Genomic DNA, 58,847 nt, shown 5'->3' with positions numbered 1-58,847 from the left:
ATGGTCTCTTTTGTTTCTTTTGCATTTATTTCTGCCCTAATTTTTAAGATTTCTTTCCTTCTACTAACTCTGGGGTTCTCCAACTCTTCCTTTTCTAGCTGCTTTAGTTGTAGAGTTAGGTTATTTATTTGACTTTTTTCTTGTTTCTCGAGGTATGCCTGTATTGCTATGAACTTTCCTCTTAGCACTGCTTTTACAGTGTCCCACAGGTTTTGGGTTGTTGTGTTTTCATTTTCATTAGTTTCTATGCATATTTTGATTTCTTTTTTGATTTCTTCTGTGATTTGTTGGTTATTCAGAAGTGTGTTGTTCAACCTCCATATGTTGGAATTTTTTATAGTTTTTCTCCTGTAATTGAGATCTAATCTTAATGCATTATGGTCAGAAAAGATGCTTGGAATGATTTTGATTTTTTTGAATTTATCAAGTTTAGATTTATGGCCCAGGATGTGATCTATCCTGGAGAAGGTTCCATGAGCACTTGAAAAAAAGGTAAAATTCATTGTTTTGGGGTGAAATGTCCTATAGATATCAATTAGGTCTAACTGATCTAATGTATCATTTAAAGTTTGCATTTCTTTGTTAATTTTCTGTTTAGTTGATCTGTCCATAGGTGTGAGTGGGGTATTAAAGTCTCCCACTATTATTGTGTTATTGTTGATTTCCCCTTTCATACTTGTTATCATTTCTCTTACATATTGCGGTGCTCCTATATTGGGTGCATATATATTTATAATTGTTATATCTTCTTCTTGGATTGTTCCTTTGATCATTATGTAGTGGCCTTCTTTGTCTCTTTTCACAGCCTTTGTTTTAAAGTCTATTTTATCGGATATGAGTATTGCCACTCCTGCTTTCTTTTGGTCTTTGTTTGCATGGTATATCTTTTTCCAGCCCTTCACTTTCAGTCTGTATGTGTCCCTTGTTTTGAGGTGGGTCTCTTGTAAGCAGCATATAGAGGGGTCTTGTTTTTGTATCCATTCGGCCAGTCTTTGTCTTTTGGTTGGGGCGTTCAACCCATTTATGTTTAAGGTGATTACTGATAAGTATGATCCCGTTACCATTTACTTTATTGTTTTGGGTTCGGGTTTATACACCCTTTTCATGTTTCCTGTCTGGAGGATATTCTTTAGAATTTGTTGGAGAGCTGGTTTGGTGGTGCTGAATTCTCTCAGCTTTTGCTTGTCTGTAAAGCTTTTGTTTTCTCCTTCGTATTTGAATGAGATCCTTGCTGGATACAGTAATCTGGGTTTAGGTTATTTTCTTTCATCACTTTAAGTATGTCTTGCCATTCCCTCCTGACCTGAAGAGTTTCTATTGAAAGATCAGCTGTTATCCTAATGGGAATCCCCTTGTGTGTTATTTGTTGTTTTTCCCTTGCTGCTTTTAATATTTGTTCTTTGTGTTTGATCTTTGTTAATTTGATTAATGTGTGTCTTGGGGTGTTTCGCCTTGGGTTTATCCTATTTGGAACTCTCTGTGTTTCTTGGACTTGGGTGATTATTTCCTTCCCCATTTGAGGGAAGTTTTCAACTATTATCTCCTCAAGGATTTTCTCATGATCTTTCTTTCTGTCTTCTTCTTCTGGGACTCCTATAATTCGAATGTTGGAGCGTTTCATATTGTCCTGGAGGTCTCTGAGATTGTCCTCATTTCTTTTAATTTGTTTTTCTTGTTTCCTCTCTGATTCATTTATTTCTACCATTCTATCTTCTTTTCACTAATCCTATCTTCTGCCTCCGTTATTCTACTATTTGTTGCCTCCAGAGTGTTTCTGATCTCATTTATTGCGTTATTCATTATATTTTGACTCTTTTTTATTTCTTCTAGGTCCTTTTTAAACCTTTCTTGCATCTTCTCAATCCTTGTCTCTAGGCTATTTATCTGTGTTTCCATTTTGATTTCAAGATTTTGGATCATTTTCACTATCAATATTCGGAATTCCTTCTCTGGTAGATTCCCTACCTCTTCCTCTTTTGTTTGGTTTGGTGGGCAACTCTCCTGTTCCTTTACCTGCTGAGTATTCCTCTGTCTCTTCATCTTGATTATATTGCTGCGTTTGGGGTGGCCTTTTTATATTCTGGGAATTTGTGGAGTTCTCTTTATTATGGAGCTTCCTCACTTTGGGTGGGGTTCTATCAGTGGCTTGTCAAGGTTTCCTGGTTAGGGAGGCTTGTGTTGGAGTTTTGGTGGGTGGAGCTGGGTTTCTTCTCTCTGGAGTGCAGTGGAGTGACCCATAATGGGTTATGAGACATCAAAAGTTTTGGGATAATTTTGAGCTGCCTGTATATTGAAGCTCAGAGGAGTGTTCCTGTGTTGCTGGAGAATTTGCATGGTATGTCTTGTTTTGGAACTTGTTGGCCCTTGGGTGGAGCTTGGTTTCGGTGTAGGTATGAAGGCATTTGATGAGCTCCTATTGCTTAATGTTCCCTGAATTCAAGAGTTCTCTAATGTTTTCAGGCTTTGGATTTAAGCTTCCTGCTTCTGGTTTTCAGTTTTATTTTTACAGTAGCCTCTAGACTTCTCCATCTATACAGCACCGATGATAAAACATCTAGGTTAAAGATGAAAAGTTTCTCCACATTGAGGGACACTCAGAGAGGTTCACTGAGTTACAAGGAGAAGAGAAGATGGAGGGAGTAGTTAGAGGTAACTGGAATGAGATGCGGTGAGATCAAGAGAGGAGAGAGCAAGCTAGTCAGTAGTCACTTCCTTATGTGCGCTCTATAGTCTGGACCACTCAGAGGTATTTACAGAGTTATACGGGGAAGAGGAGAGGGAGGAAGTAGACAGAGGTGACCAGGAGGATAAGAGAGAGGAATGAGTAGGAGAGAGACAAATCCTGCCAGTAACCAGTTCCTTAGGTGTTCTCTACCGTCTGGAACACACAGAGATTCACAGCGTTGGATAGAGAAGAGATGGGGGAGAAAAGAGACAGAGGCCACCTGGTGGAGAAAAAGGAGAGTCCAGAGGAGGAGAGTGGTCAAGCCAGTAATCTCGCTCTCAGGTAAACTTGGGTAGTGAAGTTTGGGTTTTTAAATGTACAAAATTGACAACAAAAACCTAAGAGCAAAGATTAAAAATCTAGAGTAGAGGTTGGATTTTCAAAGATACAATATTAAAGAAAAGCAGAAGGAAAAAGGAAGAAAGAAAAAAAATTATTAAAAAACAAACAAAAAAACAAAAGAAAAAAAAAACACACCAACAACCATCCAAAGAGTATATATGGTGTTTGCCTTAAAAAAAAAATAGTAATAATAGGTTATAGAAATAAAAATTAGAGGAGAAATAGAAGAGTTAACAATTTAAAAAAAGCTAGAAAAAAAAGACAGAAAAGACAAAAAAGCAAATAGCAAAAAAAAAAAAAGGAATGATTTTAAAAATATTAAAAATATATCTAGCCCTTCTCTGATGTTATGGGCCGTGTGGGCTCACTTCCAAGGTGGTTCCCTCTGTTTAACTTCTTCTGTTTGCTGGTTTTTTAGGCTCACTAGTTCAGTCACGCTGTGGGGAGGGGGGATGCTGCAAACAAACAGCACTGTCGTGTGCACACCGCATCTCAGCCCGACTTGACCTGTCCTTTCTCGCGGTGCACAAACCGCTCCGGCTCTACGATGCTCAGCCGGGAACCGTCTGGGGCCGGCCCTAGGCTGCGTGCACTTCCCCGGTCCAAGCCGCTCAGGTTCGGCGCTCAGGCAGCCCTCAGAGGCACAGATTCAGCTGGGACTGCGCTTTGTGCCCTTCCCAGGTCCGAGTAGCTCAGGAGTTTGGCGAGTGCGATCGCCGCGGCTTGTCACCTTTTCCGCCGCTGCTGCTCAGCTCTCTGGGTGGACCGCTGGTGCACCCCGTGAGGCAGACTGTGACTGTCCAGCACCCCCAGAAGTCTTAGCAAAGGAGCCTGCTTGCAGTTAGGTAAGTAAAGTCTCTCCGGGTCTGCAATTGCCCCTTTCCAGTCCTTACGGCTCTGGCTGCCTGTCCCCGGCGGGGGATGGTCTGCAGCCGGCTTTTTCCGTTCCGTCCTTTGTTCTGTGCTCGGTCCTGGCGGTGTCTTATGTTCGAGCTTTTCGCGTGGTAGCTATCCCACAGTCTGGTTTGCTAGCCCAAGTTAGATCGTTCTGGTTGCGCGTGGGGTGTTCCTGCCCGATTCTTACAAAGCTCTGCAGCCCGCGCCTCCCGCGGGTCCCTGCCCTGCCCCCACTTCCCAATGGCGGATGCAGGCGTCTGTGCTGCTTTTCCGCTGGGGGAGTTACTGTTGGGCTTGTAATCTGTTGGTTTTAATTATTTATCTATTTTTCCTTCCTGTTATGTTGCCCTCTGTGTTTCCAAGGCTCGCCACAGACTCGGCAGGGAGAGTGTTTCCTGGTGTTTGGAAACCTCTCTTCTTAAAATTCCCTTCCCAGGACGGGCTTCCCTTCCCGGGATGGAGCTCCCTCCCCACCTCCTTTGTCTCCTTTTTCGTCTTTTATATTTTTCCTTACCTGTTTTTGAAGACAATGGTCTGCTTTTCTGGTTGCCTGATGTCCTCTGCCAGCCTACAGAAGTTGTTTTGTGGAGTTTGCTCGGCGTTGAAATGTTCTTTTGAGGAATTTGTGAGGGAGAAAGTGATCTTCCCGTCCTATTCCTCTGCCATCTTTCCCCTACTACCTAAATTTATTTATTTTAATTGGAGGCTAATTACTTTACAATATTGTATTGGTTTTGCCATACATCAACATTAATCCACCAAAGGTGTACATGTGTTCCCCATCCTGAACAACCCTCCCACCTCCCTCCCCATACCATCCCTCTGGGTCATCCCCGTGCACCAGCCCCAATCATCTTGTATCCTGCATTGAACCTAGACTGGCGATTCGTTTCACATATGATATTATACATGTTTCAATGTCATTCTCCCAAATCATCCCACCCTCCCCCTCTCCCACAGAGTCCATAAGACTGTTCTATACATCTGTGTCTCTTTTGCTGTCTCACAGGGTGTTTGTTACATCTTTCTAAATTCCATATATATGCATTAGTATACTGTATTGGTGTTTTTCTTTCTGGCTTACTTCACTCTGTATAATAGGCTCCAGTTTCATGCACCTCATTAGAACTGATTCAAATGTATTTCTTTTTAATGGCCGAGTAATACTCCATTGTGTATATGTACTACTGCTTTCTTATCCATTTGTCTGCTGATGGACATCTAGGTTGCTTCCATGTCCTGGCTATTATAAACAGTGCTGCAATGAACACTGGGGTACACGTGTCTCTTTCAATTCTGGTTTCCTCGGTGTGTATGCCCAGCAGTGCGATTGCTGGGTCATATGGCAGTTCTACTTCCAGTTTTTTAAAGTAAGTTTCTCCACAGTGAGGGACACCCAGAGAGGTTCCCAGAGTTGCATAGAGAAGACAAGAAGGAGGAGGGGGATAGAGGTGACCAGGATGAGATGAGGTGGAATCAAAAGAGGAGAGAGCAAGCTAGCCAGTAATCACTTCCTTATGTGCACTCCAGTCTAGACCCCTCAGAGGTGTTCACTGAGTTATACAGAGAAGAGAAGAGGGAAGATGAGACAGGTGGTCAGGAGGATAAAGGGGGGAATCAAAAGGAGAGAGACAGATCCAGCCATTAATCAGTTCCCTAAGTGTTCCCCACCGTCCGGAACACACAAAGAGATTGACAGAGTTGGGTAGAGAAGAGAAGGGGGAGGGTGGAGATAGAGGCGACCTGGTGGAGAAAAAGGAGAGTCCAAAAGGGGAGAGAGCAGTGAAGCCAGTAATCTTGCTCCCAAGTAAAAATGGTACTGAAGATTGGGTTCTTAAAGGTAGAAAATTGATACTAAATGCCAAAAAGTAAATATTAAAAATCTAGAGTAGAGGTTGGATTTTCAAAAATACAATATTAAAGACAAAGAGAAAGAAAAATCAAAGTCACAAAAATTATAAAATATATATATATGAGGTTTGCTTTATTTATTTATTTAAATTTTATTTATTTTATTTATTTTTTAAATTTTAAAATCTTTAATTCTTACATGCGTTCCCAAACATGAACCCCCCTCCCACCTCCCTCCCCATAACCTCTCTCTGAAGTTTGCTTTAAAAAATAGGGTCTCTCTTTTTTTTGCAAAGTAATAGTAGGTTATCAAAATGAAAATTAAAGGATTAATAGAGGACTTAAAAATAAAATAAAGAATGATAGTAAAAATAGTAGAAATATATCTAGGACTTTCTCTTTTGTTGTTGTGGGCAGTGTGCGGTCAGTTCATTTTCAGATAGTTCCTTGTTCTGGCTTATATTTCTCAAAATCTATAGGCCCCTTCCTATGTAGTTGGTACTATTTACAGGGTTTTAATCTATTGCACCTGTCACTTCCAAGGTGGTTCCCTCTGTTTTAGCTTCTTCTGTTTACTGGTCTCTTCAGTTCTGCCTTGGCACAAGGGGGTGGTGGTGGACACTTTTTAAGGCTCACTTGTTCAGTTGTGCTGTTGGGAGGGAGGGATGCTGCAAACAAATAACTCTGGCATGTGCTCGCAGTGTCTCAGCCACACTGGGTTTGCCCTGGCTCACGGCGTGTGTGCTTTCCCTGTCTACACTGCTTAGGCTCTAGGTTGCTCTGCCGGGAACTGTCTGAGGCTGGCCCTGGGTTGTATCCACTTCCCCGGTCTAAGCCACTCAGGTTCAGGTACTCGGGTAGTCCTCAGAGGTGCAGACTTGATTGGGCCTGCGTTTTGTGCCCTTCCCAGGTCCAAGCAGCTCAGGTGACCAGGTGTTTGGTGAGCGCGGTCGCTGCGACTTATCGCCTCCCACGTCCCTGTCGCTCGGTTTTCTGGGTGTACAACTGGCTCACCTTCTCAGGCGGATGTTGACCGTCCAGAATCCGAAGAGGTCTTGGTTCGCAACGAAGCCTGCTTGCAGTTTGGTAGATAATGCATCTCTGGGGCTGCGATTGCCCCCTTCCGGCTCTGGCTGCCCTCGCCTGCCTGTCACCAGAGGGGGATGGGCCAGTCTGCAGCCGTTTAGCTCTGCTCAGTCGTTTGTTCTGTGAGAAGGCCTGATGGTGTCTCATGTTAGGCCTTTTTGCATAGCTCTAGTCAGTCCTTTGTTCTGTGAGTGGGCCTGGCAGTGTCTCAGGTTAGGGCTTTTCACGTGGTAGTTAGCCCACAGTCTGGTTTGCTATCCCAAGTTAGTTCCCTCAGATTGCCCTCGGGGCATTCAGGCCCGGTCCTTACTCTAAGCAATGCAGCCCGTGCCTCCCTGCCCAGCCCCTGCTTGCTAGTGGCGAATGCAGGTGTCTGTGCTGCTTCTCCGCTGGGGGAGTTACTGTTGGGCATGTAATCTGTGGGTTTTAATTATTTATTTTTCCTCCCGGTTATGTTGCCCTCTGTGGTTCCAAGGCTCACCAGAGACTCGGCAGTGAGGGTGTTTCCTGGTGTTTGGAAACTTCTCTCTTTCTAAGACTCCCTTCCTGGGATGGAGCTCCTTCCCTACCTCTTTTGTCTCTCTTTTTATCTTTTATATTTTTCCCTACCTCCTTTCAAAACAATGGGCTGCTTTTCTGGGTGGCTGATGACCTCTGCTGGCATTCAGAAGTTGTTTTGGGGAATTTTCTCAGCGTTTGAATGTTCTTTTGATGAATTTGTGGGGGAGAAAGTGGTCTCCCCGTCCTACTCCTCTGCCATCTTAGGATCACCCCAGCAAATATTTTAAAATGAACAAAAATGCGAACACAAAATACCAAAATTTGTGTGGTATAGGTAAAGTGCTGAGAAAAAATGTATTATCTTAAATGCTTATACCTAAAAGAAGAAAAGTTTAAAATAAGTACTCTGAGCTTTCAACTGAAGAAATAGAAAAAAAGAGCAAAATAAACCAAAGCAAGTAAAAAGAAGGAAATAAAAAAGATAAGGGCAGAAATCTATAAAGTTGGAAACAGAAAACAGCAGAGAAAATCAATAGGGTCAAACCTATTTTTCTGAAAATACCAATTAAATTGGTAAAACTCTAGTGATACTGACAAAGAAAAAAAGGGAAAAAGATTCAAATGACCAATATCAGAAATGAAAGAAGGGTTTTCACTAAAGACCCCACAGACATTGAAGAGATAAGAAAATCATATTATGCACTCTACATATGTATTACATTTGATGACTAAGATTAAATGTAGATTGGTACAGCCACTATGGAGAACAGTATGAAGATTCCTTACCAAATTAGGAATAAATTACCATATGACCCAACAACCCCACTACTGAGCATATGCTGTGAGAAAACCACAATTCAAAACGACACATGCACCCCAGTGTTCATTGCAGCACCATTTATAATAGCCAAGACATGGAAGCAACCTAGATATTCATCGATAGATGAATGGATAAAGAAGATAGGGCACATATGGACAATGGAATATTACTCAGCCATGAGAAGGAACGAATTTGAGTCAGTTGTAGTGAGGTGGATGAATCTAGAACCTGTTATACAGAGTAAAGTAGTCAGAAAGAGCAAATCAAATACTGCATAGTCATGCATATATATGGAATCTAGATTAAATGGACCAATTTCTTGAAAAGCAAACTAACAAAACCAACCCAATATAAAATACACAGTCTATTCCTATGTCCTATTAAAGGAATTGAATTTTTAATTAGAAAATCTTCCAAATGGAAATATCCAGGTCTAGATAGCTTCCCCAGGAAATTTCATGAACAGTTTAAAGAAAGTCCCAAATTTTACAAAATTCCAGAAAATAAAGAAGGGGACAGCACTTCTGAGAGAATACACAGATGGAAAATTAGCACATGAAAAGATGCTCAATATCTTTAGCTGCTGCTGCTGGTGCTGCTAAGTCACGTCAGTCGTGTCCGACTCTGTGCGAACCCATAGATGGCAGCCCACCAGGTGCCCCCATCCCCAGGGTTCTCCAGGCAAGAACATGGAGTGGGCTGCCATTTCCTTCTCCAATGCATGAAAGTGAAAAGTGAAAGTGAAGTCGCTCAGTCATGTCCGAGTCTTAGTGACCCCATGCACTATAGCCTTCCAGGCTCCTCCGTCCATGGGATTTTCAAGGCAAGAGTACTGGAGTGGGGTGCCATTGCCTTCTTTGCTTTAGCTGCTAGGGAAATACAAACTAAAGCCACAATGAGATATCTCTACATATCAAGAATGGCTAACATAAAAAATCCAGACAATAACAAGTATTGATGAGCATGCTGAACAACTGGAAATTTCATAGACTGCTGGTGGAAATGTGAAATTCCCAAAGCTACTCTGAAATAACTCTGGAAAATAGTTTGGCAGTTTCTTATAAAATTAAACATGCATTTACCACATAATCCATCAAGCCCACTGGTAAGTATTAAACCAAGAGAAATGAAAAGTTACATTCATACAAAGACTTGTATGCAAATGTTTTTAGCAGCTCTATTCATAACTGTCAAAACTGAAAACCACTCAAATGTTTTCAGTGGGTCAACAGATATATGGCGGTACAACAGAATCATACTGAGTGTTAATAATAAATAGAAATGGCTCAGTGTTACCACACAGCAACTTGATCAGTACCCAAAGGTACTGCTGGTTGAAACAAACCAGTTTCAAAGGGTCACATCCTACCTGATTCCATTTATAGGATATTCTCAAAATGCAAAATTCAGTAATGGAGAGCAGATCAGTGAGTTGCTGGGGGTTAAAGGAGGGGATGGAGAAGGTATGATTACACAGAAGCAACACCAAGGAATTTTTTGGAATGATGGGAGTTATATATCTTGATTGTATTGGTGGTCATCACACAAATCTAGAATTTTACCCATCCTGGAAAGTCAATGTTACATGTTAATTCAAAAATAAAATAAAAAGTATGGATAGCCACTAGAAGTATATAAAATGGAATTCATACCTTCCAAATTAGCTTAAGAAAAAAATGGAAGGGTGATAAACGAGACGTCATCAATCCAATAGTAAGTATAAAAGCTGAAAATATAAGGACAAAATAGCAATAGTAAGTAGAACACACAAAATAAGATCATACAAATAATATCAAATATACCAGGAATCACAGTTGTGGACCTGTGACCAGGCACATGGTCATCTCACAGAACACTTCCGGCCTCCCTTGTAGACAGTGTGGCCGTGTAACTGAGTATTTGCCAATGAGACGTGAGAGCAAATAGCGTGTGCCAATCCCAGGCCTGGGCTTACGACATCAGGGGGCCCTTGTCCATGCTCTCTATTTGCCTTCTCAGTGGTTGAAATCTAGATTCAGTGGTGACCATGCTTCAGCCACGCAGGTGATGCTGATGCTCTGGGGTTGGTGGGATGACCCAGAAGGTCCACAGGGAGCAAACTTACCCACTGACCTGAACCATTTTCTGTTTATGTGAGAAGGAAATAAATATCTCAATTTTTAAAGCTGCTGTACTTTGGGGTGCCCTTGTTAGGCTTCATTTGGAGTATCTACCTCCTTTTAGAGGGCCCTGAATGACGGCAGAGCCAAATCCCAGGCTCTCAGAAGAGGGAGCTGCAGAGTTTCTGGAGCCTTCACATTCTTGTGCCCACCTTCTGCTGTGGGGCCCAAAGCATCTGCAGACTCAGGCTCCTGGTTCCGGAGGTGAGCCAGGCCTGACATCGTGGGGACACTTTTAACAAGGGGAGGAGAGTGGGGTCAGCTGGTGGGGCCCTCGGTATAGGCAGGTCCTCGTTGGCTGGACCCTCTGGCTCCCTCCTCAGTAGTGGACACAGTAGAGCTGGACGCTGCCACTGATTCGCAGCTCCCGTAGCTGCTCCAGGACCTGCTGGCCCAGGCTGGTGGCCCCCACGCCCTGCCCGTTGAGTGCCAGCTTCAGGCCTCCCTCCTGGCACAGGAGCAGCACCTGGTGCAGAAGGGCACGGGGTGCTGCAGGCTTCCAGACCCTCCCCTGCCTGCCTGATGCCCCACCCAGTGGCTTCTCCTTCCATCAAAGGACACAAGGAATGGACCCACGGGGCACCCAGTAGAGAAAAAGACGGGATGACGGAGGGGCCCAGGTTGTCATCAGCCCTTCCACAAGGATCTGCCCAGGACTTGGCCTCCGTTTCACCATCTGTAACAGGGGTTGCTTCCCCTGGAGAAGTGGTCTCAACCTCAGCTGCATTGGAGCCATTAGCAGGGCTTTTAAATAATGCTGAGACCAGGGCCCACTTTGATTAATTACATTGGTGTTTCAGGGTGTGAGATCAGCCCCACTGATTTCCTCTCTTCTAGTGGCTCTGGCTCCACAAACTGCACCCCCACTTCCTGGACGTACCCCCGCTCTCCCGGATGGGAGTGCAGCTCTGCGCTCCACCCCAGAGGGACCAGGGATCTGGACTCTGACCCACCTCGAAGAATCGCTGGGGGTAGAAGAGGAAAGGGGCCAAGATCAGCTTCTTCCGGCCCCAGCGGGAGACCCAGGCCAGAGTTCTGTCTGCAAAGGACGCCCTGAGCATCACTGGAACATGGGCGGCCTCGTCTCGCAGACTGAGCGTGAAACTGTGGGAAGGGGTTGGAGAAGGTGCTTGTGGGCTTGCTAAGTAAACACCAGGTGCTGTGCTAAGCAGAGAAGGCGATGGTACCCCACTCCAGTACTCTTGCCTGGACAACCCCATGGACGGAGGAGCCTGGTAGGCTGCAGTCCCTGGGGTTGCTAAGAGTCAGACACGACTGAGCGACTTCACTTTCACTTTTCACTTTCATGCATTTGGAGAAGGAAATGGCAACCCACTCCAGTGTTCTTGCCTGGAGAATCCCAGGGACGGGGGAACCTGGTGGGCTGCTGTCTATGGGGTCGCACAGAGTCGGACATGACTGACGCGACTTAGCAGCAGCAGCAGCTGTGCTAAGCCTTGAGGTCGGTGGCCCAGGGCTGACCTAACCTAAAGAAATGTTCTGGCTGGTCCCCAGTATTGTTCAACTTTAAAGTGTTACCATTTTCGAAAACTGAGAAAGTGTTCGAAACTTTTGGCTTCTTTTTTAAAAAAAATTCAGAAGATCTGGCATCAGAAGATCTATAGAAATATTCTTTCCACTTCACCACATTCCCAACCTGGTGCCTCACTGTTTACATGACCTGCCTGGCCTCTGAGGACATGTGAATTCATGGCCCTTGAGAGAGAACAGTAAAACGATCTGTGTGTCAACTACTAATAACCATGTGACTCTGAGCTAAGATCTGGCTTCCTGTCTCCAAGTTTGGGACTGAGCGGGGGTTCTTTTGTTCACTGGAAACTTTTTCATCTTCCCTGTTCAGGTGGGATTATCTTTCTCCTTTTTTTCCTATGGGGGAACTCAGGGCTCAGAGGGGTGGAGTGGCTTGCCTAAGACCGCAGTTTATAAAAGGCAAAACCAGGAATCCAACCCAGTCGGGCCTGGTTTTTGAGGCCCATGCTGCCGAGGGCTGTGCTGCAAGCCTGCCTAGAATTCACAGACCTGATCATGAGCGTGCAGGGCAAGGGTTTAATCAGGTCAGTGACTTAAAAAAGAAGAACAAAACAGAAGGGGATAGGCCAGGGAAAATACATGGCATTTTCCTTACTCCCCTGCTCCTCCACCACATTTGTGGACCACTTGCTATATGCCTGGCATAATCCCTAAAGCTGGACTGTTTTTACCCCCTTTTACACACAAGGAAACTAAGGCACAGAAAGGAAAGGTCACTGCCGTGAAGCTGCTCAGATTTGAAGTGTCCTCAATAGAAGTCAAGGGCTTCCCAGGTGGCGCTAGTGGTAAAGAACCCACCTACCAATGCAGGAGACAGAAGAGATTTGAGTTTGACTCCTGGGTCGGGAAGATCCCCTGGAGAAAGAAATGATGACCCACTCCAGTGTTATTGCCTGGAGAATTCCATGGACAGGGAAGTCTGGCAGGCTACAGTCCATAGGGTTGCACAGAATCGGACACGACTGAAGCGACTTAGCACGCACGCATGCGACAGAAGTGAAACCCAGGAAATCGGGCCCGGAAACGTCATGAGATCCAGTGCAGTTCCAGAAAGAAGGAAAGAAGGAGAGAAGGAGAGAAGGAAGGATGATGAGGAAGAAGGAAAGAAAAGAAAGATACTTGTCTTACTGGAGCCTGCATATTTGAGGAATGAAGTAGTAGCGCCCCCTGTGGGAGAAGTCAGGCAGCATCCATTGACTAGAGTTCCTCTAAGTCCCCACCTCCCAGCGCGGGGCCTCCTTTCTGGGCTCCCCTGGCAGTGTTTCCTAAACCAGGGCACTGTGGGAGATCAGGTCCTCTCATCTGTTTGCGACTTCTCGAGTTGTACACTTTTATTCTCTAGTTTTTATTTTTTTGGCTGAGAGGCATGAGGGAATCTTAGTTTCCTGACCAGGGAGCAAACCTATGCCCCTTCACTGCAAGCGCAGAGTCCTAACCACTGGGCTGCCGTGGAAGTCCCAGCCTGTGTCTTTAAAGGAACTTTCCCGAGGCTGCATGTGGGACCTGTGGTGAGAGGCTGGCTGGCCTGACCACACGTTCAGGCAGGGAAGACACTCCCAGAATTGGAGCTGCTGGTGCCACAAAGCCGCCTGAGCCCTGGAACCAATCCCAGGTCAGACTTGCACAGGCTCTGTGACCTTGGGCAACTTACTTCTGCTCTCCGCTCCTCTGTCTCCTCACCGGGAAGGCAGGGACTAAGCAGTAGTGCTGGAGATTGAAGAGGTGATGCTTCTGAAGCTCGTGCCTGGCACAGATGCGTCCTGTCCCCCACTCCCACCCCCAATTCTGCGTACTTACTCCTTTGGCTCCGGTAAGACCAGTCCCCGCACTATGATGACCTGTCCAGGCCAGAGACCCTGGGAAAGGGCATGCGAGCAGGGCACCTCCTGAAGGAACACCGGAGATGACTGAGAGGCGAGGGTCGGGGGTGGGGGGGGATCTCACAGAGGGGGTTGGGGAGGGCTACTGCCCCGAGGAGCTGCTTCCTGGGCTGTCCTTAGGGGCCAGGGAGCCCCGAGGCAGGTAAATCTCTGCCTCTGCGCCTGCAGCCAGGAGGAAACAGCTCTGCTCAGTTACTATACACCTACTGCAGGCCGGCCTCCTGTACTCTGCTCTCCCTGGCCTCCCCATCTCTTCGCCTGCCCCCTGTGCTGTGAGCCCCTAATGCTATGCTCCAAATAGGAATGGCTCAGTCCTTGGTCTGCCTCCCCACCAGCCTGTAAACGGCTGGAGAGGTGGAGCTGATATGTACCTCCACCCTACAGCCCGGTGCTGGGCCTAGCAGGGACAACTATCAGAAAATCGTGTGCTGAATAAGTGGAGAATAGGTAAAATGAACCTGGAGCTTCAGGCCGAAGTTGCCCATTCACCCACAACTTGCAATTCAAGGGGAAATCTTGGTGCTGGGGGCCATGTCCCGCCAGGTGGGGGCGCCCTCCCAGCCCTGATAGAGCAGGTGAGGGACTGTCCCTCCACCAGACGCAGGAGCAGAGGTCACTCACCAGCTCCGGGCTCCTCAGCAGGAAGGGCTGTCAAGGAAAGAAAGAGGGGACATGGAGGCCACGTGGTGCTCGCTCAAGAAAAGGGATCCTTAAAAGCTGGGGATACCGGGGGTTTGCTTCTCTCAGAGATAATACAGGAAAATGGCCCTGCAGTGGGGCCCTCTTGAATTCAGGTGGACACTGGCTCTGGAATAACGGGGAAGAACTAGATGGAGAGTCTGTCATTCACTCACTGTGTGACCCTGGCTGAGTCCCTGGGTCTCATCACCCTTCTGCCCCGCAGGCCAACCTGCTACCTTGCAGGGCTGCTGAAGCTCCATCTGAGATGGATCTGGTAGAAGGGCTGGGCCCTGCCCCCTCCAGGAAGTCAGCCCACCCCATCCGTCCTCCCTAGCTGGCCCTGGCACCAGGGAGAGGCAAATCCAGGCTCCCACGGGCTGAGACAGGGCCAGCTGTAACCATGGTGACTGTGCAGTGAGGGAGGGGGCAGCTGGGCCTTGTGCAACGGGAGCACCAGTCCAGCGAGTGGCAGGTCCCGCTGGGGTCAGAGGGCGGGGTGCTGGCTCAGCTGGGATGGCTGGGACAGCAAAGGCTAACCCAGCTCCCCAGACTCACGTGTCCAACCGGGTACTCGCTGCCACCCTCTGCAAATGGCTGTCGGGAGAGAGAAAAAGCAACAGGCAGGATTCAGGACAGCTGCAAGTCTAGAGCTTTATTGATTTGCCTCCTGCCTGCCTTGCTGTGCCTGGGAAGGAGGGCAGAGGCCGGCTGTGGCCTTGGTAGCTCCTCCTCTCCCCAGAGGCTTTGTCAGGGCTTCTTAAACCTGGCATGTTGATCCAGCTGATTCCTGGGCCCTACCTCTGACTTACTAAATCAGGATCTCTGGTGGTGGGTCCCAGAAATCTGCACTTTTAAATCAGCTCCTCAGCTGGGAATGATACAGCCAGTGCTATGTTTGGGTCCCACAGCTCCAAGACTCCAAGTCATTTGCCTTCTGGCCACTGCTCCACATTGACCAGACTCCACGCCCAGGAGAGCTCAGCTGGCAGCTCAGTTGGTAAAGAATCTGCCTGCAATGTAAGGGACCCTGGTTTGATTCCTGGGTCGGGAAGATCCCCTGGAGAAGGGATAGGCTATCCATTCCAGTATTCATGGGCTTCCCTGGTGGCTCAGATGGTAAAGAATCTGCCTGCAATGTGGAAGACCTGGGCTTGAATCCTGAGCTGGGATGATCCCTTGGATAAAGGAACAGTTTCCCATTCCAGTATTCTTGCCTGGAGAACTCCATGGACCGAACAGCCTGGCAGGCTACAGTCCATGGGCTCGCAAACAGTCAGACATAACTCAGCGAAGTTCACTTTCACGTCCAGGACAGAGTGCCCCAGGCTCTTGGGCCCCTCTTCTGCGGTCACCTTGTCCCTCACCCCCGCCATGTCCAACACCTGGATGGATGCCCTCCACCTTGGCTCTAATTGGTGTCAGGACTTGTCTGGGATGGAAGGGGGTCCCAGGCTTGTCCAGGCATCAGGGGAAGTCAGAGGCTGCTGCCACCCAGGCCTTGGCCCCAGAGGAACTTACGTTGATGTTCAGGAATCCAACAGCCGTCACCGAGATGTCGCCAAATATGCCCAGGGTGTCTACCCGAGACAGCGGGAGCCGGTAGCGGTAGTGGAGGAAGTGCTGTCCATTTACACTCACCTGGAGAGACAGACGAGGCTGAGACCATACTGATGTGCCAGACGCCCACTGAGTCTCTTACTGGAATTGTCCTCTTTTAACTTCACACCACCTCTGGGAGGCAAGTACGTTTTACAGACAGGTGCCCAAGGCTTGGGGGAACTTAAGTAGCCTCCCCAAGGTTGTGGAACTTGCAGGCAGAGCACGTTCAATGCCCCGCCTGGCCCCTGACACACCACACTGGCCCCCTTTAGCCTCTCAGCTGACCTGCCAGCAGCCGCAGCAGCCCTCCGCCTGCCCCATCCACAGGCGAGGAGCCTCAGGGGCTCTGGGACCACTGTTCCTCCTGCAGTGCTGGCTGGCACCAGCTCCCTCCACCCTGGAGAAGTCTGAAGATCCTTCTGGCAGGAGTTCGCATCAGCAGTGAAAGCCCTGAGGCCAGGTTTCTCTCTCCCTTCCCTCCCCACTCTTCTGTGTGAGGGGGAGAATGACACTTCCTTCCTCATGGGTGGTTGTGAGGAGTCAGTGAGCTGAGAACAGCGCCCGGCATCTGCGGCGCTCTCTAGACGCCCCCGGTGACAGCGGCAGCACCATGGCGTCTGCTGAATACCACCATGTGTGCCGGGGCAGGTGAGCCTAGAGCAGCTTGGAACCGGGCTTGGCAGCTCCTTGGTCCTCTGAGTACTGGACTCTGTGCTCCATCCCTCCAAATACCCCTTAACACAGTGACAAGGGGAATGGCTGAAGGAAAGGGAAGCAGAAGGACACGAGTTCTGGACTCCGTGATGTCCCCTCCCGTGCGTGCTAAGTCGCTTCAGTCGTGTCCGACTCTTTGCAACCCTATGGACTGCAGCCCTCCAGGCTCCTGTCTATGGAATTCTCCAGGCAAGAATAGTGGAGTGGGTTGCCATGTCCTCCAGGGGATTTTCCCGACCCAGGGGTCGTCTCTTGCATCTCCTGCGTTGGCAGGCAGGTTCTTTACCACGAACGCTACCTGGGAAGCCCTGGTGTCCCCTCCTGCTCACCTTCATTTCCTCATTTCCAAAGAGAAACAGGAGGAGGAAGCTGGCCCCTCTCTGCAGGGCCACGTGGGGCCACCGGGCCTCAACTTGCCAGCGCCCACGGTACAGGGTGTTGCAGATGACGTGAGGTTTGGTGGTGTGGAAGCGAGGGTTGAAGTGGATGGCGATATCTGGCCGGGGGTGCAGGCTGCAGCCGCACTGGAAGTCCACCTGGAACCTGGGGGGGCGGTGAGGCTTTCAAAGGGCACCTCTGGTCAGAGTCTCCCAGAGACCCTGAAGGCAGGGAGGAAGCCCCGTGGAGCACTCCCCTTACCTGCGTGCATTTAGAGGGACCGCTCCCTGGAGCATGACCATCTTGCCTGCTCGCAGGCCACCAAAAATTGTTGTGACATAAGGAATTACCTGAACAAAGAAGAAACTCATCCATATCAGGTTGGAGATAGGGCCTAGGGACCCCTGTGTTGGGGGTGGGATAGGGAAGGAAGAAGAGCAAGATAACTGTCCCACCCCAAACAGAAAAAGTCTTGATGGGGAAAAATAAGTTTTCTCTGAAATATTCTTTCATTTCCTCTCCTTTCTTGGACCTTCACAACACCCAGGCCACACTGCACAGGGGAAGCCAGATTCAGCTCCACTGCCCCCTTGGAACACCAGCCCAGCCCTCCTCTCAGCTTCTAGGGCACAGTAGTGACCCCACTGAGGTTTTCAGTCCCCTGCCTGCCACCCTGGCCTCCAGCAGCCTGGTGTCCAGACTCCCCAAGGACTGCTTATAGGCCAGAGCCTGGGAATTGGGAGGCAGAGGGATGGACAAGCTGGGATCTGAGCACAGATCCTGGCATAGATGCCTGATAGTGACGCAGTCTACCTTCTCAGCTCGCCTTTGCCCCTGGTATTCCTAAAAGACGACGCACACTTTTACCGCTTCTGGCCCTTTCTGGGACTGTTTCCTCAGCCCTCCCTCTACCTTGTGAAATCTGACTTGACTTCCCAGGCTCTGATTGCTTCTCCAAGGGTCATCCACTTTGGTGCCTGAATTATCCCTTCCCTCACTGTGCTCTCTGCCGCCATGGCTAGTTAGGCCCTTGGCCGACTGCCTTAGACGGAGCCCTATGGCTGGGAGGCACAAGCCCCTCAAAGCCAAAGTCCTGTCTTTAGCTTCTACAGGCTCAGTGCCTGGCCTGGCACAGAGTGGGCTCTAAAGGGGTGTCTGCAGAATAAACGTGAATTTGCCCAGGTACACACTGGGCAGCGTCACAAGATGGGCTCTCACCCAGTGTTCTCCAACTCCCGGCAGCTTTCAGAAGCCCAAACTGCCGAGACGAGCTGAGACCCAATAGCTCTGCCTTCCAGGTGGGAGCCTGCAGCTTGCAAAGCAAGGGGCCCCTCGAACCTGGGGAGGATCGGGAGGCCCCGGCTATCAGAGCACCCACAGCTTAGCTGGGCTCAGCATGCCAGTCCCTCCCACTTCCCAAGCTCTGGGCTTGGCCTGTAATTAACTGAGCTGAAGCTGTTCTCCTGAGAGGAGAGGACCAAGTAAAGAGAAAGTGATAATTAGTGCTCATTAGTGGGAAGGTGGGTCTCCTGGGAGTTTGATCTTCTATAATGCACTGTCAGGCTTCAGGAAATCTGCAGGGCACTGGGCCAAAGCAGGAGTCCAGGAAACCTGACTGACTGGGAGGTTCTGACCCGACTCCCAGGCTGGAGATGAGACTGCCCTTCCTAAGTGATCAGGGTCCCCCAGCGAAACTACGCACTCCCCCCAGGCCCTCTTAGCCACCCACTGTGGAATAGGAGACAGCACTGTCTTCAGGCTCTACTGCTTTTAAAATGCAGTCACCTCACCAGCTCTTTGATAAGCAGGTGGGAATGAGCTGTCAGTCACTTTAAGTTCAGGAGGGCCTTCCAAGTGCCATGGGCAGGGGCTGGGGAATCAGGGTCCATGACTCAGGGCCTCTCCAGCCCCCTGCCAACCTGGGAGACCGGGCCCAGCTGGAAGGGGGAGCCCTGAGACCCAGGAGGTTCCAGACCTGAGCGGCTGCTCACCGGGTGGAAGACTGGCGGCTGCAGGATGAAAGTGTCAGGAAGCGGGTCCAGTTTCTCTCCAGGTGACATGAGGGTGGGGTGGGGCGCCTGGGGCAGCTCTCCCCGCTGTCAGTCTCACCTACACCGGGCAGGGTCCGCTGTCTACCCCCAGTGCCCCACCCCAGCTCCAGCCCCACCGACTGGATTGGGTGTCAGCAGAAGTCCAGGTCGAGGGGTGCGAAGCCTGCAGTAACTAACCTCAGGGTCTGAAGCACGCAGCCTGTTGCAGAGGGAAGCCAGAAGCTGGTTCCTTAGAAGCCAGCAGGGGGTTGTGGTTTCCGGGGCGGCAGCCGGAACCCTCCAGGGGTCAGAGGCAGAGTTGGTGGTACATGTGGGCAGGTCCCAGGAGAAGCTCCGCCCCCAACTTCCTGGCCACCAATGGGGGGCTTCCCCTTCCCTCCCCACAAAAGGTTTCTACCTCTCTCCCTCCTTTTCTGCCGCTTTCCCCACTCTTCTCCTTTTGGCAAGTTTTATAGTCCTCTGGGGCTCCATTTCAGCAATGGCTGGAAATGCCAGGGCCCAGCTGGGTCACAAGGAAGTGGGATGGAGAGAGGTAAGAACAGGCAGGGTGAGAGGAGACCCTCTTTGGCCCAGAAAAGGCAGGTGAGCAGAGGGGAGCACACAGCTACACCAAAGGAGACCTGGGTTCTTGCTCAGCCTCTGCTATAACGTGCTGTTCCCCAGGACAAGTCACTTACCCTTGCTGGCGCTCCTTTTGATCGATTACATATAGAAAAGGTGATCACAGTAGCCTGTCTTTTGTCTTGCAGGGAGGTCTGTATCCGGGAGTTGGTCTAGATTTCTGTGTGTTTCTTTTAAGCTACCCTATTCTCCTCTGGTGGAGAAGGAAATAGCAACCCACTCCCAGCATTTTTGCCTGGAGAATCCCATGGACAGAGGAGCCCAGTGGGCTACAGTCCATGGGGTCGCAAAGTCAAACACGACTTAGCAACTGAACAACAACAACTGATCCTTGGGACTGGAACCATTCCAGTTCTGGTTCAGAGTCCAATAAGCCTTTTCCTTTAAGAAGCAGCACAACCTCTCAACTTTATCCTGAGTTGGGAAGCCCTAGGATCTGACCACCATGTCGACTTGGCAGCAGAGAATTCCTGGCAGGATGAAGCTGGGCAAAGGCTCAAGGGCGCGGGGTGGGGAGAGGAAAGGAAGCAGCTGCTCTGAGGGGTGAGTCCTTGGGGGGTCCCGGGGAAAGAGGCTGCATCAGTACCTCCTGGGAACTTATTGGGCTTCCCTGGTGGCTCAGATGGCAAAGAATCTGCTTGCAATGCAGGAGACTCAGGCTCAATCCCTGGGTCTGGAAGATCTAAACATATAAACTTTTGAGCCCTACCCCAGAGATATTGGGGTGAAAGAGCCCAGGAATCAATATTTTAATGTTTGAGAAACACTGACTTAGATCCTAACCCGCAGGGCTCCAGGTACAGAACCAGGCTGTTTGCTCAGACCCTGCTGGGTAGGGGGAGCTGGGTGGCGGAAGGTGTTCTGTGTGGGGAAATTGGATCTGAGGTGCGTTCAGGAAGAATAATCTATATACACAGCAGGGGGTCGGAAACCAAAGGTAGAGAAACCAGCTGGGCAGGGATGGGGAGCCCTGCACCCCAGGGCGGTGCCCAAGTGGTGCCTCTCCCCCACACCCTGTCCAGCCTCAGTGCCTCCTCCCTGAATGGAGAGCTAGGGCCCGCATAAGAAAACACCGTGGGCTGGGCGGCTGCAAGAACACATGTTTATTTTCTCAGGGTTCTGGAGGCTAGAAGCCCAGATCAAGCTGTCAGCAGGGTTGTTTTTCTCCTTGGTTTGCATCCTCATCTTTTCTGGTAGGGAGACCGGTCATGTTGGATTAGGGTCCACCCACTTGACCTCATTTTACCTTCCTTTTCCTTTCAAAGGCCTTATCTCCAAACAGAACGCGCCTCACATTCTACATACTGTGGTTTTGTTGTTTAGAAGCTAAGTTGTGCCCGGCCCTTGGTGACCCCATGGACTGTAGCCCACGGGGCTCCTCTGTTCATGGAATTTCCCAGGCAGGAATGCTGGAGTGAGATGCCATTTCCTTCTCCAGGGGATCTTCCCAACCCAGGGCTGAAGCTTCATCTCCTCCATTGGCAGGCGGATTCTTTCCCACTGAGCCAGCAGGGAAGCCATACATGGGGTCAGGACTCAACAGATGATTTGGGGGTGGCGGACACAATTCAGCCCGAAACAGGAGAGCGGTTCTGAAACCCCAGGTGGCTATAACTGTTTCTCTTTGCAACAGTCAGGAGTGGAGGCTGCTGAGGGCCTGCAGGGAGGAGACAGCCGAAGAAAGGGGGCTGGTGCATGTCATTTCTCTTTTCCGATGACTCCAACTTTTGACAGCTGGTGGCAGATGGGGACCTGGTTGGTTTAAAGCACGCATCCAGACTTGCTGGATCTGATCTGAGAGGCTCCAGAGTAAGACAAGGTCTTAGTCTGTCCAGGGGTGGCATGGGGCGGTGGAGTAAATTTCTCTTCCTGAGCCAGAGTGAGGGGGCACTTGTGGGAGAGGTTCAGGAAAGGGCTGAGGGTGACCTGACGCTGGCAGGTGGGGTTCCCCTGCCACAGACTGGCATTCTCCCACCCCACCCCCATGCCCTCCATCCTGTACGTTTTCCTCAGAGCATTTATCATAGCTTGTCATTATGTATTGAAGAATTGTTTAATGTCTGTCTCTTAGTCCCCCCACTCCTCGCCTGTAAGTTCCACGAGGGCAGATTTATTCTTACAACCTGAGTACCAAGCAAATGCCTGACACAGGGAAAGTGCTCAAGATATAGACTGGGTGACTGTGACAGGTGGCGGCTTATAACTCCTGTCCTGTCTCTGCCTTCTTCTCTATCTCTCCCTTAGCAGGTGTGGAATCATGGCCCAACTGCAAAATAGCCCACATACTCTTCTAACTAGCTACAGATTGTAACTGAGGCATTTAAAAAAGAAAATCAATATTTGTTGATTACCAATTAATAGTTTGGGAAACATAATCCATGCTCGGGGATCTCAAGGTGCCGCACTTTCCCCCATTCGTTGACCTAGCAGCCTCTTTCACTGCTCCCGATTAGGTATAACTCTCTGGGCCCAGGGAGGGGCTACTGCATAGATTAACCTACTTGGGTCTATGTCTCCATCCCTTCCTTCTATCTGATTCCCTTCTAGGTCGCTGAAAATGTGCATGGATCCGTTTTCTCTCGGAACCAGTTTTGCATCATCCTAAAACATAGTGGCAGGATAGAAGAATTGACAAGGCAAGAAAAATTGACAGAACCTGACAGCTGGCTGGATAAGGGAGACAAGGAAAAAAGACTCCAAAAGGGACTCCAACATCTTGAATCAAATGATTGGGAAAATTCTGGGAAAACAGGGAAGACTGAGGTATAATCTGGAGGGGGTGGGAAGCTGGTTAATTCCAGCCAAGATCATTTTGGAGGCAGTGGGGGTATAAGAATCAGTTTAGGGGGAGCCTGGACACAGGGGATGTTCAATTAGTGTGTTTGAAGGAATGAAGGTGCTATCGTCTGAAAGCAGGTTTGTATACTCTTGAGTAAACAGTTTCAATTTTTTTTGGTGGCTGTGCTGCCCTGTAAGTGAGTTTTAGTGACTGCAGCAAATTTTTTTAATAACTGGATGCTGCATTCATTAAAGGGATCAGCAATCAATCTTGCTGTCAGGGTGCCTCCAGTCTGATTGGAGAGAGAAGACATATACTTGGAGGGGAGAACCAATGGGACAAAGCCAGCTGTTTTTATTTCTCTTCCCCCCACCCTCAAAGAGATGGATAGAAATATCAAAAAATTGGGAAAAGGACAAGCAACACTCATAGGCTCAGTAGGCTACCATGACATTTCTTGTTATTAATATTTTGATGTGTATCTTACTGAACCAACCAAACAAAGAATCCAAAAATCCCCAACCACAACTCAATCAGTGCACAGCCTTTGCTCTCCTATCCTATTTTCTGGGGGAGACATGCAAGGCTTAATGGCCTGGAAGAGCAGAAGCACAGTCTGCTCCTGTGGGCACCTTCCCACTGCAGTGCCCTGAATGGGAGGGGAGGTGGAAACTCCTCTGGCTGGGGAATGTGGGGGTGGGGGAGGAGAGCCATGGGGGCCCACAGGCACTCCTTCTAGCTCTGGGCAGTTCTGGTGCTGGGGGCCTCAGTAGAAGTAGTGTAGAAATAGAACAGACAAAGTTCTTTTACTCCAGCACTGTCTGTCATGGAGGAGCCCCTCAGAGAGGCACCTGGGTCTCCCTTTGGGCCCTTTCAGAGGCAGGGGCCTGTCCTCCCGCAGCCCTCCCAACCCGCCTGGCTGCCTGAACAGCCCTGTGGCTCTTGCTTCTCCATGTGATGCCCCAGGACCTCTGAGGTCCTCATCTGGGCACTATCAGTTGCTTAGTCATGTCCTACTCTCTGGACTGCAGCATGCCAGGACTCCCTGTCCATCACCAACTCCCGGAGCTTGCTCAAACTCATGTCCATTGAGTCGATGATGCCATCCAACCATCTCATCTTCTGCCATCCCCTTCTCCTCCTGCCTTCAATCTTTCCCAGCATCAGGGTCTTTTCCAATGAGTCAGTTCTTCGCATCAGGTGGCCAAAGTATTGGAGTTTCAGCTTCAGCATCAGTCCTTCCAATGAATATTCAGGACTGATTTCCTATAGGATTGATTGGTTTGATCTGCTTGCAGTCCAAGGGACTCTCAAGAGTCTTCTCCAACACCACAGTTCAAAAGCATCAATTCTTTGGTGCTCAGCATTCTTTATGGTCCACATCCATATATGACTACTGGAAAAACCACAGCTTTGACTAGATGGACCTTTTTTTGGCAAAGTAATGTCTCTGCTTTTTAATATGCTGACTAGGTTGGTCATAGCTTTTGTTCCAAGGAGCAAGCGTCTGGAGCAAGCCAGGAGTTAATCACCCACAGATGTTTCCTATAGGAGCTATATATAAATATAAATATATAGGCTATATTTTAGGAAGAAGAAAGATGACTTCAGAGGGAAGGTTTGCGATGCAAGAAGGAATGAAAAACAAATGGAGTGGCAAATGTATAGGCAAATCTAAGCATATATATATAATGTAATAACAGTAACATTACTAATGTGAATTTGGGGTTTTAAAAAAAGGGAAGAACTAAAATACAGAACTCTATACAGTCAATAAAAAACAAGACCAGGAGCTGACTGTGGCTCAGATTATGAACTCCTTATTGCCAAATTCAGACTTAAATTGAAGAAAGTAGGGAAAACCACTAGACCATTCAGGTATGACCTAAACCAAATCCATTATGATTATACAGTGGAAGTGAGAAATAGATTTAAGGGGCTGGATCTGATAGATAGAGTGTCTGGTGAATTATGGATGGAGGTTCGTGACATTGTACAGGAGACAGGGATCAAGACCATCCCCATGGAAAAGAAATGTAAAAAAACCCAAAATGGCTGTCTGAGGAGGCCTTACAAATAGCTGTGAAAAGAAGAGAAGCAAAAAGCAAAGGGGAAAAGGAAAGATATAAGCATCTGAATGCAGAGTTCCAAAGAATAGCAAGAAGAGATAAGAAAGTGATCAATGCAAGAAATAGAGGCAACAACAGAGTGGGAAAGACTAGCGATTTCTTTAAGAAAACTAGAGATACCAAGGGAACATTTCATGCAAAGATGGGCTTGATAAAGGACTGAAATAGTATGGACCTAACAGAAGCAGAAGATATTAAGAAGAGGTGGCAAAAATGCACAGAAGAACTGTACAAAAAAGATCTTCACGACCCAGATAATCATGATGGTGTGATCACTGACCTAGAGCCAGACATTCTGGAATGTGAAGTCAAGTGGGCCTTAGAAAGCATCACCACGAACAAAGCTAGTGGAGGTGATGGAATTCCAGTGGAGCTATTTCAAATCCTGAAAGATGATGCAGTGAAAGTGCTGCACTCAATATGGCAGCAAACTTGGAAAACTCAGCAGTGGCCACAGGACTGGAAAAGGTCAGTTTTCATTCTAATCCCAAAGAAAGGCAATCCCAAAGAATGTTCCAACTACCGCACAATTGCATTCATCTCACACGCTAGTAAAGTAATGCTCAAAATTCTCCAAGCCAGGCTTCAGCAATATGTGAACCATGAACTTCCAGATGTTCAAGCTGGTTTTAGAAAAGGCAGAGGAACCAGAGATCAAATTGCCAACATCCGCTGGATCATGGAAAAAGCAAGAGAGTTTCAGAAAAACATCTACTTCTGCTTTCTTGACTATGCCAAAGCCTTTGACTGTGTGGATCACAATAAACTGTGGGAAATTCTGAAAGAGATGGGAATACCAGACCACCTGACCTGCCTCTTGAGAAATCTGTATGCAGGTCAGGAAGCAACAGTAGGAACTGGACATGGAACAACAGACTGGTTCCAAATAGGAAAAGGAGTATGTCAAGGCTGTATATTGTCACCCTGCTTATTTAACTTATATGCAGAGTACATCATGAGAAACGCTGGACTGGAAGAAACACAAGCTGGAATCAACATTGCCAGGAAAAATATCAAAAACCTCAGATATGCAGATGACACCACCCTTATTGCAGAAAGTGAAGAAGAACTAAAAAGCCTCTTGATGAAAGTGAAAGTGGAGAGTGAAAAATTTGGCTTGAAGCTCAACATTCAGAAATCTAAGATCATGGCATCTGGTCTCATCACTTCATAGGAAATAGATGGGGAAACAGTGGAAACAGTGTCAGACTTTATTTTGGAGAGCTCCAAAATCACTGCAGATGGTGACTGCAGCCATGAAATTAAAAGATGCTTACTCCTTGGAAGGAAAGTTATGAACAACCTAGATAGCATATTCAAAAGCAGAGACATTACTTGGCCAATAAAGGTCCATCTAGTCAAGGCTATGGTTTTTCCAGTAGTCATGTATGGATGTGAGAGTTGGACTGTGAAGACAGCTGAGCGTGGAAGAATTGATGCTTTTGAAATGTGGTGCTGGAGAAGACTCTTGAGAGTCCCTTGGACTGCAAGGAGATCCAACCAGTCCATTCTGAAGGAGATCAGCCCTGGGATTTCTTTGGAGGGAATGATGCTAAAGCTGAAACTCCAGTACTTTGGCCTCATGCGAAGAGTTGACTTACTGGAAAAGACTCTGATGCTGGGAGGGATTGGGGGCAGGAGGAGAAGGGGACGACAGAGGATGAGATGGCTGGGTGGCATCATTGACTCAATGGTCATGAGTCTGAGTGAACTCTGGGAGTTGGTGATGGACAAGGAGGCCTGACGTGCTGCGATTCATGGTGTCGAAAAGAGTCAGACACGACTGAGAAACTGAACTGAAGTAAAAGTAAAGTAAAAGTAAAGTCCGACTTTTGCGACCCCATGGACTGTAGCCTACCAGGCTCCTCCCTCCATGGGATTCTCCAGGCAAGAGTACTGGAGGGGGTTGCCATTTCCTTCTCCAAAACTGAACTGAACTGAACTGAAAATATCCATATGTTAAGATTTATCATAAAGGTACAGTAATTAAGATCATATGATAAGATCGTTGGATCCCTTCCAGGGTCTAAGAGTGAGTGGGCTCTTGATTAACACTCAGAAATGGATTGTCCAAGGAGACACACATACTGACAAAGCAAGAGGCTTTATTGGGAAGGGACTTCCAGGCAGAGAGGTAGGGTAAGGGAACCCAGGAGACCTGCTCTGCCATGTGGCTTGCAGTTTCCAATTTTATGGTGATGGGATTAGTTTCCGGGTTTTCTCTGGCCAGTCACTCTGACTCAGGGTCCTTCCTGGTGGGTCATGCATTGCTTAGCCAAGATGGATGCCAGTGAGAGGGATTCTGGGAGGTGGTAGAACACATGGTGTCTTCTTTTGACCTTTCCCAGATTCCTCCCATTGGTGATGGTTTGTTAGTTCTGTGTTCCTTGCCAGGACCTCCTGTCATAAAATAACTCACACAAATGGTTACTATGGAGAAAGCAATGGCAACCCACTCTAGTGTTCTTGCCTGGAGAATCCCAGGGATGGGGGAGCCTGGCGGGCTGCCGTCTATGGGGTTGCACAGAGTCGGACACGACTGAAGCGACTTAGCAGCAGCAGCAGCAGCTGGCCAGGGTGGGAGGTTTCAGTCAGTGTGTTTCCCTTAACAGTAGTAGCACAAAGACAAACACATTTGCCTGTGGAGTAGAATAAGAGCCAACAATATTCCTGCTCATTCACGAAAACCTGACATGTGACAGAGGTAGCCTTGCCCATCATGAGAGTCGGGGGTGGGGGTGGGGTTGGGAGGAAGGGAGAAAGTACCAGTAAGTGATGCTGAGATAAATGATATGAGGGAAACACACATTGGATCTCTGCCTCACATGCACACAAAAATCAATTCCAGATTGACAGAATGAAAATGAACATGTTAAAACTTTTACAAAAAAATGTAGACAAATATTTTTCTGAATTCAGGGCAAAGTAAGACTTCATGAAAAGACACAGGGAGCTGGCCTCAAAAGAAAAAAATTGGTAAATTCTGCTTCCTTAAAGTCCATAATTTCTCTTCAAAAGATTTCATAAAGAGAGTAAAAAGACAAGCCAGGAACTGGAAGAAAATGTGTACAAACAAATATGACTAGCTAAAGATGAATATCGAGAATATATAAACAATACCTACACATTAGTAAGAGCGCAACTCCAAAGACAAATGGGCAGAAGACACAAACAGGCACATTTAAAAGAGAAAGTCTAAATGGCTAATAAATATATGTAAAGATCTCGATGTTATTAGTGATTGTGCTTAGTTGCTCAGATATATAAAAGTCTTTGAGACCCCATGGACTATAGCCTCGGCTTCCTTGGTGGCTTAAATGGTAAAGAATCTGCCAGCAGTGCAGGAGACCTGGATTTGATCCCTAGGTTGGGAAGATCCTCTGGAGGAGGGCCGGCAATTCACTCCAGTATTCTTACCTAAAGAATGTCCATAGACAGAGGAGTTTGGCAGTCTACAGTGGTAAAGAGTCAGACATGACTGGGCGACTACACACAGCACAGGATTATAGGCTGCTAGGCTCCTCTGTCCATGGGATTCCCCAGGCAAAAATACAGGAATGGGTTGCCATTCCCTTCTCCAGGAGATCTTCCCAACCCAGGGATCAAACCCAGGTCTCCTGCATTGCAGGCAGAGGCTTTACCGTCTGTGCCACCAGGGAAGCCCTATTAGTGATCAGTTATGTGCAAATGAAAACTTCAGTGAAATACTATTTTATATCCGCTCACCTGGAAAAATTAAGATAGTACGATGTGTTTGCAAAGGTGTAAATCAACAAGAATTCTTACCCACTGCTGTTGGAAGTGAAAATGTTTTAGTGTTCTACTGTAAAGTTGAATATTTTTATATCTTGCTAGCTATTAAATCCTATAGATTCTCTTGCATGCATACACCAGGACACAGTTTGGGTTGTTTTCAATATTTTTCTAAATCCAAATAGAAATTTAAAAACCCCAAGTAGTTTCATCAGCAGATCAATAAATTGGGGTCTAGTCACAGAATGGAATATTTTCCAGCAAGGAAAGCAAATTACAGATTTGTATAGCAATGTGAATGCATTACAGAGACAACTTTAAAAGAAGCAGAGTGCAGATGATACAGCGTGATTAAATTGCGCTATGAGCTTCAAATAAGCAAAATGAAACAGCGTGTTAGGAAATCAAAGAAGAGATTTAAACAATGTTTTATAAAGCAAAGAGCATGATAGACAGGAGGGAGGTAACCTCTGGGGCGGGGGGCGGGGGTGAGGAGAAGGCCGGGAGACAGGATAGGGAAGAGCACGCAGGCAGGAGGAACATCTGTGCCAGGCATCGCTGTGTTGCAGCGTTCTTACCAACGATGGTGTACTGCTGCTGCCGCTTAGTCGCTCAGCAGTGTCTGACTCTCTGCAGCCCCGAGGATTGTAACCCGGCAGGATCCTCTGTCCGTGGAATTTTCCAGGCAAGAATACTGGAGCGGGTTGCCATTTCCTACTCCAGGGGATCTTCCCAACCCAAGGACTGAACCCGCGTCTCTTGCATCTCCTGCATTGGCAGGCAGATTCTTTAACCACTGATGCCAGGTGGGAAACCCTGGATGGTGCATTCATGGGTGGTAACTTTGTCATCGTTTCAAAACGATACGTATCCCATTATTATTATTTTTTTGTGTGTATACATATATGTACATATATATATATAACGTGTATATAATTTAATTTAAAGCATATAAAAGATTATCTGTCCATCTACCTAGTCTGAATCTCCCAAGGTTTTAAGTCCTAAACAACAAGAAGATGCTTCTCCAAGACCTCCTAATCAGGCCTCAACTCCTGTCTCCATTTGTCGCTCCTGTCTGTACCGTTGGCCTTCAGCTTCTCCAACCACATCAGATTCCACCTCTGAGTCCTATGCAAACGGTTGTCACTTTCCATCCCAATAGCCTACGCTGCTTTTCCCGGCCTTTCTTCTCAACATCCCTCCGCCTCCAAGTTCCTGGGCCTCCGAGCGCGCGATCTGTGACCGCCCTGTTCGGGCACGTGCTCACCGCGCCCGCGCGCTCCGGCCGCGCGCCCCCGCCGTTTGCTGCGCGCCCGCGTGCCGGCGCCGCGCCCCTCCGCCCTCCCCGCGCGCCGCCGACCGGCCGCGCGTCGCCCCCTGCGAGGCCCGGGGACCGGCGGGGCGGCAGCAGCGGGATGGGCCTGAGCCCCGCCGCCCGAGGCGAGGGCGGGCGCCGCCTCCCTAGGTTCCCACGGTCCCGCGTCCGGCCCGCCTTGAGAACCGCGAGTACTGGGCCGAATGGCACCCCGGCCACTCCTGGACTTCCAGCCGGGCCCCGGTCAGGCCGCCGCGGGCGTTGGGCTACTCCCCACCGAGCCGCCGCGACCCGGCCTGGAGCCTCCCGAGGTCGTTCTCCAGGTCCCAGCAGGCCCTCGGACCTCCAGAAAGGTCACCGTGGTTTCCTTCAGTTCTCCTCATAGATACTTGTTCGTTGTTAGAGATGCTTGTTCAGAGAAGGCAATGGCACCCCACTCCAGTACTCTTGCCTGGAAAATCCCATGGACGAAGGAGCCTGGTAGGCTGCAGTCCATGGGGTCTCTAAGAGTCGGGCACGACTGAGCGACTTCGCTTTGACTTTTCACTTTCATGCACTGGAGAAGGAAATGGCACCCCACTCCAGTGTTCTTTCCTGGAGAATCCCAGGGACGGGGGAGCCTGGTGGGCTGCCGTCTATGGGGTCACACAGAGTCGAACACGACTGAAGCGACTTAGCAGTAGCAGCAGAGATGCTTGTTAACCGAAATAAGTGAATAGTTAGGAATGGTCGTTGGCTATTAATTTAATCAAAGCGGGCCAGGCATCCAGCGACCCTTGCGAGTATTTACTGAGTAAACAAACGCGGCTGCTGCCCGGCAGGTAGAGTTCAGAACGGCTCCAGCCCCACAGAAGCTTCTGCCATTGGGTTTAACCCCAATCCAGCCCCACAGAAGCTTCTGCCATCTGGGATAGAGGCAACCGTTCCCGGATTCCATACCCAGGAATTCCAAAATCTCTCTTTCCCGGAGGAAGAACCCTTTTCAGGATGGTCCCACAGCCCCCTTTATACCAAAATTTATTGAGGGCTAAAAATGGCATCTGGTCCCATCACTTCTTGGAAAATAGATGGGGAAACAGGGGAAACAGTGGAAACCGTGTCACACTTTTATTTTGGGGGGCTCCCAAATCACTGCAGATGGTGATTGCAGCCATGAAATTAAAAGATGCTTACTCCTTGGAAGGAAAGTTATAACCAACCTAGATAGCATATTAAAAAGCAGAGATATTACTTTGCTAAAAAAGGTCCGTCTAGTCAAGGCTATGGTTTTTCCAGTAGTCATGTATGGATGTGAGAGTTGGACTGTGAAGAAAGCTGAGCGTGGAAGAATTGATGCTTTTGAATTGTGGTGTTGGGACTCTTGAGAGTCCCTTGAACTGCAAGGAGATCCAACCAGTCCATCCTAAAGGAGACCAGTCCTGGGTGTTCATTGGAAGGACTGATGCTGAGACTGAAACTCCAATACTTTGGCCACCTCATGCGAAGAGTTGACTCATTGGAAAAGACCCTGATGGTGGGAGGGATTGGGGGCAGGAGGAGAAAGTGGACGACAGAGGATGAGATGGCTGGATGGCATCACCAACTCGATGGACATGAGTTTTAGTGAACTCCGGGAGTTGGTGATGGACAGGCAGGCCGGGCGTGCTGCGATTGATGGGGTCGCAAAGAGCTGGACACGACTGAGCAACTGAACTGAACTGAACTGGGAGCTGGGCTCAGTGCTAGACTAGAGCTCCCACCTTCGCATCGCTGTCGAGGCCTGGCTCCAACCCTCCTTTCATGGGTTACACTCCCCATAGAAGGCAGTTGTGGCTTAAATATTCAGTAACATGATTTTTTTTTTCCTTCGAATTAGAAGAATCTGTGGGATCTCAGGCGTTGGACCAGCTTTTGCCCAAGAAGCCACAGGAGGGCACGATAGAACAGGGCAGAAGCAGTGTCCAGCAGGGGTAAGATTCTTTTTTTGTGTGGAAGGACTGGGTCTTCGGGTGGTTTTGAAGAACTGACTTTGATGACACTTCTGTAATACAAATCCTTAGCTGGTGTCTGCATGAACCAGGCTGCCAGCAATGGAGCCTGGTGTGCTCCTGGTGATAATAGCGGGAGGGCAGTCCTGGGACATGCAGGCCAGGCCGGAGGCCGCCTTGTAGTAGTTTCTAGCCATTCTGCAGACCCCTGAGAACCATATTGCTTCGCAAGAATGTTTACAATATTGCCTGCTGGTGTCAGTAACTAATGAATGATGCAACCATCTTCCAGTTTCTGCAGTTGACTTTCTTGAGAAACATGACATTTGTCTCTGTTTAAGATTCTGAGAGCTGAAAGTTTGGAGAAGAACAATACTGAAAATGGGGAGTACACCCCACCTCCTCCCCATCACTCCCATACGCTATACCTTTGGAGAAGAGTTAAAATTTGGGGATGGTAAGGAAAAAGCCATTTTGGGGGTGGTCATTCTGAACCCAGTGATCGAACCTGGGTCTCCTACACTGCAGGCAGATTCTTTACCATCTGAGCCACCGGGGAAGCCAGGTGTATACATGTGCTTTTCCATTTAACCAACTTGATAACTCTGTGAGACCAATATTAGCATCTCTAATTTATAGACAGTCAAACCGAGGTTCAGACAAACTAGTTTACTAGTTCAAGCTTACACAGCAAATATGAGAGCCAGGATTCAAACTCAGGTCTTTGTGGCCCCATATATTTCACTCTACTGTTCTACCCCCAAAATCATATCCCTGCCTTTAGTTTCAGTCCTCTCCTGTAACATTTTGCTTCGAGGGACACAATATACTGATTTCTATCACAGTACTGGCAGTTATAGTGTTGTCAACAGGCTTTCTCAGAAATATGGAGCTAATTATTGGAAGAAACAGTCCAACAGTTGAGAGGCCCTTCTGGCCTGGAAGACTGGGAGGGAAGGGAAGGAGGAGAGGCCTGTTGAATTTCCTTAGAAGTCATTGTGTACTATTTTAAAAAAGCTATGTCTAAATATTTTAAAACATCAAAAAAAAATTATTAGAGGGAGGGAAACACCCCTGAAAGCTACTCATTGCTGTCATTAGCATTTTAAACAATTGTCTGAAAAGCAGAAAACAGCAGCCATTATTTTGCAGGACAGAATGGCATCACAGAAACAAATTTCGTAGGCAAAATGTTTCCTAGAATGTCAAAACTGAAAGATATCTGTAAGTCGTAACTCTGAAGTAATACAGAACTTCCAATAGTTGTGAAGTAGTGGTTTTTCTATTAACTATACTATCACAAAATTCATTTAGGGAGAAGCCCGTAGTCAGCCTGGAGTCCACACCCAAGCAGAAGAGAGCAGAGTGGAATTCAACCCTGAAGCCTGGAACTGCGGGCAGGTTAACGAAGCAAGCAGCGGAGGTGGGTACTGTGGGAATTCTCAGACCAGGCATATCTTTAATTCCTAGAGACTTCTCTGCTATTTTACTTTATTTATATTGTGGCAGGTTGAACTGCACACCGATTAGGGATGTTGCTTTCAGTTCAGTTCAGTTCAGTTGCTCAGTCGTGTCCAATTCTTTGCAGCCTCATGGACTGCAGCACGCCAGTCCATCACCAACTCCCAGAGTTCACCCAAACTCAGGTCCATTAGTCGGTGATGCCATCCAACCATCTCATCCTCTGTCATCCTCTTCTCCTCCTCCCTTCAATGTTTCCCAGCATCAGGGTCTTTTCAAATGAGTCAGCTCTTCGCATCAGGTGGCCAGAGTATTGGAGTTTCAGCTTCAACATCAGTCCTTCCAATGAACACTCAGGACTGATCTCCTTTAGGATGGACTGGTTGGATCTCCTTGCAGTCCAAGGAACTCTCAAGAGTCTTCTCCAACACCACAGTTCAAAAGCATCAATTCTTCAGCGCTCAGCTTTCTTTATAGTCCAACTCTCACATCATACATGACTGAAAAACACAATAGCCTTGACTAGATGAACCTTAGCGGGCAAAATAATGTCTCTGCTTTTGAATATGCTATCTAGGTTGGTCATAACTTTTCTTCCAAGGAGCTGCTGCTGCTGCTAAGTCGCTTCAGTCCTGTCCGACTCTGTGCGATCCCACAGACAGAAGCCCACCAGGCTCCCCCGTCCCTTGGATTCTCCAGGCAAGAACACTGGAGTGGGTTGCCATTTCCTTCTCCAATGCATGAAACTGAAAAGTGAAAGGGAAGTCGCTCAGTTGTGTCCGATTCTTAGCAACCCCATGGACTGCAGCCTACCAGACTCCTCCATCCATGGGATTTTCCAGGCAAGAGTACTGGAGTGGGATGCCATTGCCTTCTCCGTTCCAAGGAGCAAGCATCTTAATTTCATGGCTACAATCACCATCTGCAGTAACTTTGGAGCTCAAAAAGATAAAGTCAGCCACTGTTCCACTGTTTCTCCATCTGTTTCCCATGAAGTGATGGGACCAGATGCCATGATCTTAGTTTTCTGAATGTTGAGCTTTAAGCCAACTTTTTCACTCTCCTCTTTCACTTTCATCAAGAGGCTCTTTAGTTATTCTTCACTTTCTGCCATAAGGGTGGTGTCATCTGCATATCTGAGGTTACTGATATTTCTGCCGGCAATCTTGATTCCCGCTTGGGCTTTTTCCAGCCCAGCGTTTCTCATGATGTACTCTGCATATAAGTTAAATAAGCAGGGTAACAATATACAGCCTTGACGTACTCCTTTTCCTATTTGAAACCAGTCTGTTGTTCCATGTCCAGCTCTAACTGTTGCTTCCTGACCTGCATACAGATTTCTCAAGAGGCAGGTCAAGAGGTCTGGTATTCCCATCTCTTTCAGAACTTTCCACAATTTATTGTGATCCACACAGTCAAAGGTTTTGGCATAGTCAATAAAGCAGAAATAGATGTTTTTCTGGAACTCTCTTGCTTTTTCAATGATCCAGGAGATGTTGGCAATTTGATCTCTGGTTCCTCTGCCTTTTCTAAAACCAGCTTGAACATCTGGAAGTTCATGGTTCACGTATTGTTGAAACCTGGCTTGGAGAATTTTGAGCATTACTTTACTAGCGTGTGAGATGAGTGCAATTGTGTAGTAATTTGAGCATTCTTTGGCATTGCCTTTCTTTGGGATTGGAATGAAAACGGACCTTTTCCAGTCCTGTGGCCACTGCTGAGTTTTCCAAATTTGCTGGCATATTGAGTGCAGCACTTTCACAACATCATCTTTTAGGATTTGAAATAACTCAACTGGAATTCCATCAGCTCCACTAGCTTTGTTCATAGTGATGCTTCCTATGGCCCACTTGACTTCACATTCCAGATGTTTGGCTCTATGTGAGTGATCACACCATTGTGGTTATCTGGGTCATGACGATCTTTTTATATAGTTCTTCTGTATATTCTTGCCACCTCTTCTTAATATCTTCTGCTTCTCTTAGGTTCATTCCATTTCTGTCCTTTATTGAGCCCATCTTTGCATAAAATGTTCCCTTGGTGTCTCTAATTTTCTTGAAGAGATCTCTAGTCTTTCCCATTCTGTTGTTTTCCTCTATTTCTTTGCATTGATTGCTGAGGAAGACTTTCTTATCTCTCCTTACTATTCTTTGGAACTCTGCATTCAAATGCTTATATCTTTCCTTTTCTCCTTTGCTTTTTGCTTCCCTTCTTTTCACAGCTATTTGTAAGGCCTCCTCAGACAGCCATTTTACTTTTTTGCATTTCTTTTTCTTGGGGATGGTCTTGATCCCTGTCTGCTGCACAATGTCATAAACCTGCATCCATAGTTCATCAGGCACTCTGTCCATCAGATCTAGTCCCTTAAATCTATTTCTCACTTCCACTGTATAATCATAAGGGATTTGATTTAGGTCATACCTGAATGGTTTAGTGGTTTTCTGTACTCTCTTCAATTTAAGTCTGAATTTGGCAATAAAGAGTTCATGATCTGAGCCACAGTCAGCTCCTGGTCTTGTTTTTACTGACTGTATAGAGCTTCTCCATCTTTGGCTGCAAAAAATAAAATCAATCTGATTTCGGTGTTGACCATCTGGTGATGTCCATGTGTAGAGTCTTCTCTTGTGTTGTTGGAAGAGGGTGTTTGCTATTACTAGTGCGTCCTCCTGCCTTTGCCCTGCTTCATTCTGTATTCCAAGGCCAAATTTGCCCATTACTCCAGGTGTTTCTTGACTTCCTACTTTTGCATTCTAGTCCCCTATAATGAAAAGGACATCTTTTTTGGGTGTTAATTCTAAAAGGTCTTGTAGGTCTTCACAGAACCATTTAACTTCCGCTTCTTCAGTGTTACTGGTTGGGGCATAGACTTAGATTACTGTGATATTGAATAGTTTGCCTTGGAAACGAACAGAGGTTATTCTGTATCCAAGTACTGCATTTTGGACTCTTTTGTTGACTTTGATGGTTACTCCAATTCTTCTAAGGGATTCTTGCCCACTAGTAGATATAATGGTCATGTGAGCCAAATTCACTGATTCCAGTCCATTTTAGTTAGCTGATTCCTAGAATGTTGAAGTTCACTCTTACCATCTCCTGTTTGACCACTTTTAATGTGCCAGCAAATTTGGAAAACTCAGCAGTGGCCACAGGACTGGAAAAGGTCCGTTTTCATTCCAATCCCAAAGAAGGCAATGCAAAAGAATGCTCAAACTACCGCACAATTGCACTCTTCTCACATGCTAGTAAAGTAATGCTCAAAATTCTCCACGCCAGGCTTCAGCAATACATGAACCGTGAACTTCCTGATGTGGTTTTAGAAAAGGCAGAGGAACCAGAGATCAAATTGCCAACATCCGCTGGATCATGGAAAAAGCAAGAGAGTTCCAGAAAAACATCTATTTCTGCTTTATTGATTATGCCAAAGCCTTTGACTATGTGGATCACCATAAACTGTGGAAAATTCTAAAGGAGATGGGAATACCAGACCACCTGACCTGCCTCTTGAGAAATCTGTATGCAGGTCAGGAAGCAACAGTTAGAGCTGGACATGGAACAACAGACTGGTTTCAAATAGGAAAAGGAGTATGTCAAGGCTATATATTGTTACCCTGCTTATTTAACTTATATGCAGAGTACATCATGAGAAACGCTGGGCTGGAAGAAGCCCAAGCTGGAATCTCAACATTGCTGGCAGAAATATCAATCACCTCAGATACGCAGATGACACCACCCTTATTGCAGAAAGTGAAGAGGAACTACAAAGCCTCTTGATGAAAGTGAAAGTGGAGAGTGAAAAAGTTGCCCTAAAGCTCAGCATTCAGAAAATGAAGATCATGGCATCTGGTCCCATCACTTCATGGGAAATAGATGGGGAAACAGTGGAAACAGTGGCTGACTTTATTTTTTTGGGCTCCCAAATCACTGCAGATGGTGATTGCAGCCATGAAATTAAAAGACGCTTACTCCTTGGAAGGAAAGTTATAACCAACCTAGGTAGCATATTAAAAAGCAGAGACATTACTTTGCCAACAAAGGTCCTTCTAGTCAAGGCTATGGTTTTTCCAGTGGTCACGTATGGATGTGAGAGTTGGACTGTGAAGAAAGCTGAACACCGAAGAATTGATGCTTTTGAACTGTGGTACTGGAGAAGACTCTTGAGAGTCCCTTGGACTGCAAGGAGATCCAACCAGTCCATCCTAAAGGAGACCAGTCCTGGGTGTTCATTGGAAGGACTGATGCTGAGACTGAAACTCCAATACTTTGGCCACCTCATGCGAAGAGTTGACTCATTGGAAAAGACCCTGATGGTGGGAGGGATTGGGGGAAGGAAGATAAGGGGACGACAGAGGATGAGATGGCTGAATGGCATCACTGATTTGATGCACATTAGTTTGGGTGAACTCTGAGAGTTGGTGGTGGACAGGGAGGCCTGGTTTGCTGTGATTCATGGGGTCACAAAGAGTCGGACACGACTGAGCGACTGAACTGAACTGATGCCTTTAAATTGTTTAGAAACAGCTTTATGGATCTGTTTATTGAGCATTGTTGAGGTATAACCAACATATGATAAACTGCGTATATTCAGAGTATACAATTGGGTATGATTTGACATGTGTATTCGCCCATGAAATCATCACCACCATCAAGAAAACGAATAACCAGGAATTCCCTGGCAGGCCAATGGATAGGACTCTGTGCTTTCACTGCTAAGGGTGCAGGTTCAATCCCTGGTGGGGGCACAGACATCTGCATCACTCCTACAGCTTTCTTTGTCCCCCTCTGTAAACCCCTCCTTCTTCCACTCACATCCCCACGCAACAACTGATGTGCTTTCTGTTGCTATGCATTAGTCAGCATTTTCTAGAGGATTGCATAAATGGAATCATATTGTATGGGCTTTTTTGTGTCTCTCTCCTTTTACATAATTTCATATAATTATTCCAAGTTATATCTATGTTGCTGCATGTTATCAATAGTTTATTTCTTTTTATTACTAAGTAGTATTTCATTATATGGATAGACCACTATTTGTTCATTCACTCACCCATTGATGGGCATTTGGGTTGTTTCTAGTGTTTGGCTGTTGCAAATAAAGCTGCTTATGAACACGTGTGTACAGACTGTTACAGGGAAGAGCCGATTTTGACTCCTATTGGATCTGTTTCTTTGACTTTAACTTGTGTTTCCCATTGCTTTTGGTCACTAAAAAGAGACTGTCCATACATAAGGGCCTGCCTCAGGGAACCCTCGCCTCTGCTGTAGGCAGGAATAAGCCCTCCACCCACTTCCTTGTATCACCCCTCAGAGTTATAAGACTTTCAAAAACTTTTATCATCTAGGGGCCTTATGAAAGACTGGTTTTTCTAAACAGGTGCCTATCTCTGGGAGAAGGGCCAGGGCTGGGCTGCCAGCCTGTGCAAAGGAAATATATAACAAGATGGATGGAAGATTTTGAAGTGACAGCTTATTTCAAAGAGAGTAAAAGGGCAGAGAAAGCTTAATCTGGATTTGAAGACTGGAGCACCAGCTGGGACTGGAGGTCAACCTGGAGGATATAGACTGGTTCCCTGAGGTTCATGAAGTGCTGGGGACTGGGTAAAGTCAAGGATAAAGGGAGGATGAGACCCTGGAAAAGCTTCCAGTATGGCTACAACCTTGGCTGCCGTTAGAATCACCCAAGGAGCTCTTAAAACTCTGGTTCTCAGGCCATACTCCAGATCAGTCTTAATATTTAAGAGCTCTGCAGGGGATTTCCATGTGCAGCCAAAGGTGAGACCCAAAGCTCAATACAATCGGTTTATAGTGGGAGAAACTTCAGCAAGAGAGCAGGTGACTATTAAGTCTGTTGTAAATTCCATTCAAGTTTTCACCTTCCATCCCTATTAAAACTCAACATTCAAAAAATCAAAGATTATGGCATACAGTCCCATCACTTCGTGGCAAATAGATGGGGAAAATGTGGAAACAGTGACATTTAATTTTCCTGGGCTCCAAAATCACTGTGGACAGTGACTGTAGCCATGAAATTAAAAGACACTTACTCCTTGGAAGAAAAGCTATGACAAACCTAGACAGCATATTAAGAAGCAGAGGCATCATTTTGCCAACAAAGGTCTGTATAGTCAAAGCTATAGTTTTTCCAGTAGTCATGGACAGATATGAGAGTTGAACTGTAAAGAAGGCTGAGTGCCAAAGAATTGATGCTTTCGAACTGTGGTGCTGGAGAAGACTCTTGAGAGTCCCTTGGGCTGCAAGGAAATCAAACTAGTCAATTCATTCAGAATATTCAACCCTGAATATTCATTGGAAGGACTGGTGCTGAAACTGAAACTACAATCCTTTGGCTACCTGATGCTGGAGACAAGACCTGACCCTGGGGAAGATTGAGGGCAGGAGGTGAAGGGGGTGACAGAGGATGAATTAGTTGAATGGCGTCGCTAATTCAATGGACATGAGTTTGAGCAAACTCAGGGAAATAGGAAAGGACAGGGAAGCCTGGAGTGCTGCAGTCCATGGGGTGGCAAAGAGTCAGACACAAATTAGCAGCTGAACAACAACAACCCTTATCCAGTGGCAATGTTGCCGGTGGGTTAAAATTCTAAAATCCACTTCCCTCAGTGCTGAAACTTTCTGTTTCTTGTACAAAGCTTGTTAAACATCCTTGATGGCCAGCATGTGGATTTCTTTTGATTTTTTTTTTCTGGCTTAGACTAGCATCAGAATAAATTGTTCTGTCTTCTTAATGGCAGTTATTCCAGGAAAATTCAGCAAGGATAGTGATTTCACGGTCCACACGGGAAGGCTGGTTTGGGGCGCCCTCTAGTGGGAACTCAGTTGCTATTGTATTTTCTCTTTCAGTTGGTTTGGTCAGGGGGTAGAAACCTGGTTTTGGTCCTAGCTCTGCCAGGTGACTTGCAAATGACTTTGGCAAAGCACTTCATCTTTCTTGGCCACAATTTCTTCCATGTAGTATTGCTGAGTCAATGGTCTGGTTTGTGCCCATAAAAATTTATTCCCTCAAGTGGGCAGGACTTCTGAAATGGCTGAGGATCTCAGAAAATCTCCCCAAATAGCAAAAATAAAGCTAGATGAAACTGTCAAATACAATGATTTAAAGACTCTGGGGCTTCCCTGATGGCCCAGTGGTAAAGAACTCACCTGCCAATGCAGGAGAGGCATGCTCAATCCCTGGTCCTGGAGGATCCCACATGCTACGGAGCATCTAAGCCCATGTGCTACAGCTGTTGAGCCTGTGCTCCAGAGCCTGGGAACAGCAGCTACTGAAGCCACACTCCCTAGAGCCCATGCTCAGCAACAAGAGAAGCCACCACAATGAGAAGCCTGCACACCGCAAGGAGGAGTGGCCCCTGCTTGCTGCAACTAGAGAAAAGCCTGTGCAGCAACAAAGACCCAGCACAACCAATAAATAAATAAAAGAAAATTCTGGAATTTGACCAAGAGCATACAGGAAGTTGATACACATTAAATCCAGAAAGTCTACTGAATCCTGGAATCTCAGAGCAATGGAGATCCGTAGTGTCTTTGTATGCCCTCCATCCCCTACCTTCCCCGGCTCTGTGATGGGAAAGTGGGTGGGACACGCCAGGAGGACTGGCAGTGGCCACAGAGGGAAACTTTATTTGAAACAGAATGCGGAAAATTCCATGCCCAGGGATGTTGTTGAAAACAATAGTTACCTAAGTGACAAACATCATGGAAGGCCAAAATTGCAGCTAGCTCGAGGTTGCGGTGTTTGTTGGGACAAGCGATAGATTAACAGACCAGCCAGAAATTTAATACAGACATGCAGGTACTGAGACAGTTAAAGAGGGCCTAGAAAAGCTGCTGGCCTGGAAGGGGTGCATAGGCTGCACATACGGTCAGGAGACACTGGAGGGGCCTGTCCTTCCATCCCTGGAGGAGCATGAGGCCTTGTGAATGCAGAAAGTGTTACATAACAGCTCACAGACTTTTCAACTTTAGAACCTTGAATGAATTCTCCAAACCACACCAAGCTCCATAGGAAAAAACGTGATGCCCTATTGGCCCAAGAGGTGTGTCAGCCTCTGACCAGTTACTGCTCATGTCAGACTTAAAAATAAAAGCAACAAAACAAAACAAAACTGGAGCAGGCGCACCAGGGGTTGAATACTGTGAGGGAAACAGACTTTGCAGAATTAACCCAGGCAGGCCTCTAAACAAACAAACAAGTAGCAGCAACCGCCAGCTCTGGGGGAATCTGAATCAAAACAGTTGAAACATCTTGAAGCCACGAGAGAGAGAGAAAAAAAAGACTCATCGTGTACAAAGGAACCACAATAAAACTGATAGCTGTTGTTTTGGTCAGAAATGACGGAGGCCAGAAAGCAGTGGGATGGTGTATGAAAATTGACAAAAGGAAAAAAAAAAAAAGCTGTCAACCAGAAATCCTATGTCTGATAAACTATCTTTCAAAAATAAAGGTGGAATAAAGTGAAGTCTCAGATAAGTGAAGACTGGTAGAAAGTGTTGCTAGAGGACTTACCTGAAAGGGAGTAGCAAAGAAAGTTCTTCAGGCTGAAAGGAAGTCACACCAGACAGTGACTAATCTACATGAAGAAATACAAAGCACCAGTAAAGGTAATTACATAGGTTATTATTGTAAAGGAATATAAATATATATTTTAGCTTTTATTCTAACTAATTTTAAAGTCATGGAGCTTATATTGGATCAAGGACTCCAGATGGGAATTTGAATCCACAGTTTCACAGCAGTTTGTGACTCAAACAGTCCAAAAAAGGATCGTCTGACTTGCCAATACAAGATCCAGTTACAGGCCACCTACAGGAGACAAACTATTTATTTATTATTTTGGCTGCATGGCTTACAGGATCTTAGTTCCCTGATCGGGAATTAAACCTGGGGCCATGGCAGTGAAAGTGCTGAGTCCTAACCAGTGGACCACCAGGGAATTCCCAGGAGGCACTCTTTAGATTCAAGATCATAAATAGGTTGGATGTAGAAAGATGCAAGCAGAACCACAGCTGGAGTGGTTATACTAATTAAAAAAAAACAGACTTTTAAGAAATTTTATCAAGGAGAGGAACAGTTTTGATGATAAAAGATTAATTCATCAGGAAGATATAACAATTGTAAACACATATACATTTAACAATATAAGCCTCGAATTCATGAAGAAAAGCTAACAGAATTGAAGAGAGAAATAGGCAATTCAGAAATAATATTTGGGGACTTAGATACTCTACCCTTGATGCTGGATAGAATAACTGGACAGAAAATCAGTGAGCATATAGAAGATTTGAACAATGATATTAATCAACTTTACCTGACTTTTATGGAATAGTCTACTCAAAAATAGAACACATATTCTTCTTAAGCAGACTTGAATATTCCCCAAGAGAGATCATATTCTAGGCCATAAAGCAAGTCTCAGCAAATTTAAAGGGATTGATATCATACAAAATATTTCTTTGTTCACCTGAAATTAAACTAGAAATCAATAACAATGAAATTTGGGAAATATGCATTTGGAAACTAAAAAACATACTTCTAAATAATCCATGGGTGAAATAAAAATATACAAATTAGAAGATATTTTCAGTTGAATAAAAATGAAAGCAGCCTATCAAATTTTATTAGATGAAGTTAAAGCAGTGCTTTATATAAGCTATAAATGCCTATATTAAAAAAGAATAGAGATATCAGATCAAGAATCCAAGTTCTTACCTTGATAAACTGGAGAAAGGAAAGCAAGCTAAACTCAAAGCAAGTAGAAGGAAGCCATATGTTGGTTCTCTGAGATGATAAACAAAATGGGCAAAACTTTTGCTACATTCATTGACCAAGAAAAAAAGAGAGAAAACTCAAATTACCAAAATCAAAACTGAAAGAGGGAGCTTGTTACCAATCTTGCAGAAATTAAAAGGATAGTAAAGGAATACTATGGACAACTTTATACTAACAAATTAGAAAACATACATGAAATGAACAAACTCCTAGAAAGACACAGATTACAAAACTAGCTCAGGAATAACTCGAAAATCTGAACAGACCTACAAGTAAATTGAATTTGTAAATAAAAGATCTTTTCACAAGGAAAAACTCAGGCCCAGATGGCTTGACTTGAGAATTCTACTATACCTCTAAAAAAGAAAAGTTACCAATTCCTCATAAACTCTAAAAAATAGAGGAGGGAATGCTTCCCAACTCATTCTGAGGTCAGTGTTATCCAATACGAAAGTACCCTGATACTAAAATCAGGCAAAGAAAAGTTCAGTTCAGTTCAGTCACTCAGTCGTGTCTGACTCTTTGTGACCCCATGAATACCAGCACGCCAGGCCTCCCTGTCCATCACCAACTCCCGAAGTTCACCCAAACTCATGTGCATCGAGTCGGTGATGCCAAGGATTATACATCATTACTAAGTGAGATTTATCCCAAGAATTAAGAGTTTGGGAGAAGGCGATGGCACCCCACTCCAGTACGCTTGCCTGGAAAATCCCATGGACGGAGGAGCCTGGTAGGCTGCAGTCCATGGGGTCGCTAAGGGTCGGACACGACTGAGCGACTTCCCTTTCACTTTTCACTTCCATGCATTGGAGAAGGAAATGGCAACCCATTCCAGTGTTCTTGCCTGGAGAATCCCAGGGACGGGGGAGCCTGGTGGGCTGCGGTCTATGGGGTCGCACAGAGTCGGACATGACTGAAGCGTCTTAGCAGCAGCAGCAGTAACAAAGCCAGAACCTGCAGGAGATCTCCTTCCTCTTGCAGTGTCTCTAGCGCCCTCTATTGAAAAAGTTTGCATGATGCTCAGCGTCATGGAGAAAGTGTACAGGAGTTCCATCACGTACTGAAGGCCGTGTGTGCATTTGGAGCTGGCACTGTCAGCCTCTGTGGCCTTAAGGTGGTGGCAGGAGTGGGTGGGTCCTTCAGTCATTCGTGTGGAGAGATCCTCTTACAGCCTGGGTTTCTGTAATGTGATGAAAGGCAGTGTCTTCACACGGAGTTGTAGCTGATCCCCAAACAGGATCTCTGCAGTTCCCTGGGCACGTGAAATCTCATTTTATTTTGTTTTTCCATCATAGGATAAACCAAAACCCAGACCTGGAGACCTGATTGAGATTTTTCGGATTGGCTATGAGCACTGGGCCATCTATGTGGAAGACGATTGTGTGGTTCATCTGGCTCCCCCAAGTAAGAGCGGATACTCGATTGCAGTGATCCCCTGGGTCATGGACCGATTCAGGTCCGTGGCCTGTTAGGAACTGGGCAGTACGGTAGGAGGTGAGTGGGGGCCAGTGAGTAAAGCTTCATCTGTATCTACAGTGGCTCCCCATCGCTCACGTTTCCAAATTGTCACAATGTGATAATAAAAGAAATAAAATAAATTTAATGTGCTTGAATCATCCCGAAACCATCCTGTCCTGACCCATGGAAAAGTTGTCTTCCATGAGAATGGTCCCTGGTACCAAAAAGGCTGGGGACCACTGCTCTATTGAAATATTGATATTGAAGTTAGCAGCATAAAAGGGACAGTTAATTATGGTGTCCCTCAGCTGCTACCTTACTTCAGCAATAAAACACCAGAAGCATGACTGGACCTTAATTTACTGTGTGATTGAGCTTGGTCTCTGTCCATCAAAAACCACTGAGTGTCCAGCCCTAAGACAGATGCAAGTGTGAAGAACATCCCTAAGTTCCCTGACCACCTAGACCACCTTTTCTTTTAAAATAGAGATGTCAGGTGGCTCAGTAGTAAAGAGCCCGTATGCCCAGCAGGAGATGTAAGGAAGATCCCTCAGAGAAGGAAATAGCACCCCACTCCAGTAATCTTGCCTGAAAAATCTCATGGACAGAGGAGCCTGGGGGCTTCTAGTCCATGGGGTCACAAAGTCAGACACAGCTTAGTTCAAGATCTTCCTCTATTTCTGAGGATTCCCCGGGAGGGGTGCAGATGTTTATGCCTTCTGATTGCCCACTTCCTTCCCATTGTCCCCAAATGCCGCTTCCGGCTTCCTGGTCACCTTTGGCAGCTCCACCCTCACTGGATCTCCCTGCTTTTCCGACCCATCCCAGGTGGCTTCACCCTCAGTGTGGACACTGTTCTCCTTTCATTTCAGCATGAGCACAGGGCTGAGATTAAACAGGTGACTAATTAAATTTTAGTTGAGGTTTGATGGGGGTGGAAATGGTAATAGTAGAAGATTACAGCACGGAATGTGAAACGGCTTAAAACTGGACATCTAGAACCATTGGTCACATGGTGTCCTCAGGAGATGGTACCTGGGGGAGCTGGAAGACGGAGAGGCCTGGGGCTCCACTGTGTAATTTTTGACGCCTCTGGCATTTTGCCTCCTGCGCAAGTACTGCCTGTTCAAGTTGAGATTACAAAAGGGCACTGATACCAAATGCCTATGGCCACACCTTGATCACACCGACTCAATGGACATGAGTTTGAGTGGATTCCAGGAGCTGGTGATGGACAGGGAGTCCTGGCGTGCTGCAGTCCATGAGGTCGCAAAGAGTCGGACATGACTGAGCTACTGGCTCTGCCCGTGTCCTGTCCCCTTCGGTTGGCCCAGCCTCTCACCTGGCTGGGACCTTCCCGCAGAGCAGAGTCCCTCTCTCCTGCTTTGCTTCCCCACTCATCCGACTGCCTGTACCACTTCCTGTCTGGATGCCTATGTGAAAAATGGAAAATCATTTCACATCGCATTCATCTCCCCTCTCCTTTCCAGGCTAAATCCAGGAAACTTCTTCTGGTATAACCAGAGTTGTTATAGGGATACGTTAACAGTTATGTCCCTACCCTCCCCATCAGATCTTCCTCTAAAAATGAATTCTGCCATTTTTGTTCCCCGAAGCTGAATTGCCTACTGCCAGCTTTTGTGAAGTCAGCAGATAGACTTCAAATGCTTCGCAAAGAAAACGGGACATTTCTTGCACTCACATAACTTACAGCGGGGAGGGTTCCCATGTTTAAATATCCATATGGTTGTAGCAGGAAAACAGTCCTGTATTAAACTGCCACTTACCTGGCCTTGAGTGGGTTTCTGACCCTCTCTGAGGCTCTCCTCTAAGGACTGGGTATGATAATACAGCAGCTTCAAATGTTTCTTTCTTCAAAGCTGTGGAACCCTGTTTTTAAATAAACTCTCAAGGAGAACCCTAATGCTTGAGTGGAAAGGGAGAATGGCTTTGGTGGAAGCTAGTTGGAATGGGTCCCATCTAGAGTCCTCTTGGCTTCTTGAGGCATGGCCTCATGGCTTCACCTGCGCCCCTGCAGGGGCGGCCGGGGGAGGCCTGGCAGGAAGCCATAATCCTTCCCCCAGGAGCCAATGACTCTTACATGTAAGGGTGCTTGTCACCCTGGGTTCTGGTAAGGAAAGCAAGTCCTAGGACTTGGTCGAGTCAGTACACAGAATGGAATCTGGGACCACACCATAAGGTGCTTCCAGAGCTTGGTGAGAAAGAGATTGCTGTGAGGGTTGAAAGTGGGGAGTGCAGAAAACAGGGCAGAAGGTTTCTTGGGGAAGCTGGCCCTTTGTGTCTCATTTAGCCCCACTCCCATTCTCTGTTGCGCCTGTTAGAGACAGTGAAACTGGGGCCCTAAGAGAAGCCATTCACCCAGCCCCTGGAGTGAGCCGGGGGCTCTGTACCGTGGCCCCTTGCAGCTCCCAACTCTGGCTTGTCTTTGGCTGCCAGGTGAGGAATTTGAGGCTGGCAGCATCACTTCTGTCTTCAGCAACCGGGCAGTGGTGAAATATAGTCGTCTGGAGGACGTGCTGCACGGCTGCTCCTGGAAGGTCAACAACAAGCTGGATGGGACGTACCTGCCCCTGCCTGTGGACAAGATCATCCAGCGGACAAAGAAGATGATCAACAAGATTGTGCAGTACAGCCTGATCGAGGGGAACTGCGAGCACTTTGTCAACGACCTGAGATACGGCGTGCCCAGGAGCCAGCAGGTATGGCATTCCACTCTCGGGAGTCCTTGCTCTAGTGCTCCAGGCTCAGGCCCTGGTGTGAGGGGTCTCCCGTCTCACGAGCATTTGCATGTGAAAAGAAGACGCCAGGGAGCAAGGGGGTGATAGGAGGTCCTCCCAAGGAGCCTGGGCTGGGCGTTCAGGAGACCTAAGCCCAGGTCTGTGTGAAGCTGATCCCTGTGTGACCGTGTCCTAGGGAGCTCCCCTCCCCACCTCTCAGACTCCCTGTATGTAGAATAAGGGACTCAGTGGCTGTGCCCTTCTGACTGCCACACTACAGGCAGACCCTGGGCTGAATGGCTCTGGGGGAGGAAGAGAACTAGGAGCCCAGGTTGCCTCCTGCCTCTGATGTCCATCTCGGACAATCCTGGCTTGTCCAGGTCTCTCGCGGCTCTAGCATCTTTGGGCTGCTTCCTTCTAGGCAGGCCAGTTCCTGAAGAGGGTGGTGACGTAGGGGTGTGGCAAGGCGGGGTCCTAGGAGCCTCACCGAGGGTCCTGTGAGCTGGTCTCCTTTGCAGGTGGAGCACGTGCTGATGGAGGGAGCAAAGGCGGCAGGGGCGGTGCTCTCAGCCGTGGTGGACAGCATAAGACCCAAACCAGCGACGGCCTGAAGGTGCTGAAAACCCCAGGCAGAGGAAGAGAGGCTGAGCTGGCAGAGAGAACCCGGGCCTCCTTCCCTCCCCTGCCTTCCTCTCTCCATGGCCCCTTATAAGAAAATTGTGAGCTTCTGGAAGAATCTAGAATGTACCCAACTGCCCCTCCAGAAATACATCCAATATATGTGCTCATAGGCCCCTGGACTCTCAGGGTGGGAAGAACCTAATATTTGTTATGTATCTATTAGGCACCAGGCACTGAGCTAAGCGTTTCACATACTCATCTTCACTTTTTTTTTGTAGGAAAGGGAACTTACTTACTTCTTAGGATGAACCTAGTCTGTGATGCTTTTTAACATCCTGGAAGATCTTCTGAATGTTCCTAGGAGCAAAGAACTCTTTTCAGAAGTTCTCTTTACTGCCCTTTTCAGACACCCCCCCTCCCCTGCCAGAGCGGTTCAGGGGAGAAAGCCTTTAAGGAAACCTGTAACTCGTTGCTCAGGGCCAACTGTGCCTTCATCCAGAAAGCAGGTTTCCCAAGAAATATTTTCTTTTAAAAATTATACATCATCTTTATTCTTTATTGTCTAAAAAGTGTCCCAATGTAAAGTTTAATTTGACGAGACCATTTATCTTGCTTTTTCTGCCTCATAAGCACCAGAAAATTTAGAAATTTCCATCTTCACCAATTTCAGAGGAATATTTAAAATAATTTAATCAATGGACTTTGGTGTGAATGAGGGAGAGAAAGGAGTGATTTTTGTGCTTTGAAGAATGCGGCCATGCCTGTAAAGCTAAAATGATGGCTGGAGATCGTCAGTGCTAGCAGAGAGTTGAAGCCACCCCAGAAAGCCAGAGAAGGACTCTGAAAATGCCTAGGAAGCATGAGAGTTTGGAAGAGAGGGGAATGGAGCCCCCAGAGCATCTCAGATCAGGTCCATTAAGATCTGTGAGTCTTTCTCCCGTTTGGAAGAAATAGACTTGAGGTGAAACCATTCAGTTTCCCCTGCTCTGTTTTGTTCTTAGCCATCCAAGCTTCACTGACTCTTCCTGTCTCCTAGATTTTAGAGTCTGGATGTGTGTCTTTGATTGATTCCCCTCTGCCCTGCCTGAAGGGCCTCTCTCTCTACTTTGCACAACAGTTTCAGGTGCTGGTGAGTGGCGCTTGCCCCATCTCTGTGAATCATGACTAGGATAAAGTTGTTGCCCTGGCTGCCATCTCCTCCTCCCTGCTCCCCAGCATCACTGGAGTTCCCAGTATCCCTCCCTTCAGTCTCTTTATTCATGATATGGTCGAGGCTGGAGACTTCCTTTAGAGGAGAACCCAAGTGTCAGGGTTATACTTTATAGATTTTAGCTTTGAACGAACTCAGTGATAGATTAGTAAACCTTTTGATCTGAAGGTCACTTTGAACTCACAGACCATATTAATCATTAATCGAGGGAACAGGGTGTTGTTTGATTAACAAACAACTCTCTCACGCCAGGATGTATTTAGTAACTTTGAAATAAGGCACTTCTCTATTTCTTGCTTACGTTTGGAACAGAAAGACACTTTCCTGGGTCCCTTCTGGTTTGTACTAGGTGGGGCAGAGACCCCTCAGAAATATCTTCAGGGCTTATGTTCCTCAGTTCATCCAACAAACATGTTGGAATGTCTGCCATGTGTCAAGCCCTGGCTCTGCCCACCTTTGTCTGAACCCAGGAGTGGTGGTCTGAGATGGCAGTGAGTAGCTCTGAGATGGTTGGAGGGATGCAAGACATAGTGGAGCATGGGTTAGAGACCACCTACTGGACAGTGGGCTCCCCCTGCTTCCAAGCTGTCCATAAAGTCATGAGCTCTAGGAGGCACTTCTCACACTTTGCAGATGAGGAGGGGAGGGTTTCTTAAAGTGTCATTAAAAACTTGTAGCAGTTGCTGCATTCTAGGGTAAAAAGAACTCTGCTTTGAGTGGGACCCCTCCCCCCCCCCCGTGTGTGTGTATGTGTGTGTGTGCGCGCGTGTGTGAGCGCTCAGTTATGTCCAACTCTTTGCAACCCCATTTGACTATAGCCTGTTAGGCTCTTCTGTCCATGGGATTCTCCAGGCAAGAATACTGGAGTGGGTTACCATTTCCTTCTCTAGGCATCTTTCCAACTCAGGGATCGAACCTGCATCTCTGGCGTCTCCTGCCTTGGCAGGTGGATTATTTACTACTAGTACCACCTGGAAAGCACTTGGATGAGCCTGTTTAGTCTTGTAGATATAAAACACATACCCACAATTGGAGAGGAGATCCCAAGGGAAAGCCATATGAATGCAAATATTTCTGAGATGTTAAGTATTGCTTTGTGTTTTTTTTTTTTTTTTAGTGTCTGTTTTTTGCTTTGGCAGGCATGGGCAAGTGGGAACAGTGATAGCATTGGTTCATTTGGCCTATCACATGGAACAAAAAACACGAATGTGCTGTGTTGTTAATGGTGGGGAGGCCCATTCTAAGCAACTCATAGGCTGGCAGCTCCTAGGCACAACCCAGATATTTTGCTTAATGACGGAGGAGAGACGGACTTTGGGAAACCCCAAATAACCTCTGCAGAGATTACTGTGACAACAAAGGAATCTGGTTTTGCTGGAGAGGCATTGGGAGATAGGAGGGGAAATATGCCAGTCAGGCGTGCAAACTGACACAATGGGAATGAATCCCCACCACTGGGGCAGCCGGCCAGAGCCTGAGGGGAGAAATGGAAGGGACCCCCCGAGTGAGAGTGGGGATAGAGATAAGCTGCTCCCAGGTCCCTGGTTTTAAGTTTTCGCCTTATGCCTGTAATCACTTGCTGTTGTCCGCAAGCCTTGTCTTTGCTGGGCATGGCACGTACAGGAAGGCGCTGGTGTGCATGCTTTGTAGCACCTGAGAGGGCTGCAGCTAAGGGAAGAAGAGTCTCAGGGACCCCCAGAGGGAGTGCATCAGAAGCAAGCTGACCAGAGATTCCGTGGGGTCCTCTGGAATACTGTGGGACAGAACCGGATTTCCTGCCGGCCTGTGGGAGGGGAGCTCATTCAAAAAAGTAAAGATTTTAAAGGGAAAGTTGACTCAATTCTGCAGGACTGGGATTTTTATCTATTTATTTTGGATTTTTATATCACACATAGTCAAGCACAACAGAAGAAGGGGTGCTGGATACAGTCTGACCCCAGGCTGTTCCTACTGAAACTTCTGTTAACGCTGTAGCAGAACAATACATGGTTAAACAAAGTCTAAGAAGGCTGAGTTCAAACTCAAAGTTCTGTTCTCTGGAAGGGTCTGTTCCCTTGCTTTTGAAGCCAGCCAGCCGGTTGTCAGCCATCTGAGCAGACGCTTTAATGAGAAGGCAGCTATTTGTTGACCGTGCCGGTGATGTTTCTCGGTGCAGAGAAAGTGGTTCATTTTTTAAAATTTGTTAAATTATGGTGGTGGATATTAAAAAACATTCAGTTTTCTAGGTTAAATATAAAAAAGAGAATTTTTATGTTTTCAGAAAAATTGCTTCAAGTTCAACTTAAAAGGTAAAGCCTATGTGAGTTTGTAGCAGTGTGGGGGGATGCCTTGTAAATGAGTAATTTTGGATTCTTCCAGTTGTGTTTCAAAAGAAGGGTGTTTGAAAAAGACAATCGACTGAGAAAAAAAAAACTCGACCAAGGCCACAGGTTCCTGGCCTTTCCATATCGATGCAGGAGGGCCCGACCTTTGAGTGAGCCTGTGAGCTGTGACCAAGGTGGTGGGGAGACGGTCTGAGTTGGAAAGACAAGGGAGGTCTGTCTTCAGGGGATTTTCCAGAGGAGTGCTTTCCAAGCTTTGCCTGAGCAGCGGAACCCTCGCTGCAGGCAGAATATCATGGAACTGCCCAATGCCAGAAACAGGAAAAATGGAGCAGCTGTGGGTGGAGCAGAGTCCAAAACTTCATGACCGGCTAGCCTTGGGGGAGGGCATGTGCTAGACCCGAAGCCTTCAGGGACAGGCTCCCAACAGTTCATGGGAGTAACGTAATAATAGTGACAGCAGAGTGCTCACCCTGTTCCGGGCACTGTTTTTTTTATTATTTTTTTTAATTAGAGTGAATTTCATTTAATTTTAATTTTTATTTAATTGTGGGGTATAGTTGATTTCCAATGTTGCATTTCAGGTGTACAGCACCGTGATTCCCTTATATAAAATACATGTATCTATTCTTTTTCAGGGCTTCCCAGGTGGCACTAGTGGTAAAGAACCCGCCTGCCAATGCAGGCGACATGAGACTCGGGTTTGATCCCTGGGTTGGGAAGATCCCCTGGAGGAAGGCATGGCAATTCACTGCAGTATTCTTGCCTGGAGAATCCTATGGACAGAGGAGCCTGGCAGGTTACCGTCCATAGGGTTGCAAAGAGTCAGACGTGACTGATGTGATTTAATACACACATTCTTTTTCAGCTTCTTTTCCCATATAGGTTATTACAGAATATTGAGTAGAGTTCCCCTGTGCTGTATAGTAAGTACTTGTTATTTTATAGATAGTGCTGTGTATCTGTTGATCCCGGCCTCCTGATGACCATCAGTGACCCCGTGGCTCTATGTGTTCATTATCTCCGTCACAGACTCTGTGCCCACCGTGAACAGGTTGCACCCACTCACCCAGCTTTGCCCAGTCCTTTAAGTGGGTAAATGTTTATAGCAGTAATGTCTCCACTTGGCAAAATAAGGACTTTGAGATCAAGAGCTGCATTATAATGAAATGCGGGAAGAGGGTAATTAAGGCCAGAAGATGCATAATGAAAAAGCCTATGTGGGGCAGGGACAAAGGGTTCCTCATCCACTGCGAAGGCAAAATCAATTGCACATAATCTTTATATCGGACTTTGGCTGTTGGATGAATATTAACATATTCATGAGTAGGATACATTTTTGAGCTGATCTGTGGTAACTTTGGGCTTTGGTGGCTCAGCCTGTAAAGAATCCACCTGCAATGCAGGAGACGTAGGTTAGATTCCTGGGTTGGGAAGATGCCTTGGAGAAGGGAATGGTTATCCACTCCAGGATTCTTGCCTGGAGAATCCCATGGACAGAGGAGCCTGGAAGGCCACAGTCCATAGCGTCGCAAAGAGTCGGGCGTGACTGAGTGACTCAGTGCACAGGCATGATGCCTTTGGACAGGAAGCCCCTGCAGGATACGGAGACGGACAGTATCTGTCTCAGGGCTGAAGCAACAAAGTGTGTCCTCTCTACTGGGAAGTGGTGGGAGAAAAGTTAATCTTTTCTTTTTGTACCTCTTTGATGCAAATCCAGGATTGATGCTGCACAGAGTCACATGCCCCCCCGCCCGCCCCCCCGCCCGTGCCACCCACCGCCCACCGCCTGTGCCGCCCACCGCCCCTTGCCCCTCGCCTGTCCCCCTGTGGCTGCGGCAGAGCTTGCCTGGGTGCTCTGGAGTCTCAGGGAGCCCATTCTGGCACACTGTATCAGGAGCAGGCTTCACTGCCATCTAGGCTCAGGGATAAAGCAAGAAGTTTCAGTATATCTTGCTCACATGCAGACACTGAGGGTTCTGTTCTTCCATATGTCTGTGCTTGGTGGGTGGCTGTCCAGGGCAGCCCTGCGACTTCACAGGGCAATAGGAAAACAGTGCTCTAACAGTGAAGAAATTACCTTTTAGGGGCTCACACTCAGGATTTCTAATCTGCAAGGCTGGTCTCTGGAAGGGTGGGGCTGGGGTGGAGCTTGTCTAAGAGCATTACCCAGACACCAAACAGGAGGACCCAGCCAGATATTAATATTAAGAAAAGTGTGGAAAGGATATTTGGTGTGGTTGAGCTATCATCTTCCAAACACAGGTAAGTAATCCTGGAGCGTGAAGTCAAGTGGGCCTTAGGAAGCATTACTACAAACAAAGCTAGCGGAGGTGATGGAATTCCAGCTGAGCTATTTCAGATCCTAAAATAATGCTGTGAAAGTGTTGCACTCAATATGCCAGCAAAATTAGAAAACTCAGCAGTGGCCACAGGACTGGAAAAGGTCCGTTTTCATTCCAATCCTAAAGAAGGGCAATACCAAAGAATGTTCAGACTACCACACAATTGCATTCATTTCACATGCTAGCAAGGTAATGTTCAAAATCCTTCAAGCTAGGTTTCCACAGCCCCTGAACTGAGAACTTCCAGATGTACAAGCTGGATTTAGAAAAGGCAAGAGAACCAGAGATCAAATTGCCAAGATCTATTGGATCATAGAAAAAGCAAGAGAATTCCAGAAAAAAATCTGCTTCATTGACTACGCTAAAGCCTTTGACTGTGTGGATCATAACAAACTGTGGAAAATTCTTAAAAAGGTAGGAATACCAGACCATCTTACCTGCCTCCTGAGAAATCTGTATGCAGGTCAAGAAGCAACTGTTAGAACTGGACATGGAACAACAGACTTATTCCAAATTGGGATAGGAGTATGTCAAGGCTGTATATTGTCACCTTCCTTATTTAACCTATATTGAGTAAATCATGAGAAATGCTGGGCTGGATGAAGCACAAACTGGGGTGAAAATTGCAGGGAGAAATATCAATAACCTCAGATACGAAGATGATACCACCCTAATGGCAGAAAGGACAGAGGAACTAAAGAGCCTCATGATGAAGGTGAAAGAGGAGAGTGAAAAACCTGGCTTAAAACTCAACATTCAAAAAACTAAGATCATGGCATTTGGTTCCATTACTTCATGGCAAATAGATGGGGAAACAATGGAAACAGTGACAGACTTTATTTTCTTGGACTCCAAAATCACTGCAGGTGGACTACAGCCATGAAATTAAAAGATGCTTGCACCTTGGAAGAAAAGCTTTGACCAACCTAGACAGCATGTTAAAAAGCAGAGACATCATTTTGCTGACAAAGGTCCATAGAGTCAAGGCTATGTTTTTTCCATTAGTCATATATGGACGTGAAAGTTGGACCATAAAGAAAGCTGAGTGCTGAAGAATTGATGCTTTTGAACTGGGGAGAAGACTCTTGAGAGTCTCTTGGACAGCAAGAAAATCAGACCAGTCAATCTTTACCACCCGATGGACTACAGTATGCCCTGCCTTCCTGTCCCTCACTGTCTGCTGGAGTTTGCCAGTGAGGTGGCAAAGAGCCAGACAGAACTCAGCAACTGAACAACAGCAACTATTATATTGCCTGCCAGACTAGCAATTCCATTTTGGCAGCAGCACCACCATCTTTGACTCTACAGCAGAGTTTGTGCACTTATAAGTCCACCCCTTGGACTACAGCATGCCAGGCCTTCCTGTCCCTCACTGTCTCCCAGAATTTGCCCAAGTTCATGTCCACTGAGTAGGTGATGCTATCCAACCATCTCATCTCATGATAGTTGCTCAGTAGTGCCAAAAGCTTAACCATTGGTGTATAAAGAGCAGTCTATCAAAGGTGAATTTTAATGTTCTAATACATAAAGATTAAGATTGTATGAAACTCATATGCATGGAAAATGAAGTTGTTCCTGCCCTGTTAATACAGCATCATAATAACTACCCAGAAATAAATTAGTCCTTCCAATAGGAGGAAGTGCCAAAGAGTTGATGCTTTCAATTTGTGGTGCTGGAGAAGACTCTTGAGAGTTCCTTGGACTGTGAGGAGATCAAACGAGCCAATCCTAAAGGAAATCAACCCTGAATATTCATTGGAAAGATTGATGCTGAAGTTGAAGCTCCAATATTTTGGCCACTTGATGCAAAGTGCCGACTCATTGGAAAAAACCCTGATGCTGGGAAAGATTGAAGGCAAAAAAAGGAGGTGGCGTTAGATAGCATCACCGACTCAGTGGACAGGAATTTGAGCAAACTCTGGGAGATAGTGGAAGACAGAAGAGCCTGGTGTGCTGCAGTCCATGGGGTCACAAAGATTTGGATACGATATAGTGACTGAACAGCAACAAAAGGAGGAATTGAGGGAAGGACATTTATTCAGAGAAAAAAGAGCTTATCCCCTGGCTGCTTATAAAAGAGCTGTGTATTCCTGGCCATGGATGAATACATTTGAACTAAACTGACTTATCTTAAATGGGGTATCCCTGCCCTTGGATTTATCATTCACAGCTAGGGTCAACCAGATAGGAAACATGTATGAGGTTGCCAGAGAATCATTCTGAGCAACCATTTCTCTCCTGGGAATTTGAAACTTGGCTGAAGAGATGTGCAGAAGGTAAATTGTTGGTCTGAGTCATTTTAAAGGGTTCAGCATAAAAATTCCAAATTCCTGCTTTTGGGGCTCCAGAGGGATCCCCACCCCTGCCTTTCTGAGACTTGCTTCTTCAAATCTTCTTTTGATTTTCTAAGTGCCCGGGGCCCAGGGAGATAGTGTGGGAGAAATATGGCTCCTCTTTGTCCATTGCTGATCCTCTTCTTGCTGGAGAGTGGGGCCAGGTCCCCAGTGCCAATGGGCTAGAGGAAGGATTTCAAAATTCTTTGATTGTACCAGTTCCAGTGTTACTGAGATAGAACAAGCTCCCCAAACTGACTGCTACCAGTGTCTCCAGGAGGGAGTCCCAGTTCCCTTTGCCTCTCCAGGAGGCTCTTCAAGATCAGCCAGGCTCTTTTCAAACTATTGCCTCTGTGCTTCTGTGATAGGACTTTGGGCTTGTGAGATGTTGCATGCACGATTTAAAAGCAGAGTCTGTCTCCTATAGCTCTCTGGTTCTCTTGAATATAATCCTAAGCTAAGCTAAGTCACTTCAGTCGTGTCCGACTCTGTGCAACCCCATAGACCGCAGCCCACCAGGCTCCCCCGTCCCTGGGATTCTCCAGGCAAGAACACTGGAGTGGGTTGCCATTTCCTTCTCCAATGCATGAAAGTGAAAAGTGAAAGTGAAGTCGCTCAGTTGTATCCAACTCTTAGTGACCCCATGGACTGCAGCCTACCAGGCTCCTCCATCCATGGGATTTTCCAAGCAAGAGTACTGGAGTGGGGTGCCATTGTCTTCTCCGGAATATATAATCCTACTGGTTTTCAAATGAGATGTTTTGGGGGTCTTGTTTTCCTGGTGCAGGACCCTTGGCTAGGGAGCATGATGCAGGGCTTGGACCCCTCAATCCTTGAGGAAGAGCTCTACAATCATGACAATCCTCCCATTTGTGACAGTCCTACCTAGGCCCTCACTGATCTTGGGGGGGGGGGGGCGTCTGCATCCTGACAATATTATATCTCTGTCCCTCCTCCTGGCTCACTGTAGTTCCTTCTTTATGTCTTTAGTTGTGGACAGTCTTTTCTGCTAGTCTTCAGAGTGTTCTCATAGATATTTGTTCTAGTAGTAGTAATTTTGGTGTGTCCTGTAGGAGGTGAGTTTTGGGTCTTCCTCCTCCACCATCTTGGTCACCTGCCAAATCATTGAATACTGGATTTAGGAATAGGAAAAGGGAAGAAATCAAACTGACTCCTCAGTTTCTTTTTTGTGCATTGGACTGACATTGTCTAAATTCAGAATACAAGAAGGGCAAAATTTTGCTTTCCTTCTATTATTTTTTTTTTGGACATCTATGTAGGGTTTTCTACTTGGGATTTGAAATACTTCTTTAGATAAAATAGTGAGTCTAAGCCATAGACTTAGCAGGTATAATTGTTCAGTCACTCAGTCATATCTGACTTTTTGTGACCCTATGGACTGCAGCACGCCAGGCTTCTTTATGGTCCAATTCTCACACAGGTACAGGACTGGTGGAAAAAAAATAGCTTTGACTATATGGACCTTTGTTGGCAAAGTGATGTCTCTGCTTTTTAAAATACTGTCTAAGGTCATCATAGCTTTTCTTGCAAGGGGCAGGTGTCTTTTAATAGCATGGCTGCAGCCACCATCCTGCAGTGATTTTGGAGACCAAGATAATAAATGTCTGTCACTGTTTCCATTTATATAGCCGGTATAGGCACATACTAAGTACCTATCAGTGTCAAGAGCATCAGAGAAGATCATATAAAATGAAAAGAGAAGAAGGCTAAGGGTGAGCTTTTAGAACTCTGATTTTAAGTAGAGCATTGAGAAGATAGAGCCAGCAAAGAAGATATCAGGAATGGCTAGACAAACTAATAGGAGAAATAGAAATGTATCTGCCTACTGTAGACTTTTAAAAATGCTCATGAAACTTCCCTGGTGACTAGGGATAAAGAATCCACCTGTCAGTGCACAAGACACAGTTTCGACTCCTGATCCAGGAGGATCCACATGCCACAGAGCAGCTAAGCCTGTGTGCCACAACCATTGAGCCTGTCCTCTAGAGCCTGAGAGCTGCAACTCCTGAACCCATGTGCCCTAGAGCCCATGCTCCAAAACAGGAGAAGCCATTCCAATGAGAAGCCTGTGCACAGCAGCTAGAGAGTAGACTCCACTTGCTGTAACTAGAGGAAAGCCCACACAGCATTGAAGACCCAGCACAACAAACAAGCAAAATTATTTTAAAAAACTCAACCCACAAGTTGAGAGTTATGTTTTATTCGGTGGGAGTTTTTAGGACTGCAAGCCCGGGAGACAACACTTCAAGTAACTCTGAGAGAACTTCTCTGAGGAGGTGAGGGGAGGAGCCAGGTTATGTAGAAGTTTTGCAACCAAGGGCAGGTAGTTCAAATGTCAAAAGTTTTTGTAAATTAAAGAAAACCAGATATACAAGGATCTGAGTTCACTGAAATCATTCCTTTGATATGCACCTCAGCTATCTGAGGCCAGTATCCTGCAACTCCTTTTCCAACAACACAAGAGACGACTCTACAGATGGACATCATGTGTAGATATTGACCATCACCAGATGGTCAATACTGTAATCAGATTGATTATATTCTTTGCAGCCAAAAATGGAGAAGCTCTATACAGTCAGCAAAAACAAAACCGGGAGCTGACTGTGGCTCAGATCATGAACTCCTTATTGCCAAATTCAAACTTAAATTGAAGAAAGTATGGAAAACCATTAGATCATTCAGGTATCACCTAAATCAAATCCCTTACAATTATACAGTGGAAGTGACAAATAGATTCAAAGGACTAG

The 58,847-nt window shown here is 46.7% G+C and overlaps 2 protein-coding genes across 2 annotated transcripts; one reads left to right on the top strand and one right to left on the bottom strand.

The window, feature by feature from the left end:
• Positions 9,955-19,498, bottom strand: LOC102175469 (galectin-12). The gene is made up of 9 exons (XM_018043600.1): positions 19,176-19,498; positions 17,446-17,534; positions 17,136-17,349; positions 16,012-16,131; positions 15,049-15,087; positions 14,434-14,460; positions 13,730-13,818; positions 11,335-11,485; positions 9,955-10,847 (listed from the first exon to the last, which is right to left on the bottom strand). Exons 1-9 carry the CDS (start codon positions 19,242-19,244, stop codon positions 10,701-10,703), a joined length of 945 nt encoding a protein of 314 aa, XP_017899089.1. The 5' UTR covers positions 19,245-19,498; the 3' UTR covers positions 9,955-10,700.
• Positions 29,911-48,823, top strand: HRASLS5 (HRAS like suppressor family member 5). The gene is made up of 6 exons (XM_018043601.1): positions 29,911-30,188; positions 31,691-31,784; positions 33,117-33,225; positions 44,349-44,457; positions 46,969-47,231; positions 47,768-48,823. The coding sequence occupies exons 1-6, from the start codon at positions 29,936-29,938 to the stop codon at positions 47,858-47,860; spliced, it is 921 nt and encodes a 306-aa protein (XP_017899090.1). The 5' UTR covers positions 29,911-29,935; the 3' UTR covers positions 47,861-48,823.

This window comes from Capra hircus, chromosome 29, assembly GCF_001704415.2.
Source record: "Capra hircus breed San Clemente chromosome 29, ASM170441v1, whole genome shotgun sequence".
Lineage (NCBI taxonomy): Eukaryota > Metazoa > Chordata > Mammalia > Artiodactyla > Bovidae > Capra > Capra hircus.
The sequence above is the reverse complement of the archived record's forward strand: the minus strand, read 5'-3'. Positions and strand labels throughout refer to the sequence as shown.

Excerpts from the sequence above, each read along its gene's own strand:
- LOC102175469 (XM_018043600.1), bottom strand. The coding sequence starts at position 19,244 with ATGTCACCTGGAGAGAAACTGGACCCGCTTCCTGACACTTTCATCCTG. Across the intron at positions 17,535-19,175 it reads AGCCGCCAGTCTTCCACCCG|GTAATTCCTTATGTCACAAC; the intron begins GTGAGCAGCCGC and ends TTCTTTGTTCAG. Across the intron at positions 13,819-14,433 it reads TGCTGAGGAGCCCGGAGCTG|GAGGTGCCCTGCTCGCATGC; the intron begins GTGAGTGACCTC and ends GTGTTCCTTCAG.
- HRASLS5 (XM_018043601.1), top strand. The coding sequence starts at position 29,936 with ATGGGCCTGAGCCCCGCCGCCCGAGGCGAGGGCGGGCGCCGCCTCCCT. Across the intron at positions 44,458-46,968 it reads GGTTCATCTGGCTCCCCCAA|GTGAGGAATTTGAGGCTGGC; the intron begins GTAAGAGCGGAT and ends TTTGGCTGCCAG. Across the intron at positions 47,232-47,767 it reads GCGTGCCCAGGAGCCAGCAG|GTGGAGCACGTGCTGATGGA; the intron begins GTATGGCATTCC and ends TCTCCTTTGCAG.